Genomic DNA, 72,089 nt, shown 5'->3' with positions numbered 1-72,089 from the left:
GTTGTATAATTGCAGCATTGGCCATTTTGTGTACGCAGTAGAGACATTGTCAACATTAGCCGAAGCCTTTCAAACTGAACGTTAATGCTTCGTTATTAAAATTTATACAAAGTAAATTTTGCAGATTTTTGTTGCTATTTTTGTTCCTGTTTAGCAGAACACTTGTTCCTAATTGTAGTAAAGAAATTTAAATCATGTAGCCATGTCATTCAATGGCCTGTATTGAATGTATGTATTAACTGGGATTTAACATATTTTTGGCTACCTAATTAAGAAAGAATGATTATTGATTTCGAAACATGCATTATATTAATTAGACAAACGTTTTTGTCATTAGCAACGATCACTACAATAACTATTGTGATTTATTTAAACATCTATTGTAATGTACGAGTATAATGAATATTTAATTGAGATTATTATTAGTGATTTGTTTAACACATCATAAGTATTATCTTTCACGGGTTAAGCACAATATTTTAGTATTATATTATACGAGTAGTTGTCGTTGTATGTTTGTATAATACATAAGGTAGTTATTTCGTTTTTAAGTAAACTAAAAGCCATGTTTCCGAGTGATTCCTAGCACTGTAATTATTTACCGTCTACTGGCCACTAGGATCTGGTTTAAAAGTCCATTATCCACTTAATAACTTGGCCTGCACCAATTAGGTCAAGAGGCTCTTCTTGCAATTACTCCAAGTCCTTTGCAGGATATCATGAATCATGTAATGGAACACTGTAACAATAGTTTACTCTCCAATCAATTTAAGACCAGTTATTTAAATATTGAACTTTTAAATGATACTAGTATTTTTTATTACATAAAATAATACTATTGTATTTGGTTTTATTTATATCAAATGGCCCAAAAACTAAAATGAGTATTTGACTAAGATGATGATTTTATGGAACTAGGTATTTAAATTTCATATTTAAATTGCTGCAATGGTAAATATTAAAATACTACATATCCTTCAACTTAACAAACAGAATCACACTTAAAACATGAGAAAACCGAACGTCAGTGATTAGCAGTCAGTGAAGACAAAGTGCATTATGTAAGTAGAATGTACAGCCGTCTTGAAAATAACAGTATTACAAGTATCGTTTGCCTGCATGAAAGAAAAAAAAACAGTAAAAGCACAGACAATATAATACTAGTTTGTATTATAGCTGTTGAGAAGCAATGTTTGTTTATTATTTAGCAGCGAGTTGATTGTGGTGAATCGAAAGTAATCAACGTGATTGTTACCTGATGAAAGAATGATGGATTAGTACTCTACATACCAAGTAAAGGTGAGTTAGTTTTATTTTTTATTAATAAATTGTCATATAATTATAGTATTTATGATCCAAGATTTAAAAAATTTTAAATGTTGTAGATTCTCGTGGAAGTGTGTATGGAAAGGAACCTGGTAAACTACAAGTTTAGGCAAAATGTTACCACGTATCTTGCATCGATTGGAAACACATAAACGAGAGTTTGAAAGTTCTTGCGAATGTCAAAGATCAAAGTAGCAAACTTCAAAGCTTGTGCATACTGACCAGAAAATTACCCTAAAGCAAGCAATCCAACAGGGTTAAAACTCTATCGATTCATCGGGTATTTGGACTATCCACATTGATATTGTCCAGAAGTGTAAAAATATTAAGTTTTACTACCAACAGATGTTTTATAAACTAAGAAAAAGTAGTTTTTTAGCCGTCAATATAGAAGTAAAAATTACTTGTACGATGACTTTAAACAAAAACGACAAACACATAATAAAAGTTTGGTAGCAACTTACAAAAATTACAAAGAAACATAAATATTCAAGCACTGAACGTACAATACTCCCGGGGACCTTCACCCAACAACGTGCAATGTTTACAATGGCCTTCACTGCGGCTGGGACCTGTATGTCTACACTGGGCTCATAAAGACTGAAATTCTTTTACTTATTATTTTCGTTAATGATGGATGAAATACAATTCTAGTATGAGATTTGTAAAAGATTCAAGAACAATCTTGGGTATAATAATAAACTAAACCCAAGCAAAGGGATTTTTTCGTAAATACCATGCACATCAGTTAATACAAAAATATATATAATTCAATAATTTATATTTTTTAAAGGATTTTAATTTATTCAACAAAAATATGTATCTTAAGCGTACCACCTACCTTCGTTACCACCTAATTGTTAGATAATACAATCCAACAATAACCAAACAATAGCTAAATTCCTTAAAACTTTCCAACATATGTCACATTTTTACAAAACATCGATTGGCTGACAGAAAAAGTTGAAAAAAGTTTATTCAATTAATTTAATTTAATTAACTTATAAACTTTATTTAAAATAACAATTTCAAACTAAATTATTGACAGTTAAATTGAAATTAAACATAAGTTTTACTTTTAAATTTAATTTTAAATATAATTTAAAACCTAATTTAAATATACTTAACTCAAATATTAATTTAATGGTGGCCTACATGTTTTAGAATAAAATATTACCATTTTAACCTCTCGACATGAACTTTCAAAGCAATATCAAAGCCAGTCTCTCGGGTGTTCAACCAACAGAAACTGTTTGTCAGTGAAAATGTTTAATTCACCTGGTTGATCATTTGTATTTTATAAAGATCGAGTTCACATGCATCTTTTTGTGAAACGATTAATAAATAATACATTTTATGATTGATTCTGGTAAAGTATTCTTTTTATCGCAGTTTACAATGTATAAACATTAACAGTCAAATATTTAAGGTTAAAAGACAATATGATCTCCTGTAAAAGGGTGCTTTATGTACGTTCGTTCCATCACTTCAAAGGTTGTATAAATAAACCATTTGAATGGAATTCTTATTGAATGTTTCCAGTTAACACTACGACGTTGCCATATTCTGTAATATGTTATGTTTTGGCCCTGACATAAAAATGTAAGTGAATTAGTATATAACTGCAGTGGGTCCCTAAATCCCAGAATAAATTTTCTTAAAGCACTGTAACTTATCAGCCTTCCATCTACGTTATTTGTGCACATAAAAAGGAACTAACTTGTGAATACCTTGTTTTAAACTAATTAAATAACATCATTTCTCCAAACCATGCTTTAGAGGCAAAGCCAACTTTAAGTCCAGGGGTTTCAACTGCTAAACCTTCACAGACAAAAACTGTTAAACAATAGTTATTTGTGTAATTAGTGGGCGAAGTGTCGCGTTACACATTACACTTTTTTACAGTTACTATAAAGCATATAGATAATTAGTCTCTCAAACACTGTACAACACGTTTTTAGGTTAGGTTAAATCCCAACATTGAACGAAATGGGAAATGCTGCACCAGCTAGTAGATCGTAGCCGTAATATATTTAAGTGTTGCCAACTTATTTTTAAGCATACACGTATTAAGTGCCTGATAAAAGCACGCCGTTTTGTGTTGTTTGGTTGGAAAACCTGATGTGCTAAAAAAAAAAAACTGTGCGGCAAAATTAAAACGTTTGCGGCAAAATTAAGTAGATGCATCAAGTAGAAACGTTCTGTGCAAGGAAAGCCACTTTGTCAGGTCACTGTAGAAAAATTTTATTCTTTGTATTTATTGTAACTCAATGGGAGGATGAAAAAAAGAACTCATCAATGTAGCTAAAACATTTTGTTAAATGTTTCATAAATTTTCTTGAGAAATAAAAAAAAATTATATATTACAATTAACTATAATACTATCTTATTTAAATACGTTAAGAAAGAAACAAGTGTTCTGTAATGAGGTTGTAATGATTCATTATGATATCTTAACTAAAGTAATTCTATATGATATAAATTAACATGTTTACTTTTCAAATATCCAGGTTGTGTGTTTTTTTACGAGAAATATTTCTATATATTTTTCGTGACTATTAAAATACAAAACAATTATAGGCTATAACATAGAGCAAGTCATGAGGTAAAAAATACTCAGGTAATTCCCTCAAGCAGACTTCAATATTGTTCTGATATTTGATTTATTAGCAACTAAACTTTCATTGCAGAACTTTTAATAAACTTCTGAGCATTATTTCCTGAAGTGGAAGGTAGCTAGTCAACTCTTAGTACTTGAGATCATTTATAAGATACCTTAACCGACTCTTACGGTATTTTACCAAAATTACATTTTTAGTTTTCATGCTAATTTGTTATGAACAACAGTAGTAGCCTTATAGATGTGTTATACAAAATAGTCGAAAGCTATCAATTATAATACTTATAGAAGTAAATGTATTTAACTTTAAATTCCGCTCTATATTATCAAAGCTATTTATTTTATGCATATTTAATATTCCATACATGCGAGAGGTTGATCTTTATAATCTACGGCTAAAAAGATTATTTACACAATGTGGATCAACGTAAAAGGCATTGCGAGGATGTGTTTATATTCATTTAAACATAATATGGAAAGACGTTTAGGACATCGTGAGAAATGACGAGCAGAGAAGAACATTTCATGACGCGGTGAGGACCCGAGATGTCTGTCCTTTAAAGTGTCAGTAGAATTGTAAGTATAACATTAGGATATGATATGTTTGTAAAGTCACACTTTAAAAATAGCTTTTAAAAAGCGGAAACTGATTTGATGTATGTGATAGTAAAAAAATACTAAAATAATATGATCAAAATATTTACAGTTGGTTTATTTTGCATTTATAATAGCTTTGATACACTACATTTACGTCTTTTCTATAACAGATCATTATTGGAAAAACATTTTAAATAGGTTATGTATTGTTTTAGAGTAATCTATTTTCTGTTTTAACTATTAGGTAAACACAAAAGATATATTACTGTAAAAAATACATGATCTATTTAATGTGCTTTTGAAGTAAAATAAGCGATCACTTTTTAAAGATGTATTTAAAACTTTACAACTGTTAGTTATTTTATGATGTATTAACATTAACAGAGTTGAAATAAATATTGAAAAGCATTAAGCCAATACTCACTTATTTCATTAATTTTGTGACAGTTTGCTGTCACATTATGTATAGTATACAAACCAGGATTTGTTATAGTACATATGCGAGTCGTCCATCTGTTTATTTCGTTGGCCGTGGGGGACGCCAAGAGTTGTTCGTTCCGCCTTCTGCTCTTAATGATGTAGTTCTCGTGCTTTTAAGTAATTTCTGCTAGATTTATTAGTATTTTATTAAATGTTCTTTATTGCTCTTGTTTGTGAGTTTTCTCTATTTCAATATTAAACTTCCTAATCAAGATCTGGTACTTTAGTCTTGTGTTTGGGATTCACACTGCTCTAATATCCCTCCGCCGCGAGCAGGCTTGGGTTTTTATCGGGAAGAAGCTCTCTCTTTTCTCGTCTCCATCTTCTTCTAGAAAGAGTTGTTCGTAGCCTCAGTATGTTTTAAAATTTGTTACCAATGTCGTAAATTCATCTTTTGATTTGAACTACTGCTAAATTTTGTAAACACTACAACCCTCAAATAGAGGTATGTACAGAATATTTCATATTTTACTTTTACTAGGTTTTATTCAACCAAATTTCATTATCAGCCAGGACTAGGTCTCTAGTCACATGCATCACTTTGTACTTGTAGCAGATTTTGCATATTTGAAGAACTAAATAACTATGTTTTAAACCTAGTTGGGTTAGAGATAAGTTTTAAAACCTTTATCTGTTACTTTCGGACTTTATCAAGAAACATTTTTGAATTTTGTAAGCTTTTGCAGGCTAGGGCTAAGTTAGGCTTTTACCATTTTTGTCAGAACATAATGTAGTTTAATATCAGTACACAGCTGTTTAAAGTAAAACCTTTTGTCTTTGTACAGTAGCTTCTTTTAACAAAATTTGTGTCAATTTAAAGCTTGATCTTTGGGCGGATAACTTAACTGTAACCTAGCCTAATCACAGATGCCTGTGAAACTAAAAGGCTTAATTTAAAACCATTTTATTCGTACCTAATCTATTTATTTTACTGTTTAAATATACAGGCCTAGAATTTTGCTTTCTCTAGCAATTTAAATTGGAAATGGATTCTTATCTCTGCCTAATCTCAATTTCATGAAAAATATTAAGAAATTAGAATATACATTTACTATTCAATTTTGGGTATAATGTTATCCAGGGTGTGGGTCTACCGCTGGTTTGTGGGATGGACTGCTCTTCCCCTCTACATTTGGCATAGGCCTACCAACCGTCATGGCTCGACTGCTCCGGTGTTGTACCGGAGCAGAACTCAAGCGCCCCTTGGACTGTATCAGCTAAGAATTATTTTTTTTTTATTTTAACTTTAAATGTAATCGGCTAGCCTAACCAATTAGTAGGGGATCTTCAAATTTCTTTTAATTTGAATTTAACTTAACTTAAATTTATATTTTTTGGACTCAAATTTTAAAATGTATTCTCTTGGGCCGTGAAATAGGCCAGATTTTATAGTTTTATTCACTTATTAAATTAACACTCTTTTGATAAATTGTTTTAACTTCAACCTGATTAGTGGATTTTTAATTTCTCAATAATTGTGCTATTTTGCAAATAGCCTTTTTAAATTTTTCTTAAAGTAACTTAGCCTACCCTAAATGGGTAATTAAGATTTAGTAATCCTGGATTGTTTCGGAGTCTCCGAGTTAGGTTAAGTTTGTTTTTTGTGTGTGATAAAAAAATGAGGGTATTACTTGAAAATTAAATTGTCTGTTTTTAAGTACCGTACATGTTGGTTATTATTTGGCCTACCGAAGTCCTAGAGTTGTTTTTTTTTTGTGACCTTAAGGTAAGCTAAAAAAATTGTTGTTTTTTTTAAAGAGGTCACAAATCTGCGCCACTCTGCTTTTAACTTAGCTTGTTAATTAATAATTTAAATAGTTTTCAACCTATTAATGTAACTTAGCTTACTAGTAAACTTTATTGAATCCTCAACTCTGGGCTGAGGGGGTTAAGTAATAATTTTCACTTGTTGAGTAGGCCCTAAGAGTAGAATATTTTGTGAGTTAATATGATTTGATTTTGAAGTAGCCTATTAGAAGTTCTTAGCTGTTAAGGGAAAAGAGAAAGCGTCGAGATTCATTGCTGTTTTGTTGCTTATTGCTGATTTACCGTATAGTTTTATCTCTTATTGAATTATTACTGTTTTTGTACTTGATATGTGAATTTTCCGTGTATTTAGTAAATTTAGTCGAGATCTTGGTGAGGAAGTATTGTTTTGTGGTTTTGGGGTCCCAATAAGCTATTTGGGAGTTAAGCTATTTGGGAATTTTGGTACGGTATAGTTTGGGTAGGCCTACATAAAGGAAAAGAGTTTGCGTTAATAGTAAGTTTTATTGCGTTCTAAAAGTCCTAAACGGTTTAGTTTTAATGGAATAACTGTTGGCACTCACTATTTGAAAGATTTTGTAAACTCAATTTGTAGCCTTAATTTAAGAATGGAGAAATTTGTTCCTGAACATTTGTACAAAGACGAACTAGCCTACGAAGCGCTTTTGCGGAACATTCTACATGACACTAGGTGCAGTGAGTTGCGTAAAAACTTGAGGGAGGCTCAGAGGACTAACCTTGAAGTAAAGCTGGACAACTTGTCACAACTAGATTTTAAGAGCGAACTACAAACGTGTGCAGGGAAGTTTAGTGAATTGAAGTCGATCGAAAACAATGTGGCCGACGAGGGGAGTCCTTCTATGGTTTTGCAAGCAATGACTAGGGTGGATCATTTGATTAGTAGATTAACCAACCTAACCAGATGGCCAGGTAATCCGGTAATAACTGAGAAGGCGCAGCGTCTCATTGACGCAGCTCTAATTGAGTTACCTCAGATTAAAAGAAACCTCCGTAGGCAATCAGCGTCTTTTGGTGACGCAATTAACCAAGAAGCTCTGCTCAACTTTCAGCCTAATGATTCCTTGGAACACTCATCTGATATCGATTCTGAAAAACCCGTCACTAGTTCAGATGAAGCTTCAGGAGGCGTAGGAATTCAAATTTCTGTTGGTACAACCTCGGAATCTCTGCTTCCATTAACCTTGACATCTTCAGTTCCGGCAGATCCATATTTCGGATTACCTAAAAGCCTTCCGCCACCATCAGTGTGTCCCAACCTTGAAAAGATGAATCAGCTCAGTACTGCAACTTTTAGTCAGCATAACCCTGAATTGAACATGTTATTTACCTCTGCAGGACGTCAGACTTCTTTGATACCAGGCTTAGAACCAAAACCTATTTTTAGGCCTAGCAACACATATACTGTACCATCCTTGAGAGAAACATCTAGAACCTTCAATGTAAATGAGGGGACAATGACTTCTGGTCCAAACTTTCCTGCTGCATTTCAGAGTAGGCCTACATCAACAGTAGGTAGCGGTAGCATTTTTGGGAAGATTACACATCCAGTAGAAAGGTATTTAGGTCAGATTCCCAATACTGATGGTTTGAATATTAATCATTTATTAGACTTCCTCAGAGTTTTGTTGAAATTAAAGAAACAGCCTAGTTTGACTGATACCCAGGTGTTGGAGTTAGTATGTCCACACGTGCAAGATCCACTGAACCAAAAGATTCAGGATGCTATTATCAATATGCACTCCTTAGAGAGGTTTCACGCTGACCTTTTAGGTTATTTTATACCTGTAGGGATTTATGAACAGCTTAAAAGAGACTTATTTCACCGTGTTCAAGGATACGAAGAGCGTCTGGCACATTACATTGCGGAAATAAAGGAGGCTGCCTTATTGCTTAGGCTACCCTTCACTGAATCTCAGATTGTTGATAGTATCTCGCTTGGCCTGAACCCGGCAGAGCGATCCCGTTCTGTTTTTGTTAGAAAGCCAGAAAGCTTTGCAGAACTAGATTTGATGTGTGTCCAGTCTCAGAATGTTTGGTATGCGGACAGGGAACGAGCCAGTTTTTCTAACTTCCAACCTAGAGGCGCGCCACTTGTGGCAAAAGAAAATTTTCATCGAAATGTCAGGGGACCAGCTCCTTCCCAACAACGGGGTAGCTATCACGGTCACGGTAATAGAGATCATAATTTGCCTAATAGGAATAGAGTTGAAATCAGATGCTATGGATGTGGCGGTCTTGGGCATATTCAAAGGGACTGTCGAAGAGGGAACCACAATGACCAACGTTCAAAAAACGTGCCACATCGGGGGGCATAGTTCTCTGTGTTCCCCAGAAAGGTTTCGTATCAAATGACCACTCCGTAAAGAACAACTTAAAAAGTAGCAACATTACCAAGAGAAAATATACACAAAATCACCAGAAGAAATCAAAAAGAAAATCAAACAGACGAAGACGTGAATGGAAGATCCGTGCAGTTGCAAAAATCAGTTTCTACCCTTTATTGAAGGAGATTTTGGGCTTAAATCAAAAAGATGCTTAGTCGATTCAGGATCCGTCAGAAGTTTCATAGATAAAAGTACCTTTGAAGAATTAAAACAAATCCGTGTCTGTAAGGAAATTGAGTCTTTAAATGGTGTCCGGGCAAATGCGGACACGGAATATTGGGGACACATCATTAAAGAGGGCAAAAGCGGACACTAGAGATTACTGCTACCTGACAAGGGGTTGACAGGTCTTTGCAAATATTTCAAGGGCGGAACATTGCGGACACATGTATCTACGACGGGGAAAAAGGTGCGAGGGAGGGAGGCCACGGGTATTTGGCAGTTTAAATCTTTATCTTTACTATTTATAGCTAGACTATCCCTATACTATTATACGCGTTACGTTTGTGCTTACAATGTAAAAATGCTCCAAGGATTTCCAAAACTGGAACTAATAGCCTTCAACAAATGTTGTTATTTATTATGAATATTTCGTGGAGTTTACTGTTAATAATTAAATTTTCATTAGAGATCGCTTGCCAGATTGACAATGACAATGTTTGTTAATTAATTAAAGAATAAAGACGGGGAGTTGCTAAGGGATACTTTATTAGCAAACAGCTGTTATCTGGACTAAATCCTTGTGTGGGAGGTTCGTAAAACCAGTATAGTGTGGCGTAAAAGTGTTTTACCGTGCACTTAGTCAGCTGATGAAATAAACAGCAAAATTCAACGGCTTATTTTATTTTCTGAAATATAAAAATATAGCACAAATGGAAATTCGCTAAACATGGGTCTCATGGCAAGACCTAGGCCCGAAACCGAAACACATTTTATTTTTTTGTTTCAAGCTCACCAGAGGCAAAAAACAGTTCGTTCAAATATATATGCATTATAGAGATATTTGTATATGCGTCTATTAGCACTATAACTCAAGTAAGAAAAATACGATGTTGGCAACATTTGAAACAAACGTGAAAAAATTTACGTTTTTCAACGGAGATCGCGAACCAGCATGGCCGGACTAATAAAGTTAGAAAACCAATATCCCTTAGCGATTCCCCGTCTTTATTCTTTATTTCATTAACAAACATTGTCAATCTGGCAAGCGATCTCTAATGAAAATTTAATTATTAACAGTAAACTCCACGAAATATTCATAATAAATAACAACATTTGTTGAAGGCTATTAGTTCCAGTTTTGGAAATCCTTGGAGCATTTTTACATTGTAAGCACAAACGTAACGCGTATAATAGTATAGGGATAGTCTAGCTATAAATAGTAAAGATAAAGATTTAAACTGCCAAATACCCGTGGCCTCCCTCCCTCGCACCTTTTTCCCCGTCGTAGATACATGTGTCCGCAATGTTCCGCCCTTGAAATATTTGCAGAGACCTGTCAACCCCTTGTCAGGTAGCAGTAATCTCTAGTGTCCGCTTTTGCCCTCTTTAATAATGTGTCCCCAATATTCCGTGTCCGCATTTGCCCGGCATTCCTTTAAATACCGGGTTTTACACAGCTAACGGAGATGAGATGACTGTACATTACAAAATTAAAGTCAAAATAAAAATTGATCGTTACTCTTGGGTATTTGAATTTATGGTGGGAGAAAATTTTGCTACACCTGTGATTTTAGGAGCAGATTTTATCCACAAGACAGGACTGGTGTTAGATTTGCAGAAAGGAACCTACAGTTTCAGATTTGACCACAACAATCTTTTACATTTCTCAGAGAATGGTCAAGCTAAGAAGGTGATGAATTTGAACCCAGAGAACGATTCAAAGAATGATTCAGTGGATTTGTCACATTTAGATGAAAACTCGAGGGCAGAAATTCACGCTTTAATTCTGGAATTTCCCGATGTGTTGACAAGTAAGTTAGGTTTGACCAGCCTTATTGAGTATGATATCAAATTAATTGATAAGACTGTTGTGAAGCGTTCTCCATACAAGCTATCTCCTCCAAAAATGGAGATAATGAGAAAACAAATAGCCAAGCTTTTAGATCAGGGCGTTATCGAAGTTTCTAGCTCGAGTTACTCATCGCCTGCTTTCCTTGTACCTAAGGGCGAGAAAAAGGATGATTTTAGGCTAGTTATTGACTATCGCCTGCTCAACCAGCGTATCCAGATCGATTCAGTTCCGCTTCCTGATATTCATGGGGCTTTCCATTACTTCGAGAGAGCAAAGATTTTTACAGTTATTGATTTAAATTCAGCATATCACCAAATTGGTCTGACTCCGGAGAGTAGGCATCTCACCAGATTTTCTGTACCTTTCAACCTCTACCAGTTCAAACGTATACCTTTCGGACTTAGTACGGGTGCTCAAGTTCTTACCCGTCTCATGGATATGATTTTTCACGATGTTAGATTTAAGTTTGTCTATAATTACCTAGACGACATTGTGGTGTTTAGTGAATCTTACAGTGACCACCTTCACCAATTGAGAGAAGTTTTCAACCGTTTACGGCAAGCTAGGCTCACCCCAGGTCAACCCATCTAAAGTTAATTTTGCTGTAACAGAAATTAAGTTCTTGGGACATATTGTTAGCCGGAATGGTGTTAAAATCGATGAGCAACGGACCACAGCCATTAAACATTTCCCGGCTCCTCGAGATGCGAAGCAGATCGCTCGTTTTTTGGGTATGATAAACTTTTATCATAAATTTATTCCCAATTTGGCTCAAATCGCCAGTCCACTTAATAGTCTACGCAAGAAAGATGCGAAGTTTTATTGGACGGATAATCATCAGAAAGCTTTTGAGAGACTGAAGGAAATTATTTCACTACCACCTGTGTTAAAAATTGCAGATTTCAGTAAGACCTTTATTTTGCAAACAGATGCGAGTAGCACTGCGCTCGGAGCCGTCCTTTTACAGGAGCATAACGGAGTTAGGCAACCCATAGCTTATGCCTCACGTACACTCAACTGTCACGAGAAGAAGTATTCAGCTTATGCGCTTGAATGTCTAGCTGTTTGTTTTGGCATAGATAAATTTCGACATTTTTTGGAACATACTGAGTTTGATTTGGAGACCGATTGTCAAGCCTTGCATTGGTTGTTATCACACCCTCGTCAATTGGGGAAGCTTGGGAGATGGATACTAAGAATTCAGAGCCTAAAGTTTAGAGCTAAACACATTAGAGGGTCAGAGAACATCATTGCCGACACCTTATCTAGAATGTTCGAGCCTACTCTGGAGGAGAAGAAATTACAGGAAGACAATCAAGCACATACAACACCAGAGAAAATAAGAACAACAGAAGAAGTGACTCCAGAAAAGCTCGGCATTGGCTTCATTACTAATTTTCCCTTAGCCTTCGAAAGTTTAAGACAACACCAACTATCTGACAAGAATATAAAGCATATTATTGAAGATTTGGAAGGAGGTGCCAAAAGTGACAAATACAAAATGCTGAAGGGCGTTTTATGCATAGCCATTAAAAAAGAAAAAGATTTGAAAATTTTTCTACCTGAGAGCCTTAAAACAATGGTCCTGAAGTATTTTCACAACTCACCTTTTGGCGGACATTTAGGACAGTTTAAAACCATGCATAAGGTTAAACAGGAATTTTACTGGGATGGAATGATCAAGGACATAATACAGTTTATAAAGAACTGCATTGTCTGTGCAGTAAGTAAACCGGCAAGTAATATGAAGGTTGGATTACATCGTGGAATGGAACGAGCCAGTAAACCACTTGACAAACTATACATTGATTTCAGCGGACCCTACCCGCGGAGTAAGTCTGGGAAAACTATGATTTTAATTGCAGTGGACTCTTTCACCAAATTTGTGTGGTTAATTCCATTATATCAAGCCACAGCTGCTAGCACAGTCAAAGCCTTAAAAGAAAATATATTTCAGAGTTTTGGTTCACCTTTGAGTATAGTCAGTGACAACGGACCTCAAATTAAATCCAAAGTATTTGGTGACATGTGTTTCGAACTAGCGATAAATCACATCACCATTACGGAGTATCATGCGCAAGGAAATTTAGCAGAGAGATACATAAGAAACCTCAGAGCTGCCTTAATTTCCTATCACTCACATGACCACAGAACATGGGATGAAAAATTAAACTGGTTACAATTGGCATTCAACAGTGCCATGCACGAGGGACATAAGTGTTGCCCATATAAGTCAATGTTTTTATTCCAATCACCCTCTGAGCGCACAATGGAATTTGAGGGATTTACTCCCTGAATGCACAACACCCACCGAGATAAGGAAAATATGGTCTAGAGCCCATAAGAATTTACAATTGAGCCAGCGCATAAGTTCAAAATATTATAATAAGGGGAGGAAGGAAAGTAATTTTAAGGCTGGGGATTTAGTTTTATACAAGTCTCATCCGGTCAGCAGGAAAATCGACAAAATCTCTGGAAAGCTATCACAGCGATGGACGGGTCCATACCAAATACAAAGATTTCTAAGTCCCGTTTCTTGCAGCTTGTGTTATCCAGAAAATGGTGCGTTTTTCCACAGGGCTCACGTGAGCCAACTCAAACCATTTAGAGGACAAAATAATGATTTCGCCAAATAGATAGAAATGTTAGGCATAACAGGGTTTACACCCATTTGAAAATGTCAATTTGTGTTAACACGGTAATGAATTTGTAAACTTAGTATAAGAAAGTTATTATTTAGTATTTGTCAATTTTTGCTAAGAAAATTGCGTTAATCGTATTAAATTTAGTATTTTGATTGTGGTGACGACTTCAATCATAATGATTTTTATTTTTGTTTATGTTGTTTACTTGATTGGTTAACTTGCACTCACTATAACTATCTCTTTACTCTATTCTTTCTTCCTCTTTTCTTCACACTCTCTTTTTCGTTTTCATTGGGAAACCTTTCCCACCTTTCACCTTCCAACCAATCAAGCTAAAACAACACTAGATAATTTGATTTTAACGTTGTTTAACGGAAGATATTTAAAGTAAAAAAAAAATATATATATATATATATAAATTACAACAAAATTCAAGCTAACGCAATTTTCTCAGTAAAACAATTGTTAAAAAAAAGCAATTTTGAACACAGGCTAGTTTTAATTAAAGTTGTTTGCTTTGCAATCACATAACATTCAGTTAGAGAAGGAAACAGGTCATTTTTTTATTTCTAAGTAAAGACAAATAACATGTACATGTCGTAGGTTAGGAATTTTTGAATATTTCGTGAATTTTGAGGTCATAAATTAAAATCTGGTTTATATGAGAGTAATATTTTGTGTGATGAACAATTTTGTACTTTATTTGTTTAGTGAATATAGGTACAGTTTATAAACAGTTATTCCATTAGGAAAAGTTTGTGTCATTCAGTGTTATTTTCGTGTTAAGCGGGACAACCCAGTGTAAAGTAGGTTTACTTTTGTCTTTGATAAAATTTTTTTAGAAACTCTTTTCCTTGGGGAACTTTTGGTTTCAAGGGGGGAGTATGTGACAGTTTGCTGTCACATTATGTATAGTATACAAACCAGGATTTGTTATAGTACATGTGTGAGTCGTCGATCTGTTTATTTCGTTGGCCGTGGGGGACGCCAAGAGTTGTTCGTTCCGCCTTCTGCTCTTAATAATGTAGTTCTCGTGCTTTTAAGTAATTTCTGCTAGATTTATTAGTATTTTATTAAATGTTCTTTATTGCTCTTGTTTGTGAGTTTTCTCTATTTCAATATTAAACTTCCTAATCAAGATCTGGTACTTTAGTCTTGTGTTTGGGATTCACACTGCTCTAATATCCCTCCGCCGCGAGCAGGCTTGGATTTTTATCGGGAAGAAGCTCTCTCTTTTCTCGTCTCCATCTTCTTCTAGAAAGAGTTGTTCGTAGCCTTAATATGTTTTAAAATTTGTTACGAATGTCGTAAATTCATCTTTTGATTTGAACTACTGCTAAATTTTGTAAACACTACAACCCTCAAATAGAGGTATGTACAAAATATTTCATATTTTACTTTTACTAGGTTTTATTCAACCAAATTTCATTATCAGCCAAGACTAGGTCTCTAGTCACATGCATCACTTTGTACTTGTAGCAGATTTTGCATATTTGAAGAACTAAATAACTATGTTTTAAACCTAGTTGGGTTAGAGATAAGTTTTAAAACCTTTATCTGTTACTTTCGGACTTTATCAAGAAACATTTTTGAATTTTGTAAGCTTTTGCAGGCTAGGGCTAAGTTAGGCTTTTACCATTTTTGTCAGATCATAATGTAGTTTAATATCAGTACACAGCTGTTTAAAGTAAAACCTTTTGCCTTTGTACAGTAGCTTCTATTAACAAAATTTGTGTCAATTTAAAGCTTGATCTTTGGGCGGATAACTTAACTGTAACCTAGCCTAACCACAGATGCCTGTGAAACTAAAAGGCTTAATTTAAAACCATTTTAATCGTACCTAATTTATTTATTTTACTTTTTAAATATACAGGCCTAGAATTTTGCTTTCACTAGCAATTTAAATTGGAAATGGATTCTTATCTCTGCCTAATCTCAATTTCATGAAAAATATTAATAAATTAGAATATACATTTACTATTCAGTTTTGGGTATAATTTTATCCAGGGTGTGGGTCTACCGCTGGTTTGTGGGATGGACTGCTCTTTCCCTCTACATTTGGCATAGGCCTACCAACCGTCATGGCTCGACTGCTCCGGTGTTGTACCGGCGCAGAACTCAAGCGCCCCTTGGACTGTATCAGCTAAGAATTATTTTTTTTATTTTAACTTTAAATGTAATCGGCTAGCCTAACCAATTAGTAGGGGATCTTCAAATTTCTTTTCATTTGAATTTAACTTAACTTAAATTTATATTTTTTGGACTCATATTTTAAAATGTATTCTCTTGGGCCGTGAAATAGGCCAGATTTTATAGTTTTATTCACTTATTAAATTAACACTCTTTTGATAAATTGTTTTAACTTCAACCTGATTAGTGGATTTTTAATTTCTCAATAATTTTGCTATTTTGCAAATAGCCTTTTTAAATTTTTCTTAAAGTAACTTAGCCTACCCTAAATGGGTAATTAAGATTTAGTAATCCTGGATTGTTTCGGAGTCTCCGAGTTAGGTTAAGTTTGTTTTTTGTGTGTGATAAAAAATGAGGGTATTACTTGAAAATTAAATTGCTTGTTTTTAAGTACCGTACATGTTGGTTATTATTTGGCCTACCGAAGTCCTAGACTTGTTTTTTTTGTGACCTTAAGGTAAGCTAAAAAAAATTGTAGTTTTTTTGAAAGAGGTCACAATTTAAGACAATTAAGATCTCATTAACTTATTGATTTTATATAAAGTATTTTTGTGAGTACATGATTAGTAACATTTGAAGAGTTCATGTATATTATGTACAATACAACTGTAATATGTCTTATAAATTTAACTTTATGACCATTCTAAAAGGCATCCTACCATGCCATTTTTTGCAACAAATATGAATACATTGAATACGCAGTACTCTGTTCTTGTCTGAAGCATTAATAGTATAAACAGAGTTTCATAATTATAGTGTACGTACAATTACACTTTAGCTCAGTGACTGATACTAGTAAATTTACTTTTATAGTTTCGTGAAGTAAGATGTTTTAAGTATTTCATGGGCTGGTCTATCACTTAAAAACTATACGTAATGATTTTTTGGCGTGATGACTCGTGTGGCCAATAAAAAAATGCCTGCTATAAAAGAGAGTAAGGGTTCTGTATTTTATAAAACAGTGGCCTATTGATTTATTACGTACAATCCCAAACCCAGTCGAAATATCTGCAGCTATGCTCTAAAACTCATCACTATTTTAAGGTTTTAGCATGATAGCACGTAGTACTGTGATAGTTGACGTACATAAATCATATCTAACATAGTTGATTTCTCTAACTCTCCAAAACCTAAATTGCTACTTATTTAATGTAATTAAGATCCTAAAGTGACTAAAAAACGCAATGACCATTTCCTTCAATCAAATTAACAACTTAAAATTTGCGTTACTCCTGATCCAATATCATTTTGCTAAAATCAAGTAATGAAAGTAACGGTAGGCCTACTTCATCAAAACTGAAGTAATAGAGGTTTTCCTTGTAAGTGTGATAAATTTATAGACTGTCTGAATAAATATCATGGATTTAAATAAGCATCTCCAAAAATATAAACTTACTGATATTATACATTTGAAAGTTTGTGAGTTTGTTTTTTTTTTGTTTTTTTTTGTTTGTTTGTTTGTTTGTTTGTTTGAAGTTCAATCACGCATAAACTACTGGACGGATTGGCCAGAAATTTGGCATGATGATAACTCACATTCCCGATTAACATATAGGCATATTTTTTTTCTCAAAAATCATTTCGGGCTCAGCCCTAGTGGTTCTGTGGTTCCCCATGTTAACCTTATGAGTATTCATATTTAAAGGGAGTTAAAGAATTTAGTCAGCTGTTTCAACTAAAATTTTTCTATGATATGCAAAAGCATTAAAACGTTATAAGATTTACCAACAGAGTGCAGCACAATTTTTTTTTTCATTTATGAAAACAGCATTTATGAGAACTGTCAAAGTAGAATCGTTTACAGTTATTTTTATGTTTTTAATTTCATAAATAATTTGTGATATTTTTCAAATGTTTGATAATTTATTTTTCTTTATGTTTATGTGAAGTGGTAGAACATTATGGCCATGGTAGATGTGTAATACTATAGTGTACTGTAAATTTAAAGAAGCAAATTTTATCAAACTGTGTTCTACCCCATTGCAAACACAAAGCTTGAGTATAACTGCAATAAGCATTTTATACTTATATGCCTACCCCGTACGAAGGACGGGTACCGTACCCTGCTAGTAGAGTATAAAAATCATACTGTTAATACTGTTAATACTGTTGTTAATACTGTTCGATGAAATGGCGACCATACATAGTAGGCATTTTAAGCCAAGTATGAATGGAGATGAGTGTAGGTTGAGTGGCGCGATCTTGTAGTCTTGTTAGTGACTAAGGCTGACATTCCTTAGACACAGCCGATAATTAATTAGCCAATACAGCTAATGGCAACTAAGGGACCTACAGTTTATAGTGGAATCCGAACCACATTTTTTCCTTGGTATATACGAATTGGTCTAATTATCAGGATAGTACTGCGGATAATTAGACCAATTCTATGTTATATTTATTTTTAACCTTAACCTGCAAATAAGATAACATTCTTTTTTATTACTGACTACTATTTAAGATTATATTTGAAGATGGTCACCACTCACCACTAATGTACAATGAATCCATTTGGTGGCTTGGCATGATTGTGTATGTGATCTGAATGTAGCAGTGTTCATGTGACAGCCTGAGGTTATGGTGTGATTGTGTGCATTTGACGATTCACCAGACATTCAATATAACATCATGGACGGAGCTAAGCTGATCACTACACACCACTAATACACAATGTATTCTGTGGTTTGTCATGATTGTGTATGTGATCTGAATGTAGCAGTGTTCATGTGACAGCCTGAGGTTATGATGTGATTGTGTGTATTTGACGGTTCACCAGACATTCAATATAACATCATGGACGGAGCTAAGCTGATCACTACACACCACTAATACACAATGTATTCTGTGGTTTGTCATGATTGTGTATGTGATCTGAATGTAGCAGTGTTCATGTGACAGCCTGAGGTTATGGTGTGATTGTGTGCATTTGACGATTCACCAGACATTCAATATAACATCATGGACGGAGCTAAGCTGATCACTACACACCACTAATACACAATGTATTCTGTGGTTTGTCATGATTGTGTATGTGATCTGAATGTAGCAGTGTTCATGTGACAGCCTGAGGTTATGGTGTGATTGTGTGTATTTGACGGTTCACCAGACATTCAATATATACAACATCATGGACGGAGCTAAGCTGATCACTACACACCACTAATACACAATGTATTCTGTGGTTTGTCATGATTGTGTATGTGATCTGAATGTAGCAGTGTTCATGTGACAGCCCGAGGATATGATGTGATTGTGTGCTTTTACGTTCGTGTATCTTAATAATTCATTTTAAGTTTATTTTGTATAATAAATCATGTTATATGTATGTAAATCTTAATATTAAATATTAGAATATGATTTAAAGAACACCTAACTTTTTGACATTAAACGGTCTCAAAGATTCTCCATTCTGACTCCCAAGGGACCTGCTGACAATCCCTTGAATGGAAATGTGCCTACTGGGCCGCAAATAATGACAGAAATAGCACTTCTTTCAGATTTATAATGTACCAAGTTGAAACCAGGTCAATAGAATCTAAAAATATTATCAAACCGTAATTTAAAACTATGTATTTTCTATTTATACAGAAAGTACTGTAATATTTTAAATACTAGTCTTGACCTAGTGTTGTTATTTATGTGTACACTATTGAAAACTAATTTTTATAACATTTATGATTCCCTACAATCTTAATATTTGATAAACTATTTTAAACTCATGACATTATCTTATCCATTAATGTTAACATACTATACTCTTTGTCCAGAGTTCATCTTTGGTGATTTTGAATTAATATTATTAACCATTTTCTAGTTTACCAATCGTATTGGAAACTCTGTACAGCAGTCCTTTAAATAACGATAATTATGTTAAAAAAATACCATTGTTAAAAATTTGATACTTGAACTCACAGTTATCGTATTATGATGAATAACTAAAAAGAAACTTTTTAGGAAGGAAAAACTATAAAGATCAATAAATACCCTTCATCGTTTTCCTAAATCAGTCTTTATGCAGGGAATGGAATACAATAATCTGAACATGTGTTTTGAAACGGATAACATTGACAAAGTACACCTCAAGAGGTTCAGAACTCTCTATTGAGCCTTAGGCTAGACTTTGATATTGCCTTGAAACTTTATTTATTTCAAACAAAACTTAAAATAGAAACCATATTGTCGCTATTTATATTTATATTTGTTTCAAAGACAGCTATACCATGTATCGCTTAACATTATTTAGGTTATGACTATGGAGTTCATTTCGTCGATTATTTAACACCGATATATTTAGATCTAATAACACCTCGTAGGACTGTCTCGTTTGGTGGCGGCATTGTGAGATGTGTGATTAGTGTTACATTGTTGTGAGCTATTTACTATCTTACTTGTTCTTTTAGTGTTTTTTTTTGTGTTTTTGATGGGTTATATTTTTCATTGTGTGTAATGACTTGACTGTTATACAGTGCATACACTTGACTGGTAGTTTTTTTCACCTGAGGACGGATAAGATTTCAGATCCTGGAACGTTGTTTACTGTATTAAACCATTGTGACGGAAAATGTCTACAATAAACCTTCAAACAGTTTTTTTTTCTTTGAAATATTCCTTATTAAACATAATACTAGTTGGATTACTCGGAACTTAATGAATAAAGATCAATGACAAGTGGTGATGATTCAACGATGACGGATGAGGAGATATGAAGTCTTGGAAGCTTCTGAGCTATCACTGGCTTCTACACCTTATTTTTAGTTTTATTTTTCTGTACCATATATATACTTAAATTGTAAGCTCATGTGTTTTTCACTACTCATAAGTGACCTCAGTTACTTAGCTGTATTATTTATTTATTTTTCTCATCTGACATAATCAGTCCCACTAGATTCATAAGCCTATTTCATTGTTAACGTAAAGCAAAACTGGCTATTGACATCAACATCACAAAGTAAAGAATTTTCGTAGTTTCGAACCAACAATGTGTTTTATATCTTAGATTTATTTTTTTTTTGTTTATGGATAAATAAGCACAAATAGGTAGTTATGAACCTGGTTGTCCTAGTGTGAACCTAAAATAGAAGTTATAATAGATCTTTCATTAATTGTGTCCAAAGATCACTCGAAATAACACGAGATTTTTTTTCGGGGTTGGCGGCCTCTTTTAACCTTGCATTTGCCCGTCCACATAGACTACAGATCTGTGCGTGGAACGTATCCAGCAAAGCAAGGGGTGAGCCGGTACAGTACAAAGGTGAACTGTACTGATGAAAGTTAGTGGTAGTGACCAGGATCCGAACCCACGACACTACTGAATTGGGCCCGAAGTCCGCGACGCTACCGACTGAGCCACCGACTCACCGATCTGTTCACAGACCATGTTAAAAACAGCACAACTTTTAAATGGGTTAAAAATGTCACTATATTTTACTTTGCTAAATATTTTTTTACTAGCTCTTACCCACGGGCTTCACCCCGTTTGATTTCATAAATATAAATAAAACTATTGGTTAAGTTAAGCAGAAATAAACAAAACAGAGTCCAGTAATACAAACAAATAACCACACCTGATTGTAATAATGTAATAAATTGAAATAATAACATACAAATAAGAACAGCAGAGGTATGTTTAACATTACGTATATGGAAAGTTCCTTTTAGAGAGGAATTGTGATCTTAAAGGACAATTTATGAAGTTACGGATAGTTTTGCGTGAGGTTTCTCGTCATAACAAACATTTTAAGTGTATGGTTTATGAGTGTGTAGTTTTACTTAGTTACTTGTAGTTTTCTCAAAAGTTCATGGATACTTTGGGATTTATATATGGATTTAGAAAATTTTGCTTTTAACTGTTGTTTTTAAATATTCTATTTAAGCTATTTTAACTAAGCATAGTCCTGAATATTAAAAGTTTTAAAATTAATTACTTGATAGTAATACTTATTATTTACAGAAAAGAAAGTTTTAATACTACGTTTAGATTAATCGATTCATGGGTTCAGTGTGGATAAGAGGAAATCTGTTGACAGGAGAAAACGATCGGATAAAAGGCGGATAAAGACTTCCCACTGTTGTTGTGTTAACATAAGTCTAAAGGTTTATATAGGTAGGATGCAAACTTTAAGTCTTTTTCATTTAAAGGATTAATATTTTAACAAATAACACATTAAATAAATACAAGCAGGATTATATAAAATCCAAATTGCTGGATTATACATAAGTAGTTGGTATATTTTAGGCTTATAAAGCCTATTGATAAGTAAAATGAAAGATTATTGGGTTCAGTGAAAGTTTTACAAAAACTTCGTCTAAGGCAATGTGAACCCAAATTTACGAAGTTACATTGAGATAAATAAAAAGAAACCATTATTTATTTTAGTAAACAGATGATTGTAACAAGGCTTCTCTAAAATAAACGCTGTTCTTCAACAAATTGACGTAAAATTATTAGTACGAGAAAATCTTTTTCTCCCTTAAGCATATTGCAAACTTATTTAATGGTTTTCATCAATTAATTAATTTACTTCTAAATATTTTAACTGAAATTACTCTAATTGTTTAAAAATTATAAAGAGAACATTTTGGAATTTTAAACGTTAGTATAACTGATTGGAATAAGCCCAATAAAAGTATTTTTTTTATTTGTGAATTTTTTTAATGAACTCTGTTAATATTACGTATAACAAGGGCATATAACTGACTTTACATTTCAAGAAAAGTACAGATCCTATTCTTTTACAAATATGACGAATGAATCATATATCGTATATTGATGGATTTGTTCTTTGGCTGCGATATTAAAATATCAATAACAAATGAGTCTGGGTTTCCATATTAAATCAGTAGTGAACAAGCGTATAAGAGATTTTGAAATACCGTTAGATACATTTTGAGATTTTATACTTTTAATAACACGTTTTTTATATTTTTCATATTACAGCTAGCTGTAGTTTGATAATCCAAAGCGACGTTTATTATAAGAGACATTCTGCTTACAGTACAGTGTTACCAATCTTATAATAGTTACATACTCAAATATTTGGAGGTAGACCGCATTTTCGTTCAATAATTCAGCTATCATAAATGTTTTACATTCAATAAATCACCCTACGCCTCTCTTACTTGGAAATCAGAGAAAGAAATGTGACCAGAATAACAAGCTGGTTTTATTAAGATCAAATATCTGTCAATAAAAGAATTGGATGATTAAAAGTTATTTCTAAGTATCTGAGACTTGATTACTGTCAAAATATATGATTTTTTCTTTCAAACACTTTATATTAATATATTTTAGAGATGTAGGCACGAATGTTTTTGAAGTGAAACATGTTATTCAACAGCCAGAAAATTTTTTTGTAGTTATAGTTAGTTTATATAGTCTATTTAAATAGTCTACTGCATCTGTAATGCCGAATGAGTTTTTACTCACATAATGATACAAACTGATATTAAGAGTGCTGTGTTACAAATGTGTGATATCGTAATGATAACTCACAATTCTACAATTTTACTGACTCTTTACTTTAAACTGACACTTACTTTAAAGGTAAGACTGCCTCAGAGCTGCATGGTGTTCATCTCGGGTCCCCGCAGTGTCATGAAAATGTTCTTCTCTGTACGCAATTTATCATGATGTCCCAAATGTCTCCGTATACGTTTCACGAATTTTAATACACGAATACCTTGTACTTGTATGTTGCGCCATTTTCAATTTCATTCCGTTAAAAATGTAGAGTACCGGGGGACCGAGGTTTGCTCAGTTGTGGTTTTATTTAGTTGTATCGTTATATCATTAACATAAACAGACACGTTTCATAATTTTCTAAAAAGATATTTCGATTACAACCCATAAACATTTGATTCCTGAAATTGTAATGATTCTGTCAACATTTATGAAAACACTTAAATTGAAGTGCTGCTACTCGTACAGAATTGTTTCCACCAAGTCATTGAAATCCATTCTTCAGTTTTCACATTCATCAATGACAGCATAAGAAAAATATAAAATAACAAATCATATCATTTTCGAAATGGATTCTTTTACTTTTCATCGTAACCCCACATGTCTTCATTTTAACGGTGGTAAATGTGGTGACAACGTGTTTTTGGTATTTGCGCACATGTGTGTGAAAATATTCGTTTAAAGTATACAATTCATATTTTAAAATATTTTTTCGCCGTTAAACGAAAATTAGCTATCAATTTCATTAGTGTTTGGGGGATGAATGTTTGGTGGAAGAGGTGCAAGTAAAATGATCAGTATATGATCGGAACCATTTTCCCAATGTCGAGTAATATGATGTGTCTTCTTCGCCCAATAACCAAAAATGAATGTTTTCCCTTCGTACTGCATTTTGTTATTTGCTAGTATACTTTAAATGGCTTGTTGTAATATAAACACGTGTTACAAGTCTTTTGCTCAACTTTTCTTTGCAACCCATAGGACCAATGTTAGTTTTTAAAATTTTCAAATGAGTTTTGTAGCGAAATACGAGTTTTCCTGAGGTAGTGGCTGTCGTCAATCAGGTTTGTACACGTACTAAGTCCCTAATTTCAAAATAAACTAACCCATAAATAGACATAGCTGAGCTCATATTAAAGTATAGGATATTAATATAAAACATTAGAATAGCTAGAAATTAAATAGTCTAACAATGTTAAGTTTGTTATATTGACGTTACATTGCAAATACAAGTTATAAAACTCTATAGATTCTGTCATAAAAAAAAATACCATGGAAAATCAAAGGGACCACAAGGGCTTTTCATTTTATTTGGACGTATCCAAAAACTTATTTTTTGTGCATATTGTTTATGCATATTGATTATACTTATCGTTATTGTTTCTTTTTGAATTCATCGTTTGCGTTAAATGCTGCATTAAAAGGGTATGACGCTGAGGCAAATTAAAATAGAGCAAAGGTTTTAGTTATAAGATTCAATATTATGTATGTATCTCCTACACACAATATATTGAATATTATAACTGAAATATTAAAATGACTTACTTACCTAAGTCCAATGCAATATGTAACTTATTGCAAGGGCTTACAACTGATTTATTTTTAATAAAGTTTTGTAATTTTTTTATTGAAAATTAAAAAGAAAAACTACTCTATCATAATTAATTGGCTAAATGCCATAAGAGACAATTTCACGCCTGTAACTATACTCTGGTACACATTTTAACACTCCAGCGGCTGCTACTTCACAACTGACTGTGAAATATAAAATCTGGAAACATTATTCAGTGTTCTTCTCCATGCCGAAAAGTATTATGATCTAGCCTACTTATTAAATGCAGTATATATCACAGACAAATTATTAAATACTTTTGGTTCATGTTAATTATTGTGATGAAGACATCTATTTTAAATCTGTAGCTAAATCTGTACCTAAGCCCCTTTCATCAATATAGAAATGATTAAACCAATAACTCTTAATGGTCTTGTAATTTATTTAGTTAAAAACCTTGTGTATATTTAAAGCCTCATTTCATCATATCAGATTATATCTGTAGCAATGAATTATTAATTATCAAATATCAAATGATGTCATATACCGGGTGTCCCACGAAGGGGTTTAAACGTTTGATTTTATATTACGTGCACATTCATGCACCGAACTTTTTTAAACTTTACACAGTTTACAAAGTAGGTTCTAAAAATATTCTGGAAAATTTTCAACTCCCTAACCTTAGTAGAAACAAAATGGTGGCATATTGACAAATTTACCAATGTGCTTTCTATAAAAACTACTTTCACGATTTATTATTAGTTATTTATTTATTATTATTATTTATTAGATATTTGATTTATTTTTAGTTTTCCATTAGGCTATGTTCTAGTTTTTTTTATTTAAAAGTCATATTGCCCTCGAAAGTAACAATAAAAATATTTTTAAAAACCAAAAATTCCTTTTTTAATGGTTTTAAAGTAACGTTTTTCAATATGCCACCATTTTGTTTCTACTAATGTTAGGGAGTTGAAATTTTTCCTGAATATTTTTAGAACCTACTTTGTAAACTGTGTAAAGTTTCAAAAAGTTCGGTGCATGAATGGGCTCGTAATATAAAATCAAACGTTTAAACCCCTTCGTGGGACACCCTATATTATTACTCTCAGCTTAAATGCTATACAGTATAGAGCAATAAAACATGTTCTTGTTGAAATGTATCCAAAAAGGTAGATTTCAGGTACTCATAACTTTAGAATTTTCATTAGCTTATATATCTAACTACTGTATTTATTCATAAATTAGTCCGTTGTCCGTTTATAATAACACACTTCACTATGTTTGAAATTTGTCGTTGTGCAAGTTCTATTTATTTAATGCATCTGAAATACTTATTATTTTTATTTTCATCATGTTAAGGTACACACAAAGTACACTTGTACACACAGTAGTATACAAATGTAACTGAAATAAGTTAAATCTGTACCTGAGAGAGAGGCAGAGCGCAACACGAGGGGCAGATCAACTCTCTCTCTCTGTCGTAGACAAAAACACGGTCGGTTGTTAGTGATGGTTCGAGAGACCTTGCTAAATAACCGGCTGAAGACAGTATGCAATTGTTTATTTAAAAATTTTCTCGAGAAAAAATTGTTTTAAATGGTGATATATATATACAGGGTGACAAAAAAGTCTGGAAACAGCTTGTTATAAATAAGATATAAATTAAATTTGCCTAATTTACCAATAATTGGGTAAACTATATACTTCTTTTAAAAACCTTTCTCTTGGTAGTAACAGGGTATGCATATAGTTATGTTATAAGTGAAATCTGCTGCGTATCTTTTTGATTTAATATAAAGATTTTATAGTATTAACCATTTTTCAATTAAGTTGTTAAGCTTTTCTGTTGTATAAGTAATATTTCTGTTACTACAGTAAATAAAAAAAAATTTATCCTATACTATAATTGGGATATTATCAGTAAAACACATCAAAATTGTATCTATAACTAATCCACTATTCACCATATCCTTGTTGGCATTAGTTTTTAAAAGATATTCAAATAGCATATTTATTGAGCCCAAATACGACCAAATTACCGTACATGTTTAACCTAGAACATCATTCGTAATTAACTTGAATGCCAAATTATATTGTCTGGAAAGGGGGGGGGCTGGTCCTAAGTTAATGTGAAGCCAGAAGAAATGTGTACAATGGTTCTAGGGCTAGAGCCCGGCGTAGCACAATGAAAAGTTCAGAGATATGGAAAACCTTAAAAAGATGAAACTGTAGAAAACTGTAAACTATAATAAACTGTTAGTATTTTTTTTACATGACTGAATATATTTTATGAGAATTACTTGTTATGAAAACACAACTATTGATTTATTTATAATTTCATATTTCATCGGAAAAGTCATTTATAATTTATAAATAGGTTAAGATAGATAATGGTACTTCCAAAGTAAATACTATGGGTAAATCTTTCTTAAGAAACGTCAATCACTATGAAATTTGTTTTCATTTGGAGATATAGCCTCTGAATCGTTATTGCACATAATTAAATCGGTTTACCTTACGATCCAATTTATTTTTATAGTGGAGACCTAGGTTTCTACGTCGAAACTTTATCGTCGGTCCTTTGTCTCACAGGCTAGCTAAACTTCTTGTTTGCCATCTCTTACTTTAGATATTGTCGATTTGGTATAATTTGTACGGACATTGGAAACATATAAACATTTACAAAGACATATTTTCATATATATTACGCTACCAAAACCAACCCATCCCTCATACTAAATGACCAAAGAAACTTTGCCACTAACATCATGTTTGATTCATTAATTGAAATAATAAATAAGTAATACAAAACAATATTATTAAACACCTGTTTGCAGAAAATACATACCTCTATGGAGTGATAAGACCATGCTGCTAGAAGTGAAAGTCATCACATCCCAAATTCGGAGGTTAGGATTAATAAAGATTAATGTCATATATCTAAGCTGTTTTCATTTATGTCTTTCTAAATATTTATTTGTGTTCAATGTTTGTACAAATTATACCAAATCGACAATATCTCAAGTAAGAGATGACAAACAAGAAGTTTAGCTAGTCTACGAGAGAAATGACTGACGATACCGTTTCGACGTAGAAACCTAGGACTCCACTATAAAAAATAAATTGGATCGTAAGGTTAGCCTTAGATTTAATTATATTTGATTTACAAAATAAAATTATCACTCTAAACGTTCGGTGATACTGGGGTCTAGACAACAAGTTACAGGACAGTTAGCAAGTGGCTGGCCTCTAGCAGGGGTCTAGACAACAAGTTACAAGACTGGCTGGTCAAGTGGCTGGCCTTTAGCTGGGGGTCTTGACAATACCATACCAGACAAGTAGCAAAGTGTCTGGCTTCTAGCTATCTATTCTTGACTGGACATATAATATGTTAATTTATAAAGGAAAAGATCCTTTAAGAGAATCAATCAGAGTACTGAAATGCAGGTTGAATGTCAGACGGAATCCCGCAACCATCCAAAGGTCAGATAGTAAGTAAGTCTGACCAGAATACGCTGCAATCTTGTGATGTATTTATCCGGGTTGAAAATGAGTGTAAACAAATTTGAACAGATTTATTTACGATGTAGTTGGATTTATGTATAAATATGATATTTTTTCAGATATAACATTTCATAATCGATCCAATATCTGTTTGAGATAACACTTAGTTCCTACTCATTATTTGCTAATTTATCGTCACAACGTGGGCCTTATAAGCAGGAATAGACAAGTGCAAATTAAATATTAATTTATACAAGGCTTAACCAAAGATTCTGGCTTTATTTGTAGACTTTAGTCAAGTGCAAAGAGATAAGTTGTTGGTAAGCCATTAACGTTGTTAATCCTTTGTTTCAGCAACTTGAACATTTACGACTGTCTTTGTTTTACATGTAAAGTCAGTTTAACATTTTACAACACATAAAATACACAGCTGAAAACGTTTTATTTACAGTTTATGCTAAATGATGTAATATATTTTAAAACGTTTAGTCATTGAATTAGATGTTATAAAAAAATGAGCTTTTAAAAGTACATTTGAACTGGATTGAAGTGGGAAGTAATAAAGAAGACTTTTTTATATTATAAACAATGTGGTCAAACGCATGTATTTTGCTTTGTATTTTGGATACTATGAATAGTACCTATTAATTATTTTTCAAATTGAAGTTTTCTAAAGTCTAAAGTCTATGAATAATTTTGAAAAACAAGGATAAATTTGAACTTCGTTTAAAGGGTAGTTAACTTAAATTCTTTAGTGAATTAGACTAATTTCTGCTTATAGTTGTATCAACCATTTATAAATTGCATATATATGAGAAAGTAAAAAAAAACTTATAACAAATTTTTAAAAATCATAACTTTTCATTTAAGAAGGAAAAAAATGTGTTGATGTTTCTGTCAAATATACCTTAATGTAATAATTTTGAAGGTAAAATAGCAAGTAGTGATGCGAATAACTACTCAAAATACCTATAAACTATATTATTTATAATTTGACTAGATCTGGATATAACACTGTTTGAAAATTAATTATGAATGTGTACGTACATGTGTGCTACCTTTTGGAGTTTACAGTGACCCTTGATTTGTGTTTAATTTTAATGACAAAAAGCAAATACAAATTAGTTATTGGAAATATATATGTCGGTAAAGGAAAGTTGTGATTTTAATTATTATCATTGCGTAGCTATTGTTTCCTCGGAAAAATTGAATGTCTCAGTATTTCAGCATTCATAAATCTATTTATTATTTTAGAGAACACATTTTTTTCAGGGAGAAAACCTGTTTTTCTCTTTCTCGTTAAAATCTATACCAAAAACATGTCCACGCAATATGTATACGCAATTGAATTTAGGGCGTTTTAGTTCGTTGCACATATCGTGTGATCCATTTCGAAAAAATGTAGATAATTACGTGAAAAGTTTTAATAAAATGACTGTACGGAAAGTTACATAGATCTTACACAAAAGAAAAAAGTGTAAAGAAGAACTGTAACTTCATGATGTGTAGGAAAATTCAAATAAAAAAAAACTACCTAAGGTAACTAGATAAATCTTTAAATTCTCTGACCTCCGTAAACGAGTTAAGATCATTTTCATCCAAAAATATTGGTACAAAGATAAGTAGACTAACTCTTATCCGGACACCTTTTTACCGGACATCGGTTAAACCGGACAATTTTCATCAGCACATTGGTTTTACCGGTCTAGTTCGGCAGGAAGTTGACAGTACTGAAACAACTGATCTTGTGGGAAAGATTTGAGACATGTGATTACGTGTCTAAATACAATGCTCTCCTAAATTTAAGTCCAATACTGTATACAGTTTGTATTTAAACGTTCCGTTGTAACAAGTTTTTGAGGACGTCGGTTTGACCGTAAAACCCGTTATCCGGACTGGACTCGGTCCGGAGGAGTCCGGATAAGAGGGAGTATACCGTAATATGTTAGGGGGATTTATATGTATAAAGTAACAATCCAAATTAAAATTATTTGTCACAAAACTGATGTTACTCTCAGTGCATTAATGAAGAATTTAAAAAGTTGTTTGAAGTTTGTCAATCTGGATATGACATTTGTGGCACGTGGATGATTTGCTGGTTGGGTTTAGTGATGAGAAATAAGCAGGTGTCTTTAAGATTCCGTAAACAATTGATTATCACAGTGGTTTGCAACATACTAAAGTTTAAAGGGTAGTAATTTAAAAGAAGGCGCTTTATCAATTATTTTTACTTTATTTGTGGAAAAGTATCCCTCAAATGAGCACAATAATCTCTGCTAGACTTCTCTAATATATACAACTAATTCAAAGGTAGCAACAAAATTGTACTAGTAAGATATATTAACACAGTAAAAAATCTAAAACTTTTTAGATTTTTAAAATTACCGTATATAGGATTTATCGAACTCATTTTATTCTTGTGTTCATCTATTTAACTGCTATTTCTTAATATTTGAAGTATCCATCTTTATTTGCTCAGTCAAATTTTCTAAGTATTAATGACTTTCAGCTCAGTGAAACTATTGCTATATGGTTATATTATTGCAAAACAATGTTACTTAAACATTGTATAGAGATGTATGAGTCTGCAGTAGAGACTTCATCCTAACTTATAATTGTTACAAATTTGAAACTGATTAAAGTGGAAGGTTTGTTCACTAAATAATCTTTCTTTGTTAAAAATATTAAAATTGTTGTACTATTGTTGTGTTATTGTATTATATATGTTTAAAATATTAGTTTTTAAATCCATACAATGGAAAGCTACACTAAAATGGTGAGGTTTTTGTTTACATTTCAATGTTATCGCCAATACGTAAATTTTCCCTTTAAAGTTTTAGAAACAATGTTTTTTTATAGAAACAAGAACTCGCTAGGAAACTTAAAGTGGATACACTATAAACAGAATTTGACAGTGGGTAAAAGGTTACGGTAGCTTAATAAATAAAAAGTGGTAATTCACTAGAATCTATATTTAAATGATGGTTATTTCTACTGTACAAAAGAGAATCTTGACGTATAATTTGGTGACAAGGAGCAACACTGGGTAAGGTTTCAGTAACTCTTTTTTTTTTGGTGATTGTTTATTGCCAAACTAAAAATTAGTATTATAATTTTAAAGAGGAGATTCTTAACCCAAAGGTAAAGCAAAAAAAACACACTTCACAATTAAATTTGTTTACAGCACTTATAAATTTATATAGGTACACTTCTAAACAGTCAAATTCTTTGTGTTTTACGAAAATTAAACCGTAATAATTCTCTTCAATGTAATTTTACTAAGGCTTTTAGAAACATGCAAATAAAGCTGTATTAATGTTAAAGAGTTAAATTAAAATTCATAATAAACCCTCAAAACTAAGTGTGATACTTGATAAAATAAATGTTAACATCGGTATATAATGAACTGATGCAATTACGATGGACAAACTAATATAAGTTCTTCTTGGTATTTTACCATGGATGAACCAATATAAGATTATCTTTGCAATTAATATGGTCCTTTATTATTTTTTGGTTAAATATGGCTGTTTACAAATCATATAATTTATGGTTACGTTAGAACTGGGACTTATGCATTAACGAATTATCCGAATTAACACAGATACAACAAATATTTATATTTAATCTGGTAGAGTATCAGATGCCACAAAATAAATTGGATTTATTTAACAAGATATTATATCTAAATCTGTTATAAACATAGTCCATAATGTTTGACATTAACTGTAAAATGGTCCAATGGTTAAATAAACTAATGAACGCCTCCCTTCCAATAGGTTTGAGGCTATTATTTTTTCTACATATATACAATTCATTGGAAGGCTCTATTAAATTTAGTTTTTTTACATAAAAAATGTATTACATGTATAACTATAAAACCAAGGGAAAACTAAATTTTAATGTGCAATTTTAGAACTTATTAGAAGTTATTTGAGACATAAGTGTTATGCTTAAAGTTGTGGGGAAGTATTTAAACTCTAATTGTTCTTAGCTTCTGAAATTATCTTCAATAATAGTGAGCGTGACGTCCAGTTACATATGACATTAACTTGTTTAGTTGTTGTTTTTAAGCCTTATAAATATACTTCATATCTTAAAGTTCTTTTCCGATTATTATTTTAGTTGTTTTGTGATTATGAAGCAGTTAATAGTAGTTTACTCACCGATCAAGTAAACATGATCTTTACGACATAAGTAAAAAAATACAAAATAAATCAAAAAAGGCTAGTTTAAAACCTTTTAAAAGTGTCTTAATCACTGGCCCATCACGCAAGTTGCTTACACTACTTTACCTACTATCGTTTGTTAATTACGTTTGCATAACATCATAACACCTTTTTCTATGGGTATATTTATTCAGGTAAGCTACTGCAAGGAGATTTAATTGTTATCAAAGTACTGTTTCAGGTACCTAAAAATAGACAAATAATACATATTTTTATGCAACGCTGAATGTATTTGCAAAGTTTGCTTAAAACATATACATGGTAAAAGGTTATCATTAACTGCTTGAGCCCTTACTTCTATGTCGTTAATTTCACAAGAACTAACCATCTACATTCTCAAAACAACCTTCCTGCAACTATTGGTTAGCGAATATTTAGGTCAAGGAAATGTATGTGTTTCCAGCGGAAGTCAATGGATCAACTATTGAATTGGTGGTTGACAGTTGATAGCTTGGCGATTGAAGTATTACAATTTTACTTATTTTCTCTCAATCATTGAACCTCATGAACCCGTTTCAGTGCTGTAAAGTAATACAGCACTGCGGTAAAGTAAACTGTGGTAAAGTGAATCTTTTCAATTCCAAGAACTGAACTGAAAAGGCTAGTTAAAAAAAAAAACGGCAGTAGGTTTACCTCTTTCCCTGCAAATAATATACTGAGTGACACGTTTCTTAGCCTATATTCCACATCAACATACCCACTATTTCATTCATAGGTACTATATTATGTACACTAAAAACTCTTTAAAACTTTTAATTCTGTTATAAATATATCCAAACAGCGCTATATTAAATAATATGTTCATATCAGAATTTCATTTTAGATAAGCAGATAAATAACTAAGGCGGTAGCGTAGCGGTAGGAAAACAATCTACTCGATGATGAGATTGAAACCTTTATTGAATGATAACATCGTAGAAACTTACAGTAAATCGTATTGCAATTTCCCTCTATTATTTATATTAAGAATGCTTTATAGTAGTTTACGTAACGATAGCGTAAAGACTTTTTACGCGAGTTGCGTACACTACTTTACCTACTACTATCACTACTCACTTACTTTAATCACTATTTGGGGAGCAAGCTGGTCTGGTCGTTAGAGCGCGAGACTTTGGTCCCTGAGGTCCCGGGTTCAAATCCCGCCATATCACCAATATTTTAAGTGATAATGCCATTGGTCCAGCCTGAAGTAATGTGGAAAACAATCCCGGGCACGTGCCTAGTGTCCTAGAGAAAAAACGAAAAACACGGAAAACCCTTCTACATTAAAACTCCTCTTAATTCGTTTTGATGATATAATATATATATATATATAATATATATATTTATATATAATATATATATACACGGCCGCGCCCGGGAAGCCAGTCACATAAAATATACACTGGAAGTCAGTCAGTTGCACCCCCCAATATATTTCAAGACTATGATATATATATAATATATGTTGGTAAATATCTTAAGACTAGACATATCTGAACGTATATATCTCTTTTTTTCTTAAAAATACTAAAATATAATTACGTAAAAAATGCTATGCTAATGCAGTCACCACCGCATTTGCATGGGAAAGCCAGTCACGTAAAATTTGTGCTGCTAAGCCAGTCACTATATATTTTACCGCATACCACTGGAATCCAGTCACTGAAAATCCACCCGGGTATCCCGTCACTTCAGTCACTTTCACCCCTGCCCTCCTACTTTGTGATATTTATTTGTTCTACAAGCTTGAAAATCCGCACCTCAAACAAATGGATTATGCTTCAGGCATTGAGCACTCTCATAACCCATCTTTCGCACTTCATTTTAATTAGTTGTCTTCCAGATTACTTAACAATTACTATTCTACAGATTAAATACCTAAATGTCAATGTAATCTTTGGTCGTCTTATTAGTCGTCCTGGCAACTGTGGATACAAATATGTACCGTACTAATTCGCAAGCGTAAGGTGGGAAGTTATTGCTTTATAGTCGCACAATTAGGCCTATTGTTGAGTCCTTGGAGGCAAGCGGCCATCTTGGATGATTTCAAAAAGCTGCAAAATTTATCGTCCAAAAATATTTTTCAAACACCAAAGTGTTTATAATTTAAATAGCTAGTATACTGTGGGATTAGAAATGTTCTTTGTAGTTTTGAATTATTCTCCAAGGGAGTCCATAAAATAAGTTAACGGTCACGGTCATCTTGGAAAAAGGCCAACTAATACGAAAACAATATCCTGTGTTGCGCGGGCCGTAGCACACAAATAGTTTTCCCGCCTCAAACAATCAAAGGCGTGTGGAACAAGGCAAAATTCTTGTCTCTTTTGTGGCGAGAGGTAGGGGCGAGCCTAACGGGTTCCATTGATGGGCTACCCGGCTACCGACCGACCTGGGGTAGCGACTAGCGAGCCAGTGGATGGTTAAAGTTTCTTCCGGTTATTTCCATCTTATTGCTGGTTCTCGAGCTTTTTGAGCTCGTTGTACAGTGAAATATTACTTCCCTATTTTATATAGCCACAATCAAAGCGATTTTTACAAGAAAGAATGAAGATATAGACTCAGTGATGTGTGGTTACTTAATTAAATCATGTTCCTTGATTGTTTACCCTTTTGTAAGAGCCAATAATCAATCAACTTATATTTCTTTATTTTTCGATTTATTATCTATATCAATTCAAGAGGTAGCCCTGTACCTGGTTAACAAATATACCGATTACATTTAACGTGTTTTCTTTGAGTTACGCCCCATGGGATTCCAAAGTTTCGCAATGTTTACATTTTTGAAGAATGTACATTTTTGATAACAGAATGTTTAACGAAGTCAAGCTTTAAATGCTGTCAATAAAGTTCTTTGATTTTGCAGTCCAAAAGGTAGAAACGATTCGATTTGTGAAACTTTTAACTTTTGCTACGGGCCTGTTAATTGGAGATTGTGATATTCTTAATTTAAGGAAGTAAACGTATTAACATGACGTGTTTGGAGTGGCATTTGAAATATGTGACGTGTATCAAACTTTTTCTCTTCAAAATCCTCTCCGATGTAAAACACAGGTACGGCAGCTAGGTTTATTAGAATTCAAAAGTTTTTTAATTGTCCTCCAATGTTTAGAAATTATTTTTCGATCAAGTTGTTTAATGAATAAATAATTGTTTTGCCAAATTATGTTTCGAAAACAGGAACTAAAAATAGATCAGGAAATAGATATTTTAGTTCAGAAAACAAAGCCAATCAAATAGGCCTACGTACTTTTTAAATAAAAACACTGGTCAGATGGTTTTTAACTTTGCTGTTTATTTACTCCAATAAATTTCTAATAAAAATCACCACAGGTACTAATCTATATAAATAAAATTAGAGTTTTGTCTGTACATTGCTCAGAATCATCAACTTTTAGATTATTTTTACGTTTTAAACATTCAAGAATCCGAAAAAAGTTTCATCTCAATTCCGTTATTATCTGAATCATCAATTATTATCTCAATTCCGTTGTTGTCTATCTTCCGTCTGTCACGGTCCAAAGGCCATTTTACGCGGCCTTCTCCTGAAAACGAGAGTACCTATCAAGATCCTCGAATCATTTTAATGTATTCACTGGATTGGCGAAAGTGTCTTTAGCTATTAAAATATGGCCTCGCTACTTTGTAAAAAAAACTTACGGACGTTTAAAACCCAATTTTGTGCGATTTTTGTCAAGTTTTCTCACAATGTTTATCACATAATCATCATATGAAATAGCGAACAGCTGTTCGGATCAAGATTATTTTTCTCTAGCTGTCACTGATATGTTTAAATTGAATATTGTTTACAAATACCGCAATCATTTCAGATCAAGTTTCAAAAGCAAATCCAAACCAAGTTGGATTAAAACCGTTTTTCCTTACATAACGGATTTAATTAATCGCAAGTGCAATAATGTGTAGGGTAACCGTAAATGAAAATAGAGCTTCTTTGTGTATAGAATTTCTATCGAGTTTTGGGTTTATAACCGGGGAAAAGACTTTGACTCAGTGTTCTATATGCCTGGGAAACTTACATTTTTTACATAAGCGTTACCAATAGCTTACATATAAGGTTTCAACTCGTTGACGGCACTTCAATGGTGGTTGTGTAAAGTGTTTAGAGACAACTGCAGTGGGTGATTGTAACAGAGGTTTACGGATTATGCTCAAATCGTATTTCTAATGTGTCTTCTCAACGCTATGTGCTGCTCGCTGGACCATACGTCCAACAGACCAATTATCCATCTCTTGGGTTCGTAGGCTTAAACAATTATTCATAAGTTGGTAGCACATATAACTCAGTGTTCCGTACGGACAGGCCAAGAGCACCTTTGATAGTGAAATTTCCAACCTGAATGTTTAATGGCGAGGTTGAGGTATAGTATTTTAACTATATATCGTTTGGTTAGTTAGGTAAGGTTAACCTAACCTAACTAACCAAACGATATATGGAATTAAACAATCGAATAATCAATATTACTAATTTAGTTGTTTGTGCCAACAGATATGGAAGTGTACCCCTCATAGATCTATTACGCATTTTTTTTTACTTGAAACTGTCAGATACTGTATTTGTTTGTATATAATAGTTTGGCTAGCATATCTGAAAATATGCAAACCAATAGTTTTTCTTTATTTAGGAAGGTTTCAACTGACCACTAGAGGATCCCCGTGCGTAGAACGGGCACACAGCTAGTAATTAATATTTAATTAATACATCTTATCTTACTAATATTATAAATGTGAAAGTTTGTGTGTTTGTTTGTTTGTTTGAAGTTCAATCACGCATTAACTACTGGCACAGAAGATATACTGTTTTTAATTTATAAATAATTTGTCATATTGTGCGAATCTTGGTGATTTGAATTTGGTGATTTGCTTTTTTCTGCTGTTTAGGTGCAGTGGTAGAACATTGTTATGGATATGGTAGATGTTTTATACTATATTATACCGTAAATTAAAGAAACGACACGACGAGTGTCGTTGTCAATAATGTCGTCTGATTCTGACTGATGTCAGATGTTACACTGAATCGGTCACAGGGATAATAATTAATTGTAACCTACCACTAGCTTACCTAACTAAGTTTGAGTGTTGCTATTTGCAGTGTGGGATGATTGCACTGGACAGTTTAGCTATCTATTTCAGAAAAATAAAGTTTAAAATAAATCAAATTCTAGGATCTGTTCTTAAGTTGTGGCCGTTTTGAGATGGATGCTTTCAGAGTTCAGTTTAGCCTAGCCTGAACAACTGGATTAGTAGCTTGACTTAGTGGTTCATCCATTTTTAGTTTATAAACACTAATCAATGCCTAATCTAGATTATAGGTGCCTTATTCTACTCTGTTTTAAAACTAATATACATACATATATACATATATAACTAATATACATAGTACATAGGCATAAGCTTTAATTTTTGTATTAAATACTGGGTGCATCATTAAGGTAACTCCGTTAGGTTGCTTTTTATAAATAAATAATTTCATAAATCACTGATACCCTATATCATCTAAGTGTGCTCAGTACATAATGACACTCTCTCAAAAAAGTACTAATCCTAACCCAAAAAAATATAGATAGGTAGCTTTAGGCCTACAGAGGATGAGTGTTTATATTTATATCACTTATATTTATATGTCTGTGGTTAGGTTTTGGTTATGTTTGCCTTAAGATGGCTATAAGCTTAGGACTAGATATCAAATAAACTCCCAATTAACTTATAGTGCAGCCTAGCCCTAATTTGTCAGTGTCAATGAAATAGTGCAATATCAAGGACAACCAAACTTGGATATACAACCATGTTTATACCTAAGGTTCCTTTTTGGTACTCACCAACAAGGATCAACCGTAATTATTTTCAGTCAGAAAGTGTCCTGAGTTTCCAGAAAATTGTAACTTATTACATTTTAAAAATTGAGGGTAAATTAAACGTTTCGGTTCTGGTTTTGGAGCGAGTCCAAGTTCTTGCAGTGACTAATACTTCAAAGGAAGGAAGGTGGGAAGATTTTCATACTACTAATAGCCTTCTTTGAATTCAGCGTGAAAAATACTGGGTAATTTCTATAGTTTCGGCCATTTAGGGGAACCAAACAAATTTTTAAAAACTCTTCTATCTCATCATTTCAGTAAACTATGATATTATTATTTGAATAGAAGTTAAATGTCAAGAAAAAAAATACCGCAAATTATTATTTTTGGGATAGCATTACATTGACCAAGGAATACTCTCAAAGTGTAAAGTTTCCCGAACAAAGCTCGATCCCCAGCTACATGTCAAACAACGCAATAATGTACGTTATTTCATAAAATTTGTACCTGAGAAATGTAAAAATGGAAAATGCATTTCTCGTAAGTGTGAGCAAATCTTAAAATGATAGGATTTGTAATGATACGATCTTAAAACGAGCAATTCAGTATTCTTATTCAAAACACCAGCCACTGGATCAAAATATGCCCGCACGGCGCAATCCGGCACGGTGGGAAGCCCCTCTCGTACAATTTAAATTACGTACATAAGCCAAAAATAAAAAAATATGATTTAGAACATTTCACTTTTTGTATACAGAATCCACTGTTTTTAAACTAACCTGACCAAAAAATAAAATAAAGTAGTAGCCGACAAAAAAAGTTCCGTGGAAATTTGCTATGTCACGTTTCATAAAACATTAAAAATAATCTACTTTATTTGAATATTTAAAATGAAAAGTACCGGGGGACCGAGCCGTGGCTCAGTATGTATATTTCGATTGTAAAAGCAATATAAAGGAAACTCGTGTTTTCTTTATAACTAATTTCGGCTTTTATTGTTTAAGTTTCAGTGGAATTTCAATTTACTATGATGTAACTTTAAATGGACAATGCAACACATTACTTTATTTTAATCTTACACATTTCTGTTATTGTAAATAAATCATAGAAATTTAAAAAAAAATAAAAGTAGTATTTTTTTAAATACGTTCTTAATGAATGAATTAATATGCGATCACAGGTTAATACAGTAGCAATCAACTACACAGCATTAAAACAGCAGAGTGTATGTAAGGGGTGTGATTTATTTCTTGGTACTAAATTAAGTCATTCTTCAAGTATAAGTAAAACTTCAGCATGGGCATACTCTCTAACGTACTATCATATGATGGATTAGCTGAAGGCAGATAAGTCCGATTCAAGCTCATATTGCTTACTATAAAGATTGTTGTAATACAATTAACTTTAACTAGTGGTCGTCCAGTGGTCGAAAACTCGACCAAAAATATGTAATGTACAGGTTTCAAATTATTTAGGCCTAAAACTTTTTTTCCCCGTGTGAGTAACTAAGGACTTCTGGATAATTTAAATATGATATTTATATGTTTCTTACTCAGGAACAATGCCGTTCCGGGACACTATATAAATGGACGTTAACGTGATTATAAATTTGCATTTTACATAGTCAAAATACAATAGGTATTGCGCAACCGTGATATGTGAAGTCATTAACCTTGGTTTACTAATAAAAACTACACCGTATGCTTACTCAAACAAAACAAAACTTGCTTACTGTATAGCAATAAATCACGTAAAGAACAAAACAAAATGAAAATGTAGACTAGAAGACTACTGATACCGTAGTCATCCTAGGCTACTACTACATGATGTTTCAGAACAGAAGTATGGGGATAAAAATATTAAATAACTCATAAAACACCATAAAATCATAGTACTGTACTTAAGTCTTTCTGGTAATAATAACAATGATAAAAATAAGATAAAGATAAAAATTACACCTCTTATTATTTCTCTTTGTTCTATTCTTTCTTTGGTTTCTCTACATCCACAAGTTGTCATGGTTACTAATCACCCAACGACCCAACCACAAAATATTGTAGTGTTGTGACAGCAGACAGAAGCAGACGATTGTCAGTATGTCAGTGTCAGTGCAAGATTGTCAGTGTGTAGGTGCGAGCGTATTGGTTGACCTTGACGATACTGATCGATATTTCTCCGTTTTGCTTCCATCTTATTTTTGTTAAATGATCTGTAATATTTCAATAATTGGGAACCTACTGCACATAAAAATTACCGTAAATAGTTAAATATATCGTTCATATCGAAATATTAGACTTAAAAACACAGTTAATAAAACATTTTCTTGGGATTTGTGAGGTTATATAATATATAGGCATCATGATGATGCGACTCCAGTTAAGCGAGGTTCTACTGTATTTGCAAGTTAAAGTTACAAAAATAGAAAACCCATTATGGTTTGTATTCAATGACCGATGTATTATACAAAATAAATTATAACTTATTTTGATATTAATCAGCAGCATTTATTACAGCTTGCAGCACTTATTGGCATATATAAATATCCCAGTTACTATTAGTAAAAAAAAAATAAAACACAAAATTGTGTGGCCATTCAATTTTTATAAACACAGTGTTAAACATTTGACTCTGCAGAATACGGGATGGTAAAGAGTGTTTGGTTTCAAGAAAATAAAATAAAAAATAGTTTAACCTGCTTTACTATTTATTTTGAAAAATAATAGATAGGAAACCATAAGGATAGGTATGGGATTGAACTGAAATAATTGCAGGAAAACTTAAATCGCAAAGTCCACAATCTGTACATTGTTAGAGAGCGAGAGAGAGAGAGAGAGAGAGAGAGAGATTTGATAAGGAATCTGAAAAGTAAACAAATAATCGTTTCTGGCGTTCGTTATATTGTACCCCCCTCCCCCCCCCCCGTATTTGCACTCGTGACCACTTTTTGTTGCTTCCTTATCATTCATCCGTCCCAAAATATAATTCCTGTAATGTTTGTTTGTAAAATTGAAATTATTATACAAATATTTTATCTTTCGAGTGTAGTTTCATGGTTATTCTTATCAGATAGAATAATATCGTTGTCATATGTAATAGTTACTCGTTCGCGTTACGCAATTGCGTAAAAAACAGTTCCAGTATCTCGGACAAGATTCACGTATATTTCTCGAGATAAAGAAAATCCGTATAGTTCCCGGTCCGTGGAACCACTGTAAATACTAGGATATAAAATATTGTATAAAGGAGAAATTGACTAAAATTTCAACTGAAGGTGAAAAAAAATAAAAATAACTTAAAATATGAGATGATGAACGGGTAGGATCAAGATTCAACCAATTATAATTAATTAATATTCGACGATCCTTATTAGAGGTGCATCATATTTATTTGGAGTATGAACATGTTTAAACATTAACACGTAGTTAATCACTATCCCAACACAAATAGTAACAAGGAGTAAACGAAGGTTACAGACTGCTGGGTGTTACCGCTATAAAGTAGGCGAGGAGGGTGCCGTACTTGGCTACACTTCTCCACGATAGGATAGAACACACGATGAGACAGTCTCCGCATTGGTATTGCAGTTACGCTTATCGACACAGGCAGCAGCACCGGTTTGCTGTTTTCATACGTATAAAATGCACGGGAAGCCATACCTGACTGGCTTTTGGGAGAGCTGACTGGCTTTCGGGCGGGTGACTGCCACACCGAGTAAATTACCAGCGCACTGACTGCCAAACCGGGTGGGCACAAAAGTATATGTATATGTTTCTTAAATATAAATTCGTTCCTATGGTACGGCTTCTCAAACGTTCTACAATTTATATTAACTGTAAATCGTAATAAGAGCAGTTGTTTTTGTAAGGAGGGATCAGCATTTTTCTAGCTATCATAAAATATATACCAATATATGATTCTTTTATTTGACTTATCCATACACACAAGCCTCTGGCAGGCGGCAGAGCGCCAAATGGCTGCGTCGTTTACCCCAAATATTTCTAGAGATGTCCATAACAGTTGGATCACTTTACATACTCAATCGCAACAATTGTTGAATACATGATTTATTCATTCTGGATAAAATATATCAAAACAAGTAACATTTGTTTATTAAAATATGCATAAGGAGTTGTTTTGTGACGAGTATGATTTTATTTTTGCATGACGAGTATGAGACTTTTCAAAATTGTATTTAGTTTATTAGGCTTTACTATTGTAAGAAGGCATACACTTCATCAAAATAAATGGTATCAGTAATCTGACCCATCAGCTTGTCAACAACTTTTATCATGCATGGGTAAGCGATGAGAGTAACTATAATATTTAATAGGTAAAATTACAAAAGTTCCATTAAATTTTGAACCCAAATTGTAACAGGAATGAGGGGGGTTGCACTATTTTGTTTGGAATTATAAGGACCATTACAGACAAACTTAAATCAAAACTGAGTTTTTTCGAAAATCCAATTTTCTCTACAGTAGTAGTACAGGAAAACCAATAGATTGACGAAGTAACAGGCATATTATATTTGTAAAATTAATTAGATATGCATCCTAACAAAACTGCAGGTTAGAATATTGTAATGTAATGACCATGCAAAAACCGGAAAAGCCTGTCATTGTTTCTATAAACTTGCGTTAAATGAGCTAAATAATAATTTGCAACCACTAATCTTAATCCAAAACTTAATAGTGATAATTTAAATCTACTAATTTATAAAAAATACACATTGGATTTTCTTACGTGTATTTGCATATATCATAATAAGATTATCATTGTAATGATACAATTTACGATTATATTGTGTGTTTTTTTTACTATATTTAATTATTTCGAGTTTAACAACAAATCCGATTACACGAGGAATGAAAGCCATGCTAGTTGTACTCCAGTAGCTTTGCAAACCGACGTGTGTTTTTGATTCCAGCTTGGTAATTTTTTGTATTATTATTTTTTTTTTTATTCAGTCACCACTAACAGATTTCTAAGTTGTAACTTGATACGTAAAGTACCTCACCAATGATGTTAGTCATAAACAAATAGTCACAAGCTCAACAATGTTTAATTCACATGGCAGGAAGAGAAATGTTTCAACAGATAATCCAAGTATTATTAGGATCACTTAAGCACTGCAGGGAGACTTGCTTTTGTCAACAAGCTTTTAGTCAGTTAAGTGATCCATTTGCTTTTCCTCCATGATACACTTTAACTTTTATTCGCGCATCATCTTCAATTACTTCAAAGAAATTCCTCGTATTACCTTAAAACGCTTTTAAGATAGTTTGTTCTTAAGAGGTAGTTTTTTATGTTTGTTATTTTGTTTTGTTGTAAGTTTTACTAACCATCAAAATTTTTGTTATTAGTAAATTCGTAAGGGGGTTATAAGGGCATATAAAGCATTTAGTTCATAGTTGGTTTTTAAAGTTTTACAGCCCAAAACTACTAAAGGCGTTTAAAAGCGTGCTTAGGTCTAAAGTAAATATTACTGTTCTTAGATTTAAAGGTTTGTGGGGCAATGTATAAGTTATAAAGATGATATGAGCCATTCAGTGTGGTAATATAGCTTACCTGTCGAGTATGAAAGCTGACAGAACAAACTACGTTCATTTCTCATCTTAATTGTTTGGCAAACATGGAAAGATACTGTTGAATTTGGTACAATAAGCTAGAGAAAAATGTCAAGTTCTAAATTTGAGGAAAAATGCCTAATGTTTAATAGCTATTTACCTTACAAGTGTAGTAAGAGCGTTTTTACATCACGCAGGTGAATGTTGTGCAACGAGCGGAAGCGAGTTGCATAATTTACCGAAGTGATGTAAACACGCTCTTGCGTAACGTGTAACGTACAAGATTTTACCTGACCCGACAATGTACAGGAGGTTACGAACAATATTTTTCACTATCCATTTCACTCATCTTCTAACAGTAACGTTTATTTACAAACAAAAGCTAGGTTAAGAAAATTCTTCAAAACATAACAATAAAATTCAAGCGCACAGCTGATTTCTAGCGTTGAACGTCGTTGGCTCCATAGAGGTATATTTTTAAGTTAAGCACTCAATGTTATTTAAATGGGTTTCATTACATCACCGAGTGAGTTTTTTTCAACTTTACATCACTCGAGAAGTAACGAAGTTATATACATCACGCTTGGGATAGGGAAGTTTAACATGGCGGGTTAGGTAAAATAATTAAAATATAATATAGCAATGGAGAACTTAGTTTGGTTTGTTACTATTCATTAAAAGTCTGTTGAAGTTAATCTTTAATATACTGTCATTGAAGTTTCACATTTCTATGAATATCTACTTTATATTCCACTAGCAGAGTACCCGTCCTCCGTGCGGGGTTGGCATATACGTATAAAATGCTTATTGCAGTTATGGGAGAAGACACGGTTTAAGAAAATTTTGCCTTTTAATTTATACGATATCCTATAATGTAGCACACATCTACCATAGTCCTAATGTTCTACCACTGCACTTAAACCATTGAAAAAAGTAAAGTTCTCATTGTGTACCACAACATTTTTTCCCTAGGTCAATATCGATGCAGGGATAGTATCCTTGGAGCTGTAGCTTCATTTGTGTGCAATGTGAGCCCAGTCGGTTCTGTAATTTTTTAGTTTATCTCATACAAACACACAGACAGACACACATACACCACCTCTTCTTTATAATAGTTTATGTATAGATAGATGACAATTCACTCTTAATTCTACATTTCAAGATAATCTTACTAATATTATAAATAATGTGAAAGTTTGTGTGTTTGTTTGTTTGTTTGTTTGAAGTTCAAAACACATTAACTAGCTGACGGATTTGGTTGAAATTTGGCATGATGATGCCTCACATTCCCGATTAATATATAGGCATATTCTTCTCAAAAACCTTTTCGGGCTCCGCCCCAATGGCTCGGTAGTTCCCCATGTTAACCTTATGAGTATTCATATTTAAAGGGAATTAAAGAATTTACTCAGCTGTTTCAACTAAAAAAGTTGGTTCTATCGTTCTATGATATGCAAAATCATTAAAAGTTATAAGATTTATCAACAGGGTGCAGCACTCTTATTTTGTTATTTATGAAAACAGCTAATTTGAACTAAGCAGCTAATTTGTACAATATGATGTTCCCCAGTAACATCCCTTTTCTACCCGTCATTAGTAACAGATTTTTACGATTGAGGTGTAATTTTAAGCCTTATAATCTAGCTTGGAGGCGAATGGTAAAAAGGTCATCTACCTTTAGGTATTTACCCACCAAACCTTTTATTTAATTTTACAGGGTGTTTTCAAAGGTCCAGTGCTGCTGATAAACAATCTTTTTAAATGTTTTAAATGTGAATTGTAATTTAATAGCTAACCTTCAGCTGAATTCTCAACCACAATCAACATTTTAGCAAATTTATAAACGGGATTTTTAATAGGCTACTTTTTTGATAGTTGTAACTTGATTGAAGCAGGTGAGTAAAACCTTTTTTGTATTAATCTAGAATCTATTTAATTTTATTTATCTAATTATTTTCTTAAACAAGCATATTTTCTTCATACGATGATTTATTTATGTTTATCATTTTGAAAAGCAAACTGGAAGTAGATACATTATTCGTTTGCTTTTACACATATTTTGAACCTTATTAAATACACAATTTTTGCATGGGCCCCCATGTTACATTGATTTGCACCAAGTTAAGAGCTGGCAAATATCCAGGTTCCCCAGCTAATCTTAAGTTAATGTGTTGTAAACATGCCGACAGACCGTTTGTCTTAACCATATGTTGTTCTGCACAATTTTGCCCACACACTTATTTACAATATTCATTCATATGTGAATGAAATTAGTTGATAAGTAAACCGTTAGGTAAATATTTATAAAGTATATAGCTAAGTACAAAAATGTGCGAACCTTCCTTTAAAGTAACTATTTGGTAAATGTAATGCTACTATAATTTGTTAACTGGCCTCAACTATATATTATTATTGTTTCCCGTAAAGTTAATGGATTTTTTTCTGCCCCAGTGGCATTTTTACTGGAAGTCATTGTGAGTCTAAACGCATTCAAGGGAATGCGATCCAAGCCCACATAAAAGTGTTGTGGATGTACCAGGTACTGAAGCCGTCTCTCCCATACCGAAGACTGAGGCGCTAACCACTAGGCGAGCAACACATCTAAAGTTGCGTATTGCATTTAACTATTCTCAATCGTTACCTTTATATAAACGTTACATCATGAGGGCTAGAAAATTAGTTTATTAGTTTAGTATACTGTAGTTTTCTGATATAAAGAAAATGTAAAACAATTAGATATCAACTCGTTTATCACCGAGTTGTCGGCAAATAGTTCACTACTCAGTCATTTTATGTTGAGCAAAACCAAATCCGTTACATTAGGTTTGTCTAACTATATCGTAGGTCTGGTTTATCATTCTAAGTATAAAAGTACAAAGTATCATAAAGTATAAAATGAATACAATAAAAAAATAAAACTATCAGCATGTTTTATTTATAATATAACTGTTTTACTTCACAATAATACAAAGTATACTTTTACAAAATGATTTACGAAAACGTTTTTAGGCAATTTAACAAAAGTATTTCAATTCTTGAAAATTATAAAACCTTTGGTGAACAGTCGTAAAGGAATATACAATATCATAAATTAATGTTTCATTTAATATTCGGTTGAGCAGCAGCTAAAGTATTAACGTTGGTGCTGAGTGTAGTTACATGCTTGTAAAGGCTTTTTAAACATGCATTTGAATTTCACTGCTATTTTTAACTTTGTAAATGTGCTCGGTCAATTTATGGTAACTCAAAATATATTTTTCTGAAATACAAAATTAAATCAAAATTTGTAATTTAAATGAATACTGAAATTGTTTTATAGTAATGTGAATGATAAATTTAATTTAAATGGTTTAAGTACACAAGTAATGACAAATCCTAATCGGTTATTGTTGCTAAGTCGATGACTGCTGACTTGCGAACCGCCACTAACAACCGGCCGTGTGTTCTACATATATTTTTTTATTCTTAAGACCGCTCTGTCTCCCAGGTATTCTGAAGAACTCAGCTATGCCTAAAATTCAAGTTTTAAATATTGTTCGGCAAGCCACCCAAAACCGATACTTGGAGCCTATACATGACTAATCATCCCGGCTGAATAATTAAAAAATCATTTCTTAACTAATATGAAGATTTCCTAAATGTTTTTCTTAAATTATGTCTTTAATAAATTCATGAAAATTAAGTCCATCGATCGAATAGGGTGTTGAAGGAGCCTCGTTATGCAGCAAATACGTCCTACCAACACAGTCGGTAATGGCCATACAAGCATGTTAGGTACGTGCCAAGTAGGGCCAGACTCGTCATCAATTGTGAAGTATTTGACTGTACTGTACAGCCACTCTGTATCATTATGCCCTATTAGTTAACTCTAGTGATTTATCACCGCCAAGGATATTTACTGAATGAAATACTAACTAAAGCGAAACCCATGTGAATTACAAATAGCAAAAAATAACTGAATATATTTTTTTTCATGTTTTGTTCAACCTCGATGGTAGACTGCATATTAAGTATACGCTCTACCTTCCAGCCTTTAAAAGTTTTATGTGTTTTGTTAAGGGGACATTACAGGGCAAGAATATACACATTGATTATTCATTAGTGTTTTTAGTGTGTTTTGGTAGCTGGAATAAACGTAAATTTACACGCGTGTACAAAATTTAACCAAAATTGGATCATTATTACACTACTCCAGTTTTAAGGCTAACGACATATTGATTATATATCTACATAAATTTGAACAGATGGTGTTATAGGCCTCCGGAGTTCTCAAAGCGAAAAAGTAAAAGTAAATCGGTCCAGGTTCCAGGTATTACCATAATACCTACGGTAGTCGATTTTTTTCTAAATGGAAAATTTTTTTAAAAGTAAAATAAATCGCTAAATTTTTTTGGATTTCTATTAACGATAATAGTCATATTTAATATCAGCATACAATTATTGTACCGAATAACAAATCTAACAGTAAAAAACATAAAAAGTCCAACTAACTGTCAGAAACCCTCGTAGACATTATAACAAAGGTTGGAGGACATGAAGAGTTTTGTTCAACTTCGTATATGAGAGACGTTCAACGTTCAATCGGAAGAGCGACGCTGCGAAACGACCGAATATTGAATGGGAATATCAATTTTAGAACATATTGACCTTTTCTACTTCCTTGTTTGATTTTATTGGATCTTTATTCGAGTGATTTTATTTTCAAACGCGAGGTAGTCGTATACGCGCTATTATTTGTAAATAGGGTGGTTAGGTATATAAACTAGGTGGCGTTCGCAGAGGCATCCACAAAATTGAGCGGAGTCATCAAGGTTCATATTATATTGTTTTTGTCATATTGTATTAAAAACAGCCGTATATAATGCATGCGTTGCGGGTCTAAAGTAGGATTTTTACTATTTTTAGGGAGTAAAAATCGTTTGTAGCCTCTATGGAGTAAAATTCAGCTGTTTTCAACTCAGTTGTAAATTTCAATTGTAAAAGATTGCATGTATTGAAATATGTAACGATTATTGCTTCATAATCATTTTAACCTACAGTCTACAGTCTCTTCCCATAGCATTTTAGCATTGCAGATACAGTTACAGATACAGTCGTAAACAGTTTCCACACTCCGGAGAGCTCGCCTTGACTACTTTCTTCACCACTTTCTACGTCGCAGACCTGTTTTCCTCCCTTTCCGTAAAATTTTAGGATTGCAGATACCTTAATCGAATCGTCATAAACAGTTCCCACACTCCAGACAGCACGCCTTGACTTCTTCTTTCACCACTTCCTACGTCGCGGACCCGTTTTCTTCCCATCCCATAGAATTTTAGGAATGCAGATACCTAAATCTAATCGTAACAAACAGTTTCCACAGTCCAGACTGCTCACCTTTACTACTTCCTTCACCACTTCCTACATCGCGAGGCTGTTTTCCTCCCTTTCCGTAGAATTTTAGGATTGTAGATACCTTAATCTAATCGTCATAAACAGTTCCCACACTCCGGACAGCACGCCTTGGCTACTTCTTTCATCACTTCCTACGTCACGGACCCGTTTTCTTCACTTCCCAGAATATTTTAGGAATGCAGATACCTAAATCTAATCGTCATAAACAGTATCCATACTCTGGACAGCTCGCCTTGACATCTTCTTTCACCACTTCCTACGTCGCGGACCCGTTTTCTTCCCATCCCATAGAATTTTAGGAATGCAGATACCCAAATCTAATCGTAACAAACAGTTTCCACACTCCAGAATGCTCACCTTTACTACTTCCTTCACCACTTCCTACATCGCGGAGCTTTTTTCCTCCCTTCCTATAGCATTTTAGGATTGCAGATACCTTAATCTAATCGTCAGAAACAGTTCCCACAGTCCGGACTGCTTGCCTTTACTACTTCCCTTACCACTTCCTACGTCACAGACCTGTTTCCCTCCCTTCCCATAGCATCATAGGATTGCAAATACCTTAATCTAATGGTCATAAACAGATCCCATACCTCAAACAGCTTGCCTTTACTACTACCTTCATCACTTCCTACGTCGCAGACCTGTTTCCTTCCCTTCCGATAGCATTTTAGGATTGCATACATTTTAATCTAATCGTGAAAAACAGTACCCACACCCCGTACAGCTCGCCTTGACTACTTCCTTCACCACTTCCTACATCGCGGTCCGTTTTCCTACCTTCCCATGGAATTTTAGGAATGCAGATGCCTATATCTAATCGTAACAAACACTTTCCACACTCCAGACTGCTCACCTTTACTACTTCCTTCACCACTTCCTACGTCGCGGACCTGTTTTCCTCCCTTCCCTTAACATTTTAGGATTGCAGATACCTTAATCTAATCGTCACAAACAGTTCCCACAGTCCGGACTGCTTGCATTTACTACTTCCTTCACCACTTCCTACGTCACGGACCTGTTTCCATCCCTTCCCATAGCATCATAGGATTGCAAATACCTTAATCTAATGGTCATAAACAGATCCCATACCCCAAACAGCTCGCCTTTTCTACTTCCTTTACCACTTCCTAAGTCGCGGGCCTGTTTCCTTCCCTTCCAATAGCATTTTAGGATTGCAACTACCTTAATCTAATGGTCAGAAACAGTTCCCACACCCTGGACAGCTCACCTTGACAACTTCCTTCACCACTTCCTACGTCGCGGACCTGCTTTCCTCCCTTCCTATAGCATTTTAGGATTGCAGATACCTTAATCTAATCGTCACAAACAGTTCCCACAGTCAGGACTGCTTGCCTTTACTTCTTCTCTTACCACTTCCTAGGTCACGGACCAGTTTCCATCCCATCCCATAGCACCATAGGATTGAAAATACCTAAATCTAATCGTCATAAACGGTTTCCACACTCCGGAAAGCTCGCCTTGACTACTTCCTTCACCACTTTCTACGTCGCGGACCTGTTTCCTCCCTTCCAATAGCATTTTAGGATTGCAGATACCTTAGTCTAATCGTCATAAACAGTTCCCACACTCCGGACAGCTCGCCTTAACTACTTCCTTCACCACTTCCTACATCGCAGACCTGTTTTCCTCCCTTTCCGTAAAATTTTAGGATTGTAGATACCTTAATCGAATCGTCATAAACAGTTCCCACACTCCAGACAGCACGCCTTGGCTACTTCTTTCATCACTTCCTATGTCACGGACCCGTTTTCTTCACTTCCCAGAATATTTTAGGAATGCAAATACCTAAATCTAATCGTCATAAACAGTATCCATACTCTGGACAGCTCGCCTTGACATCTTCTTTCATCACTTCCTACGTCGCGGACCCGTTTTCTTCCCATCCCATAGAATTTTAGGAATGCAGATACCTAAATCTAATCGTAACAAACAGTTTCCACACTCCAGACTGCTCACCTTTACTACTTCCTTCACCACTTCCTACATCGCGGAGCTTTTTTCCTCCCTTCCTATAGCATTTTAGGATTGCAGATGCCTTAATCTATTCGTCAGAAACAGTTCCCACAGTCCGGACTGCCTGCCTTTACTACTTCCCTTACCACTTCCTACGTCACAGACCTGTTTCCCTCCCTTCCCATAGCATCATAGGATTGCAAATACCTTAATCTAATGGTCATAAACAGATCCCATACCTCAAACAGCTTGCCTTTACTACTACCTTCATCACTTCCTACGTCGCAGACCTGTTTCCTTCCCTTCCGATAGCATTTTAGGATTGCATACATTTTAATCTAATCGTGAAAACAGTGCCCACACCCCGTACAGCTCGCCTTGACTACTTCCTTCACCACTTCCTACATCGCGGTCCGTTTTCCTACCTTCCCATGGAATTTTAGGAATGCAGATGCCTATATCTAATCGTAACAAACAGTTTCCACACTCCAGACTGCTCACCTTTACTACTTCCTTCACCACTTCCTACGTCGTGGACCTGCTTTCCTCCCTCCCCATAGCATTTTAGGATTGCAGATACCTTAATCTAATCGTCACAAACAGTTCCCACAGTCCGGACTGCTTGCCTTTATATTACTACTTCCTTCACCACTTCTTACGTCGCAAGCCCGTTTTCCCCCCTTCCCATAGAATTTTAGGAATGCAGATGCCTATATCTAATCGTAACAAACAGTTTCCACACTCCAGACTGCTCACCTTTACTACTTCCTTCACCACTTCCACGTCACGGTCCTCAAGCTAGTGTCGTCATTTGATTATATTTTTCTGATCCATACCGTTTCTGTTCTACTATCTGTGGAATAATGCTATCAGCTATTTCTTTATCTACTGCATTCAAAAGTCAACAGCTGATCATATGTCTTTGTTTATGTGTCAAATACTGCTTCCATAAGGATTACATTGAAACTTTAAGACCCAGTGAGGCGGTTTCCTCAGAGACTTTTTTTAACGCCATATAGATGTTGGCACTCACCGATATGGTCTTTATCACCATGCAAAATTTGAAAACGATTGATTCAGCCGTCTAGGAGGAGTTTGCGTATTACGAAATGCATAAGAGTCGACGTATAAGAGCTTCGCTCGCTTCGCTCGCTCCGCTCAATTATTCCATTGATGAAGTGTACACCCAATTAAGGGATAAGTATGTTTATTTTAATAATGGCATTACTTCACTAACGAAAATAAGGGATAGAACCCATTGCCTACTATTTCCACCTAGAAGAGATTGTCGTTTTCCTTTTCCTGGCATTAACTGAAAACACATATTTTTTTTTACGTTTGTGTACAAGTGGTTTTTGTTTTTTCGTCACATGTTACTCGTATATATTTGTGGTCTAAGTATTACTGCAAATCATAATGGAAAAACTACCGATTACTACTGATTATGGCCACCAACGTTTTCTAATATAGTTGGTTTCCAATATAATTTCCAAATAATAAGGTCATTCCTATAATTATCCTCAAGGGGAAGCTATTAAAAAAAATTATAATATGTACTGTATTGCGACTTACTCTAAAATATATAATTTATCATTCGAAACAGCTGTAACATGTGCTGTGTGCACAACAGATCAAATGATTCTCTGGACTTATAGAAACGAAATAAGCCTAAGCTATACCTCTATTTCTTAGTTATCTAAAGAAATTGTAAAATATATATAGTTATAAATGATTCCGTACCAAACGTACTCACTCTTATCCAATAATCGGTCACTGAGTATGAAAGCCGTTACTTTGACCTTTGGTAACTTGAATCTGGGCAATATTTGCAACTTTTCTTATATATTTACTTTATGTACCGGTAATGTTTTATTTTAAATTTCCAGCTTCGTAATTTTTTTAAATTTTGTCCGATTCCAAAGCATGAATCTTAATCTATTTCATAAGCTTAGGAAATTAATTGCTAATATATCCCAATCTGATAACGACCAACGGTCCTGTTACAGAGTTTAGGAAGAAGACTTCAACGGACAAACTCCTTCCAAGCTCAGTAGTATGTATTTCCCTCTCTCCTTATCCTTTTGTATTAAACCTTACTAAGAAATTAAATTATTTTACTATAAATATGTGACTCTTATCACTAAGTGTAAAGGCCAACAAGTCTAAACTAAAAGCTAAACTAACAACAGTGTTAACTGCAATATATACCTTTGTGTTATATATGGATGCCTTAGGAAAGTCTTAAGGCAATTTTTACAATAATCGTAGTTATTAGGTGCCAAGTGTAATCATTCCAAACATAGACTTCAATATCACTAGGTAAACATTGTGGTTTCAGTCAAAATGCAAATAAAGTCACTACGTTTAATATCGGCACAATGCTTCCTCTAATACATGGCTTTGGTGTGTGGCAGCATCGCATCGCCATGCCTATTGCTACGTTAATAACAGAAATAACAACATTGTAAACATAAACATTGAATATACTGTCCATTATAAATTAGTGCAACAGCTGTTTCGGTTTGCCAGGACAGCGGTGTTGCCACTTTTGTCTCGCCATGGCCTTGTTAAGAGGAGGCTATGACATCAGAGATCAATAGAAAACTCATTAAAACAGTGACGGGAAAACGAAGCTATAAAAAAACCTCATATTTAATCATTAGTGGCCAACAAAGACAAAGTAATATTTCATTGTTAATCTGGTAATCTTTAATCATTTAAAAACACGTTGAAAATTATTTTAAATTATTACTTTAAAGGTATTTTAACTTTTAAAGTCCAGTGGCCGTTTATTACAGTATACAACTATCTGGGATTACGTTTTCATATATACGTAGTTATATACAAATATTGAATATTAAATATTCATCATTACAACGAATAAACTATATGAAAAGTTGTATTTTTTAATATTGTGCAGATAATTTTAACTCTGTAATGAAATCACTTTTAAAAGTATTAGTCTTTAACAACGCCAGTACGTTGCTCTTTTTTATATGCTGGTATTAGTCAATGTAGAGAAATCAATAGCAAGTAGTGATGAGTCACAACAATGAAGGCGAAAGAGATATTAAGCCCTGAGGGTTACTGAGCTATCACTGGCTTACAAACCCGTCTTATGGCTTTATAGTTTATTCCCTTTTCTAGCTTAACTCTAGAATATCCGAATTTTTACCTCCGAAGTTTGAAATAATTTTTGTGGGAACCATGAAGTTTATACAGATTAATCAACTTATATTCATGAATGTGACATTAAACGTTTTTGGCCCTTATGAATAAGGTAAATTAAACCAGTTATTTAAAAGATTTTTATAAAGTGTCAAGCCAGATCTGTGTATGGTATATGGGAGATTTAGAAGCAAATCCAAGTATTTAATTAACTGTGAACACTCTGTCTGTATACGTTTTAAATCCTCGTTTTATTACGATTACTAGTCATACATTACACTAAAGCTTGTCATTACAAAACTAACTTTAGCATTAGTAGGCCTACTCTATTGCACCATCCTTCAGGTAGAGTCATCTAACTTTAGTCATTTGTCTCTAACTTATCTTATATAATTCCTCCAATGTTTCCGATTAGTAATAAGCGTGCAAATACGGCGTATGAAAACAATCCAGATGACACTGGTAAACCTTATTCATGTTTGCTATTAGAATAAAGTTATACATTAAGATGGTCTTATAACTTCAGATTATAGTCACATTGTTAAAAGCCCCCTAAAATAAGTACAGTTACAATCAGATGAAAATCATATTTTTTTCATAATCAGGCAGTTTTTGAAAAAAATGTATTGGTTCTATAAAACAAAACTCAACAATTATAAATTTAAGTGAAGTTAGTTTTATAATTTTTATCAGGGATTAGACTTGACAACTGAGTATGAGTAGGGACAACAGAACATGAAATTATCAATAATAACGTTTGTATTCATAAACATAACATGATAGGCGTATATTGCAATTACATTAGCTTAGATTTACAATTCTCGTAATACTTTGGTGAACACTAATCAGACAGTTTAAAAAATATAGACAAAATAGTAACGACATACCTTCTTACACAAATCATAGAGAAATATCTATAAGTTGAGATTCAAAGGATCAGTGAGGATAAGATAAAATCTGTTGACAGAAGGAAATGATCGGATAAAGGGTTAAAGTTGAGACTCACCTACAGTTGCCGTGTTACCAGTTACTTTAAGTATGTGCAAGCATGTTAACTTATCTTGCCTAGCAATTTCCTTAGCATATAAGGCATGTATACAAGCGAAATAAAAAAGCGTCTTATCGTACTTATATATTAACTTAATAACTAATAACCTAATGAGGGCATTTTTATAATACATTTTATTATTAGATAAAGTGATAGCCTAAAATAATGCAAATTTATAATTTTATTTGGAGCTTAATGACGTAAAATTGTGATTATAAGAAAGTAAACATAAAATATAGGTATATACATCGAATGATATTAAATTTAAAGGCATTGACAGTGATTACTTCTATCAAGAATTGTCAAGGAATTATTACTATGAAATGAATCACCATTTAATGAATGAGCTGGATTTTGAGCCCTAAGGAATTAGGTCACGCGTAGAACTGTCCAGAATAATAAAACAAAAATCCCAGCTCAGTATCCAGCAGAGTAGAGGGAGTTTGAGTTTCTGGTCAGACCAATCATAGCCCTCTCTAGTACACAAGGCCGCGGCAAGCGAAAACTGGCAACGTCGCATCTGAGTCTTGGCTCTTGGCGGGCAATCGTCTTACCATTACAGAGAATGGAGGAGTCGCGTAGCAACTTACTTATTTGCTTTTCTGCCACCTTTAATCATAATTATTAGCATTGAGCTTGTTACTACAGCATGCCAGATAGCTGTGTTGTGCCTGGGTGCAAGAGTAATTACAAAATCTCAGTTAAAACTGAAGGATACGTACAGATTCCAAGTGATACGAAACGTAAGCACCAATGGTCTCCTGTTATTCTTCGGTCAGATTGGACACCTTCAAACAATATCGTGTTTGCGGGAAACATTTTAACGACTATGATCTTATTTTTCTAGGAAAATATAAAAATAAAGGCAATGATTGGTGTAAATATAGACGTGAGAAGTGTGTTTTAGATAAGAAAGCCGTTATTCCCTTAATTTACCTTCGTATCTTAGTGATCAACGCTGGTGTTAAGTGAACAAAATAACTTAGAAAACTAGCACTTTAAAGAAATAAACCGGGGTGGCCTCTCCACGCCTTCAGATTTTGTCGTCAACACGCAATTGGTATCAAGAATACTTTAATATCTAATACATATAAAGAAACTTTTAAGTACTAGTAAAACATATTTACTACACCATCTAACAATAAAACTATCAGAGCCCAACACCAGTCTGAATGTTGATTTGAAAAAAATGAATTTATCAATATTCTGGAAAGCCATGTTGGCTTTGCTTCTTATAAAGGCCTATCTTCTAAAATCATTTACAAAATGGTAGCCGTTTTCCTTGGTAACTATTCAAAGGAAAATGAAATAGTCAGTATGCCTTCAAACAAGAAAATAAAACTTCAAATTTTGATGTAGCTAGACTTATGGTTCCTCAGGTAGGCAAAAAATATTCTTATTTCAAACTGAAAATAATTTTATTTGAACAAATCGAGTTTCTAAAAAGCCATTTGCAATTGGTAGTTGTATTTAAAATTATCAAATAACAAAGAAAATATGCATTGTCCAAATATTTCCACATTTATCGTACTTAAAATACGATAAATATAACAAAATAAAAACCTAATGTAGGGATTATTAGTTTTAGACATATTGTGCTATGTTGTGGTTTTTTCACCAAATGAATTGCTTCCTTAATTCTAATTGTCTATTTTACCATACCCTAAAATCCACATGATATTTAAATTACATTTACATACATTCATTCAATGATACAGAGCAGCGAAAACAGTAATACTCGCATTGATGCTAATAGCCTAGCGTGTGTGCCGGACCCAGGCGGCGGGTGATTGCGATGTTGCCAGTTCGAACGTCGCGGCCTTGTGTATTAGAGGTGGCTGTGGGTGGATCAATTCAGTATTCATACATTACAGGCTAGCCACTTGTGTGCGAAAAAGCATTTTCCCTTCCCCCTATAACCCGCATTTTTTTAAATTATAAACATTTAATACTTAGGCAAAAGTACAAAAGTATAGATACCCCCTTTTAACCTTTTTTTATTTACAGCACAAAACATGCAACCACTGTCGTTAAAAATAAACCAGCACTGCTTGTTGTAGTTTTTTTTTTTTTATTTTTTTTTTTTTTTTTTTTTTTTTATTTATAAGTAATGTTTTCTTAAACTGACAGAGTAACTTTCTTTGAGAACTAGTTACATATATTTTGTTTTTGTTTTTTAAAAGAACACTTGAATACAAAACAATATTTAAAAACGTATTTACGATACTCCAAATTGATGTAATACGAGAGCTATAACTTTAAAAATACGCTAGGAAACTCATCTCTGCACACTTAATGGTCTAAAAGAAATGTTTAAACCAGTATGACAGTTCTACTCGGGGGTATTCTGAACACCATGCCCATATTTCTATTAATAAAGATAGTAAACCAACACAAAAACGGTGTTTATAGCATTGTTCCCAGAAAATGTAGATTCTCATTTTGAATGCCTTGGTGGGAAGATAAATTACACACCTATTCTCTCTCCTTCAATCTCGGCTTAAACACAACACCCATCTTCGAAACTTCTCTACATCTTTTACACCATGAGCACAGGTTTAGTGAGATTTAGCATCATTCTTTACCAAGTCTCTATAAAGTGTACAAAAGTCACAAAAATAAGTAGTAAATACGTACTAACACAATGTCGTAATGGTATCAGGGTCCTGTAATGCGATTTCTTCAAATATTATTTTGTATCCACGACATTATTTTTAGAGTATATTTCTTTAATTTTTATTAATCTAAACATTATAGACGTGATACATAATAAGTTATTAAACCTAAAAAAAAAATATTTAGAATGTGTATCAATGGATGAAGTTTGCAAATCATATCAAATCAAATCAAATTATTTTATTGAGCTAACATTGACAAAACATATTGCATTAGCTAAGTCATGGTACAAACGTCCAGTATTAAAATTATAAAGTTTTTCTTATTCTTATAAAACTATGTACAGTAATGTAATGTACATTAATATAGTAATCCTTTTTATTTTTTGGTTTTTTCATGTTTTATTCTTATGATTAATCATTTTATAATAGTTTGGATAGGTAAGCTACTTATCAAAGCAGCCTGAACATAATTAACTTGAATGTCGATACAAATCTTCTAACTACGTGATGCTTTGAGGATTAGGTAGATGTTTGACAGTTATGTAACCAGAAAATAAACAACAAGGCTGTCACATACAAGGCCTCTGGCTGTATTTTAAACGTTTCCCATTTATTATTTACAGCATAAAACATGCAACCACTGTCGTTAAAAATAAACCTACACTGCTTGTTGTGGGTTTTTTGTTGTTTAGAAGTTATGTTTTTATAAACTGACAAAGTAACTTTCTTTGAAGACTAGTTACATATATTTAGTTTTTGTTATCAAAAAGAGTCCTTGATTACTAAACAATATTTAAAAACGCCTAAAATATTATGAGGCCAATATTGATGTAATATGAGGCCTATAAATTTGAATTTTCTAAATATGTATTAACTACTTATAATAATAATAAAATATTAATTTATTGTGTTAATTATGATTTTTAATAGATATTAAGAAATATATGTATTTTGGATACCTAAAATAATATATTTGATTTAGGCTTACTTTAGGCTCTTATTACGCATATGTATATATAATAATAGTAATATTTTATACTATCATAAAATATTACTATTAATTAAAAAAGTTGTAAAATACTATTAACTATTATTATATGAAAAGTGTAAAGTAATATTAACTTAGATGGATAAACAAATTACTTTTGACACAGTTAATGATATTGTTAGAAACATGTTGTTCTGTATTTCGAGCAAACAATACAAATTTTTTACATAGTCCGACGTGATCAGCTGTTAAGTTGGAAACACGACACAGTTCATCAGGTGAAGAAACATAGGAGAAGTAAATTGAGTTACTGTTGTTGAGTGACAGTTGAGTCTAAGTGAATGTCAATCGTGTGACACTGTCAGACGGAGTAGAATGTTGAGTTTCCTACGGCAAGCCAATTAATTGAACCATGCGAATTGAAAGCTCCAACGAGGTAAATGATACACGTTCAACACCTACAGATTTTTCGGTATTTGTAAACTATTGTAATTTATATAGATAAAATTACACGGGCATTTCAATATAAATCAATAGTTAATGGGATACTAATTTTCAAAAGTATAATAGTACATCAAAAGTAAAACTGCACCCTTTAACAAAACACCCATACACAATGAAACTAGATAGATTAAACAGGTTTCATGTTTACGAAATCTGGCACGGTATAGGTGATATATCATACTAATATTGTAAATGTGAAAGTTTGTGTGTTTGTATGTTTGAAGTTCAATCACGCATTAGCTACTGGTCGGATTGGGCTGAAATTTGGAATGATGATAGCTCACATTCCCGATTAAAATATACATATATTTTTATCTCAAAAATCCTCCCGGGCTCCACCCCAGTGGCTCTGGAGTACCCCATCTTAACCTTATGAGTTTTCATACTTAGAAGAAATTATAGCATTTTGTCAGCTGTTTCACCTACACAATTTGGTTCTATGGTATCATAGACAAAAATATTCAATAACATAAAATAGTTATAAGGGTTACCAACAGGGTGCAGCTCTCAAATCTTTTTGCATTTATGACAACAGCTAATTTGAACCAAGCAGCAACAACAATCTGTGATACATGATAAGAACTGAAAGTAGGATTGTTTAGTTGTTAAGTTTATGGTTTAATTTATATATTTTTTTTATTGTGCAAATATTCGATAGTTTAATTTTTTATTGTTTAGATGTAGTGGTAGAACATTCTGGCTATGGTAGATATAGCATACTATGGCATGCCGTAAATTAAAAGAATTAAATTTTCTCGAACCGTGTCCTCTCCAATTGCAAAAGCAAAGCACGATTATAACTGCAATACGCATTTTATACTTATACGCGAGCCCCGTACGAAGGACGGGTATTCTGCTAGTTGTCCATATAACACGTTATCAGACGATTAGCCAAGTCTGGCCTCTAGCCAACGATACTCGGTCCAACATGTTAACAGCTCTTGAAACAAACCTCTTGACTTTACCACCTTTGCCATTATATCACATTTTTAAAAACTTGATCTTGCCAAACAACCTGAAATGTTTTATATTATTTTATATATTCACACGTAAACATTTAGATTTTCCAATATTTGTTTGTTTAATGATTACTATATTTTTAAAATAAGTTGACTGGCATCATTTGCTTTCGGTACCTACATAAAATATTTCAAACAGAATTTTATTTTATTTCTGTAGTTTAATGGTTCTATGAAATGCACTACATTAGATTTTCCTATATGCCTATATGTAATCGGTAACTTAAAAAAAGTGTTATTTTTAAATATTTCTTCAGATTATTAAAATGTTGGTTGCGTTTCAACCACTACTATACCCTACTATCGAAAGGGTCCCAGCAAAGCTTGACCAGAATATATTACTCTCTGATGGTACATTTATTATTATTATGTGTTAATACCATTTTTACTTGAAAATTATTTGAACTTGGTTTATACAACATATAACTATATTTTATTGTATCTCATAATTACTTTGTACTTTCTCATAAATGTTACTTTTATGTCTGTTTATGTTGCACCATTTAAGGAATGAACTCATGATTTCTAATCAAACGTTAAGATAGTAGACAAATATAATTTGGCGAACAAGTTAGGCTAGATCAAAAATATGAACTCTGATTTGTGTATTTTAGCACAAAATAATAAGGAGTTTGTAAGTGCATTAACAGTTAAGAGAGGAGTTGTTGTTAAGCCCATTAACGTTTGTTAACCCTTTCACGTTTCAGCTACTTAAACCTCAACGACTCTCTAGAAACGTTTGTGCCTTACTCCTAAAAAGAAGTGCTGTAAAATATTTAATAATAAATATAGAGTAATTTAAAAAACAAACAAATTTGTTGGTTAAATGTTCTGATTACAAGGAAAATGCAATTAATATGATTAGACAGTACATCTTGCGAAGATGTTTACGATGTATCATAAATGTGCATCATGTGCACATTGAATTACATAGCAAGTGTAAATAATATATTTGAGTTTTGACCAAAATCTCTGAAGAGTAGGCTGAATATGCTGATCAATAATCTGTACCAACGGAAAACTCCTCTCTTTTATCTGCAAGAGGTTTGATTGCAAAAGGAGTACAAAGACAATGTTCTTAGTATAAGCTCACAATAGTTTCATAACGAGAATTTGAATCTGTACTATGCAAGGGCAAATGCACAATTGGGATGTCGAGAGATTTTTGACAAAATGTCATTGTGGCAATGGCTTTTTTGGAAACATTTGTCATTCAATTTCCTAAACTCTACATACTACCGGTTGTGGAATTTTAAAGCCCAAACTTAATTTCCTTCGAAACGAACAACTGAGTAAAAATGGCATTCTTCGAATATTAACTCAAATTAAAACACGTTCTTAAACTCGTGGTCTTGTGGTTAAATCTAGGCATAACGACTTATTTTATGAAAGTAACAGATGGAATATAATGTAAAAAGGAAACGATTTAGTTTTCACAATAAATTGAACTTTAGATCGTTGAAAATTACGTGATTTGTGATAACAAAGACAATTAAGAGAAACTGTCATATTGTTACGACTGCAGTTGACGCTGGAATTTAATTGCAGTTACATATAAATCCTTAGATATTAAAAATTTTCATCCCATTAATAATCCCACTAAATTGTGGTAAACGATGTTGATTGGAATATGGTGGACAACAGTGTTAGATCGAGCTTATTCTCTACCCAAGAAAATCAAGTGGGTGTAATACATTAGTAAATAATTTTTGAAAAGTATACCTTGATTTGTCTCTTTAACAAGACAGAAGTTAACTCCATATTGCAACACCTACCAATACATTTTATTGAACAATATTGTAAATCGGGTTTTATCATGATCTTAAAATACCATGGCTAATCAAAAAGTAATCAGAAAAAGACTTAACACTTCTGTTGAGTAAAAAAGTCCAACCATGTTGATTTAGTTATTTTATCAACAAAAATGACATTGATAAAAGTTTCCAAAACTGTATTTAATATAGAAAATTATTCTCTTTTAGCGTTTTAAATAGTGTTTTTCATTCACTATTATTTTCTATTTAAAATACACAAACACAAACTATTAAAATTATTTGTTAAAGTTATTTAAATTAATTATGGGTTAAGTATTAAAAAACATAATTTTTATTTTTTGTACAAATTATTTATTATCTACATTTGTAACTTCACAAACGTAATAAAACCCGCTAGAGAAAAAGCGGATAGGTTAGGATTTGTTTCATTGTAAAATATATATAAAGTTATAGTGATTCAATCAATTATATAAGTTACGGCAATTAAGGTACTATACAAGTAAAAATAAGCTGTATTATGTATGTTCAACATTTTATTTCGAGTTAATTAAGCCATTCTTTCGACTAAAATAATCAATTACAGTCTGTAAAATTTCACAAAGGCAAACAGCATATTTGAAATGTTCACTATGATGCATTTCATTAATTTAACAGACATGACACCTTGATTTGTTTTTTAATTTGTTTAACTTTAAAATATTGTGCTACACGCATTGTTCATTGGTCATTAGGAGATAAAAAATTGCCTTATTATATAAAACCCTGTAAGATGCCAAAGACCAAATTAACTTAAGTAGCCTTATAATACAACGATCGAAGGATTCCAATTTCTGATCAGAAAACAGATAAAAAATAGTTAACTCATTTAATAACAAAATGTATCCTACTTACGCAATTTACCTTTAAACTATTTGTGAATTTTACAGTAAAAAAACTGTTTTAATACGTTTACATAAGGTATAAACGAATTATTACGATGAATAGTTTTGTTAGCATTCACTCCTTGTGCCTTTGTTCAGTCAAATAAAAATCTAAGAGAATTCCTAAAGCGAGAAAAATTGAATAAAAACTGTTATTCCGGTTTATGACAATACAAGTGAACACGCAATACGTTCGCCAGAAATCAATGTACTGTTCGTGAGTCTGTTAGTTATGTAACTACTTAAAACATACATGTTGGAAAAGTAAAATAAAAAAACTTTGTTGATCTTTTAAATAGTTTTTCTTATAATATTTATTTGTAATCTGCTACTAATGCTATTTTTGGTAGGAGAGGTATGCAAGGCAGATTAGTAAATGATGTTTGTTGCGAAACAACCTGTAACAGCAAGCAGGTGACTGATGTTTGTTTTAGAATTCCTTTTCATGTTAGTCTTAGGGTCCTGGGGGAGTATTTTAAGGCTTTTAAGTCTAACTTTATGTTTTAAACAAAGTTAGGTTGTGCAAAATAATACAGTTTTAAATGGTAGAGTGGAATAAAATATTTTAATAATAAACTTAAAAAATTGCTTAAAATTTGTAGGGTATGCTTTTAATCAGTTACGTTTTTCCTCTATTAGGCAAAATATCGTAACCCTGATTAAAACCACACCTAAGAATGTGTTAAATAGACGCAAAAAGTCGATTTAATAATGAACTAAGAGATAAATAGTTTTTGCTATTCTACTGGAACCTTTGGTTCTAAAAGCTCATAGGCCTATGGAAAACGGAATATTGTATGCTTTCACTTTGTAAATCTCAGCAGTGGCGTGGATGCGCTTTACAAACTGTTAACTTTTGATTTACCCAACATGAACGTAAAAGCGTCTAAAACCCCCTTTTTTCACAGAGCCAAAGTTTTGATTAATTGCTTTAAGTCACTAAGTAAAGGATGAGTTTAGACTATTCTCTGACTGAGAATGAGAAAATCGAAAATGCAAATAACATCAACTGTGTAGGAATTTACTACAAAGCATTAGGTGTACTATTCATTAACCACAATGTTTTTGAACCCAGTGACAAGACCTGTATTATATAGTAATTATTTACCTATTTTGCCTGAAGGTCTTGTAGTTAACACTCTTAACTACACGTCTTAGAGTGTTAACTACAAGACCTTCAGGCAAAATAGGTAAATAATTACTCATTAACCACCTCTTGCTTTTCTGACGAGCAGTTGTTAATTATACTTATCCTATTAATCAATTTACACAATCTATTATTTAAAACTAATTAATTATATATACATTTAAAATACTATTCTCAAATTAGATTACCATATTACCATCATTTTAACATTTTTATGACATTGATCCCTCAAGATGGGTCTCGAATTGTTTTCAGATTTTTATGTCTTATTTCTCTTTAACATACACCAACAATATAAATAGCATAAAACTTTGTATAGTTTTCGTGTATATTTTTTATTTCCAATATATTTTATGTACCTTTAAGTTATAATATGTATGTTTGTATGTTGTTAGGTAATAGGTATGTTTGTATTTTCTAACCTATAATTGATCTAGTAAGCTCAAAACATTTACAGCCATACTGTTTGTGAGTAGAGAATTATACTGTTACTGTAGCTCATTTGTACACAATTGTTATTAAGCGTTGGGATATGCACTGCAGAGCCATCGAGAGTTGCATACAGAATGCACTTAATGTTGTGTAGCTACTTGACACGTACATAGTATGACTGTATGACCATTAGCACTGTGTTAGAGTGACTGGTGGTTCATATCATGGATGTAATAGATCAAAGACTTATGTATGTCACAGATCAATCCAACTGATTATATGATGTCTACCAAACTCTACGTTTGCTTGTAATGTACAAATTTAAAAATCTTAATTAACTCAACTGTCTGATAAAATTACTGATCAGTTTGTTACAAATTTTTACACATATGGATAGGTTTTCCTTTAGGCACAAGTTTAGTGTAGCATTTCAATGGTCCATGACAGTGGCTTTATCACTTAAGTTTTGTCATTAATTATACACCTCTACGACATCTACAAGTAGAGGTGTACAATCAATGGTACTGTATAACATTTCGCGTAGGTTATACTGCTTAACTTTACACATGTTTAGCTAATTAAAACAGTTTTGAATTGTCCATATGATGGTTGATTTTTATTTTGCATCGGCCAACTTAGTTTTCCATGAATAGTAAGTTTTGTCTTTGGGGCTTGATATATTCCTTTGGCAGAATTGCAGGTATTATTTTCGACAGGGCTGGATGTAATTTTTCAAGGAATTTGTTGCTATTAATTTACTACAAAAACACATGTACCATGAAAAACCGCATGACATTTGTGAAAGGACATTGGTACAACAAGATGGTTCTCCTCGACTAGGGGCTCGAAATGTTTCACTGCACAGTGAAATTGCACCTTAATGCAGCATGGGCTTTGTACCCATGGCCTAAACATATCGTAAGTATAATTGACAAACACAAGAAATGAAGCCCATAATTCCAGGACTGAAGAAGGCCGCTCTAACCAATAGGCTACTATGCAGCATCCCATAACATTTTTAGACTTTGAATGAATGAATGAACGAATGAATGAAATAAATTAAAATCCTTCTTTATTGAGGCGAACTGAGAACCGCATGGTCCTCTCTTACAGTTAACCTCTAAAGTTATTTGAGACGTCAAGAGAAACATTTACCCACATTGCCAGTAATGACACGTATAGGAAGTGTATGCACGGCCAACCATTCGTAACTAAGTGACAATGTGTCGAGGGATAGGTTTGTTCTGTGTCCTGTTAATATAAAAGGGTCTAATTAATTCGCGAAGTCTTCAATTTTAGTGAAGAGCGTAGGAGGAGATTGAAGTTTTTGTCGGTTAAATTAAATAGCAAATTGCTGGTTTAAAAAAACCATTTAAATGAAATATATGTATCAATTTATAATTTTGTTCAATGGGTTATTTGAAAAATTCCTTTTTGATATGCACATGATTTAATTCTCGCTCGATCGCTCAGAAAGACTTTTTAAATACACTGCTAAGTACATACACGGATAGTTCAAACTGTACACAAAATATATGAACACCTGAGAGAGCATTGTGGGAAACACGACTTTTATATTGCGAGGAAAATGCGGGGATGAGCATAAACCCAGGAACACACTCCGTGCGTTGTTGACAGTTATTGCATTGTTCTGTCGCAAGTGGTTAACATGTGAATATGAAAACAGCACAAGCGTAGTTTTATTCACTTTGTGTACTTATTTCAATTTTAAATTGAAATCATTCTTATTTTTAAAATAATTTTAAGAGTTTAATAGCTCCTAATGTTTATAGATACCAACATTTTTCTATTAAACTGTAATACATGCTGTACTGATAATACATTAAAATATACCGGGGTGTTTTGAAGTTCCATAAAATGATTCTTAAACTCATGAGTACCGTTATCATTACATTTTCTCTGAACGTCAGACGTAAATTTACTTTGCATTTTGTATGACATACCTTCTTACACAAATCATAGAGAAATATCTATAAGTTGAGATTCAAAGGATCAGTGAGGATAAGATAAAATCTGTTGACAGAGGGAAATGATCGGATAAAGGGTTAAAGTTGAGACTCACCCACAGTTGCCGTGTTACCAGTTACTTTAAGTATGTGCAAGCATGTTAACTTAGCTTGTCTAGCAATTTCTTTATCATATTAAGCATGTATACAAGCGAAATAAAAAAGCGTCTTATCGTACTTATATATTAATTTAATAACTAATAACCTAATGGGGGCATTTTTATAATACATTTTATTATTAGATAAAGTGATAGCCTAAAATAATACAAATTTATAATTTTGTTTAGAGCTTAATGACGTAAAAGAATGATAGTTAAAAAAGTTAACATAAAATATAGGTATACATCGAATAATATTAAATTTAAAGCCATTGACAGTGATCAAGAATTGTTAAGGAAGGATTACTATGAAATGAATCACCATTAAATTAATGAGCTGGATTGTGAGCCCTGAGGACTTAGGTCGCGTGTAGAACTGACCTTAATAAATATGACAAAAAATTCCAGCTCAGTATCCAGCAGAGTAGAGGGCGTTTGAGTTTCTGGTCAGACCAATCATATACCTCTCTAATACACAAGGCCGCGGCGAGCGAAAACTGGCAACGTCGCATCTGAGTCTTCGCTCTTGGCGAGCAATCGTCTTACTATTACAGTGAATGGAGGAGTCGCGTAGCGACTTACTTATTTTCTTTTCTACTACCTTTAATCATAAGTATCAGCACTGAGCTTGTTACTACAGCATGCCAGATAGCTGTTTTGTGCCTGGGTGCAAAACTAATTACAAAGCACAATTGAAACTGAAGGATACATACAGATTCCAAGTGATACGCCGCGTAAGCACCAATGGCTTCCTGGTATTCTTCAGTCAAATTGGACACCTTCAAACAGTATCGTGTTTGCAGGAAACATTTTAACGACGATGACCTTATTTTTTTAGGAAAATATAAAAATAAAGGCAACGATTGGTGTAAATATAGGCGTGAGAAGCGTGTTTTGGATGAGAAAGCCGTTATTTCCAAATTTACCTTCGTATCTTAGTGATCAACGCTGGTGTTAAGTGAACAAAATAACTTTAATAACTAGAACTTAAATAAACCTGATTGGCCTCTCCGCACCTTCAGGTTTTCTGTCAACACGCAATTGGTATTATGAATACTTTACTATCTAACTATCTGAGCTATATAAAGAAACTTTTAAGTACTAGTAAAACATATTTTCTACACCATCTAACAATGAAAGTATCAAGGCCCAGCTCTAATCTTAATGTTGATTTGAAAAAATAATTATGAATATTCTGGAAAGCCATTTTGGCTTAGCTTCTTATAAAGGCCTAGCTTCTAAAATCATTACAAAATGGCAAAAGTTTTGATTGGAAACCAATCAAAAGAAAATTAAATTGTCAGTATGCCCTCAAACAAGAAAATAAAACTTCAAATTTTGTTGTAGCTTGACTTAGAGTTCCTCAGGTAGGCTAAAAAATATTCCTATTTCAAACTGAAAATAATTGTATAAACAAATCGTTTGATGTTAGTTTCTAAAAAGCCATTTGAAATTGGGATTTTTATTTAAAATTATCAAATAACAAAAAAATATGCATTGTCCAGATATTTCCATATTCATCGTACTTAAAATACGATAAATACAACAATATAAAAACATACTGTAGGGATTTTTAGTTTTCGTTTAGACATATTGTGCTATGTTGTATTTTTTTCCTAAATAAATTGCTACCTTGATTCTAATTGTCTATTTTACCATACCCTAAAATCCACATGATATTTCAATTACATTTACATACATTTATTCAATGATACAGAGCAGTGAAAACAGCAATACTCTCATTGATGTTAATAGCCCTAGCGTGTGTGCCGGACCCAGGCGGCGGGTGATTGCGATGTTGCCAGTTCGAACGTCGCGGAATTGTGTAGACTATTAAAGGTGGCTATGGATCAATCTAGTATACATACATTACAGCCTGGCCACTTGTGTGCGTGAAAGTATTCCCCCCCCCCTATAACCCGCATTTTTACATTATAAACATTTAATACATAGGCAAGAGTACAAAAGTATAGATACCAGGGGGTTAAGAGGGCTTAACCTTTTTTTATTTACAGCACAATACATGCAACCACTGTGGTTAAAAATAAACTGGCACTGCTTGTATTTTTTTTATAAGTAATGTTTTCTTAAACTGACAGAGTAACTTTCTTTGAGAACTAGTTACATATATTTTGTTTTTGTTTTTTGTTTATAATCCTTGATTACAAAACAATAACGTATTAAAACTTATTAAACGTATTAAAAACTTACTAGTTTACCGGTTGCTCGAATTCGAGCAATTGCTACGTATTACAGGCGTTATTTTAAAACGAATAACAGTCATAATTTCTGATGACTTTAAAAGATTCGACTCAAATATTATGGAAATACTCAAGATGTACATAACAGATCGATATAATCAACATTTCTTGTAAATATCTTATCATTTTTCAAAAGCTGATCTTGTTTTTTAGTGTTTTCTACAAATAGCTTTACTCATAGCCACATTAGGTTGTCCATAATAACGATTATAATAAAAAAAAAACATTATTTCTATTTCTTCTCCTTGGTGGTGTTCTATGACTTTCATATGTTTCCATAGTATGCAAATCGGCTCTTTCAATGATTAACACAGTGTTAATTCAGTTTTCTTTTTAGTATATCAAATTATCCAGGGTCTCCCGCTTTTTCCCATTGTAATATTTACGCCAACCAAAATTCAAATTGTAAATATTTCATTTCAACCAAGTCAGTAAATGTTTGTGGCAAACTGTTAAATTAGCAAACTTATTGACTGTTTAAAATCAACATAATTATGCTCTTCTTCTCACTTTTAATTTCTGACAACAGCTGGAGTTTCATAACAATTTTTGTTTCCCATGTTAATCTTATGGAGAAATATGAAACTTTAAAGGGCTCCAGGGCCTCACTCACTAACTATTTCCCTAAAAAAAAAAAGTTTCCTGCACAACTTCACGTTACGCTCTTTCCAATGACACCAAAAACATGTCAATCGGTACAGTAGTTTCGGAGGAGTAATTGTCACAAAAAACCTGCTTGCGTATTAAATAAGTATATAGATTTACGATACTCCAAATTGATGTAACACGAGAGCTGTAACTTTACAAATACGCTAGGAAAACTCAACTCTGCACACGTATTGGCCTAAAAGAACTTTTTTTAACCAGTATGGCAGTCTACTCGGGGTATTTTAGGGACCATTAACTATTAGTAATGATAATAAACACATAAACTGTGTTTATAGCATTGTTTCCAGAAAATGTAGATTCTCATTTTGAAATTGTTGTTGAGAAAATAAATTACACACATATTCTCTCTCCTTCAATCTCAGCTTAAACACAACACCCATCTTCGGAACTTCTCTACATCTTTTACACCATGAGCACAGGTTTAGTGAGATTTAGCATCCGTCTTTACCAAGTCTATATAAGGTGTACAAAAGTCACAATAATGAGTAGTAAATACGTTAATTTAATTTAATTTAAGTACTGTATAAGGGTCCTTTCATACGATATCATCAAATACTAATTTGTATCCACTACATTATACCGTTTTATAGTATATTTCTTTCATTTTTATTAATCGAAACATTGTAAACGTGATACATAACAAGTTATTGAACCGAAAATAAAATTATTTGGAATGTGTATCAATAGATGAAGTTTGCAAAACATATAGTAATGCTTTTTATTTGTTGGTTATTTTCATGTTTTATTCTTATGGTTAATAATTTTATAATAGTAAAAGTTACTTATCGAAGCAGCCTGAACGTAATTTACTTGAATGTTTATACAAACCTTCTGAATACGTGATGCTTTGAGGATTAGGTAGAGATTTGACAGTTATGTAACCAGAAAATAAACAACAAGGCTGTCACATACAAGGCCTCTGGCTGTATTTTAATCGTTTCCCATTTATTATTTACAGCACAAAACATGCAACCACTGTCGTTAAAAATAAACCAGCACTGCTTGTTGTGTTTTTTTTGTTGTTGTTTAGAAGTTATGTTTTCATAAACTGACAAAGTAACTTTCTTTGAGGACTAGTTACATATATTTTGTTTTTGTTATCATAAAGAACCCTTGATTACTAAACAATATTTAAAATTGTATATACGAGGCCAATATTGATGTAATATGAGGCCTAATTTGAATTTTCTAAATATGTATTAACTACTTAAAATACTAATAAAATATTCATTTATTGTGTTGATTATGATTTTCAATAGATATTAAGAAATATATGTATTTTGGGTACCTAAAATAATATACAGGGTGTTCATTTGAAAACTTTCCATATCTGTTGACTGCAAAGGTAGGGCTTTTTACACTTGTTTGTTCTCATTTCCCCCTAATTTGGACATGCCAAATATAATAAAATTATTTTCAATTTCGAAAAATTCCCCAAAAGGGCCCAATTTGGGGGGTAGGGGTTCTTTTTGAGAAATTTTCAAATGTAAACATGGGTTGTGTGATACATCAATTTAAAGGTCTAATCACCCCGACTATATTGGTGCAATAAAAATGTAATCATCTTTAACCGTATTTACAGGGTGGGTCAACACGTTTTAAAAAAGGACTTGGAAGTTAAGTACCGTATTACCCGAACTACTGAACGGAACAGCGCCAAATTTCTTTCCAACCTTATTCTTGATCTACTCTTTAAAATAACTTGTAATAAGGGCATTTTCCATGTTATCTTCTAATTTTTTTTTAAATCTCAAATTTTTAGAATAAAAGAAAGGTGAAAACTCAAAATTCTTAAATAGCAAGGTATAACAAATGTCATACCACGTGAAAGGTCCTTTTTTAACAAACATTTTACGTATTTAAGTTTTCTTTCTATCTCTTACCGTTTAAAAATTGCAGT

Source organism: Macrosteles quadrilineatus, unplaced genomic scaffold, assembly GCF_028750875.1.
Source record: "Macrosteles quadrilineatus isolate MER2022 unplaced genomic scaffold, UCM_ALF_1.0 Scaffold_1__1_contigs__length_201487025, whole genome shotgun sequence".
Classification (NCBI taxonomy): Eukaryota; Metazoa; Arthropoda; class Insecta; order Hemiptera; family Cicadellidae; genus Macrosteles; species Macrosteles quadrilineatus.
This window is presented reverse-complemented; position numbering follows the sequence as displayed.